Below are 69,896 nucleotides of genomic sequence, written 5' to 3' on the forward strand. Positions count from 1 at the left end.
AGCCTTGAAGCGTACGGGGGAAGGTGACGTTGATGCTGCTCCCCCCGTCTACTAGTACCTTCTTCACCCGGCTCTCTCGGATCACCGGATCGACGAGGAGCGGGTATTTGCCTGGGTGGTCGAAGTTGAGCCATTGATCCTCCCGAGTGAACGTGATTGGGTGCTCCGACCACCGGTACGGGGCGGGAGGGCCGGTGGTCGCCACCAGTATCTGGCGGTTGTTGAGCTTTTGTTGTCTCTTGTTCTCCTGCGACCCATGCCCGCCGAAGATGACGTTGACCTCCCTGTCAACGCGCGGGAAAGCTCCGCCTCCCCCTTCCTCCGGCTGATGGGGTTGTCGTGGTTCATCTGGTCCTCCCCTCGGCGGAGGAGGTGGTAGAGGTTGGAAGGGTCGGCCATGCCCGACGGAGTGCTTGAAGTCCCGGCAGTTGCGGAGAGTGTGGCGCATATCCTTGTGGTACGGGCACTGGGCGTCGAGGATGTCGTCCAGCGTGCGTTCGCCTCCACGAGGTCCTCCTCGGGCGCGAGAGGCGGGTGGTCCGGCAGCGTGTACCTCTTCACGAGGCCTCTTCTCCCAGCGCTTGTCGGGCGGCTGGTTCGCGTCGCGTCGTGGTGCCGCTGGTACGGGTTTTGTTCCTCCGATGAGGTCTTGGGCCCGCTCGTCAGCGGTGATGTAGAGGTCGGCTTCCCGGAACAGCTCCTCGGAGGTGGTTGGCGCCTTTTGCAGTATGGTTCGGACGAAAGCCGAGTCATTAGATCCTCTGTAGAAGTCCTCGATCACGGCCGCCTCCGTGACCTCGGGGATGCGGTTTCTCATGGTCTGGAACCTTTTAAGGTATGACCGGAGAGTCTCATCTCCCCGGCGCTTGATGGATTTGAGGTCCCATGGTTGCGCTGGCTTGTCGGAGAGAGACTGGAAGTTGGCGGTGAAACGTCGGCTGAAGTCTCCCCAGTCGTCGATGCAGTGTCGGGGTAGATGCCGTAGCCACTGCAGTGCGTCTTGCCCGAGGACGATGGGCAGATACGCAGTCATGACGTCCTCAGATGCCCCGGCAGCCCGAGCGGCGGTGGTGTAGACGGCTAACCAGCCCCCTGGGTCCTGCTTAGGTTCATATTTGTCGACATTGGATACCTTGAAGTTTGGAGGCCACTGGATGGCCCTAAGGCGCGGAGTAAGAGCAGATACTCCGCACGTGTCCTCCTGTCGTCGAGGATGTTGCCTGTCCCGGGGAGGGGAGTGGCGGTGGTGGTTCCTCGACCGTTCCCGGGTGGTTCCACCAGTTGAAGCCGTTGCTGACTCAGTTCGGGTGGCCTGGCTTTGAGTCGGGAAGCCATGATCTCGGTCATACTCCTCCCGACGGCGAATTTCGTTCTCGTGCCGCCGTTCGCGCGAAGCATTGATAGAGCTTCGCGCGTCTCGGCGACTGTTGATGGCGTGTCGCAGATCGTTCGGCGGATGGGCGAGCGGTAGAAGATGGTTGGCTGCCTGAGTGAACAGGCGCCGGTATCCCTCGGCATCGGGGGTCCGAGGAAGTCCGTCGGCTATCCGGGCCAGAACGCCTCCGACTTCGCTCGGCGTATTCATAGCTCGGGCGAAGTCGGGGTTCAGGTTGCGCCCGAAGAGCGGATTCTCGCGTCGTTGCCTTGCATCTTGCTCGGCTTGCTCCTGAGTCCGACGGCGATCTCATCGTCGGGAGTTCCTTCGTTCCCTGAAGACGCGTTCTTCCGGAGTTTCTCCTATCTCTGAGACCTCGTCTCGCGAGACAGGCTGCTCCGGATCCCGTTCTCCAGCTGCGTGATGTCGTCGGATGTTCCTGCGTCGGTTCCTTCGTCGGCGGGACTCTCGCTGAGGCGGTTCTTCTCCGGGTGCAGTCGGTTCATCGTCGGAGACGGCGAGCGATTCTGCCCTCCCAATGAAGAGGACGTCGGGGTAGAACGGCATTGCTGCCGCGGCGAATTTCTTTCCGTTCTCCTTTGAGGCCGGAGGAACGGGAAGAATGACTGGCCTCTCTCTGATCTCCTTCCTTCTCATGACCTGTGTCCATTCTTTCGTCGGGGAAGTAGACAGCGGAGTCTTCCGGGTCAGCGAGCTTCTAGCTCCAGCCTCCCCGGAGGCGATCTTGTTCCGAAGAGCCGGAGGTAGCGTTTTTCCAGCATTCTCGGAGTTTGTTGGAGGAGACTTCTGTTCCGGTGGATCCGCGAGGCGGTGTAGAATTCCCTCTTCGTCCGCCACGGATGAGATTGTTCCGAAGCAGAATGTGGATCCGGGACGCATGGTAATCTTGCTGTGGAAGGTGACGGCCATTGAGCTAGCTTGGATCGTCGACACACCCCCTACCTGGCGCGCCAGCTGTCGGTGTTTTGGGTCCGACCGCACACCCGGGGTTGCCCCTCAAGGTGCTTTTAGGAGTAGGACGGTGTCGACGACTGTAGCAAAATGGTTCGTGCCGATCGCACGAGAGACAATGGACAAGGTTTGCAGGTTCGGGCCGCTTAGAAATGCGTAACACCCTACGTCCTGGTGAGTATATGAGCGTGGTTACAAGAGGATTCTCTGGATAGAGGGCACAGAGAATGTTTGTGGGTGGCTAAGTAGAGTAGGATCGATCGATCTGAAGGGGTGCCCCCTAGGCCTTATATACTCGGCCGTGGAGCATTACATATGATATGATAGCAACGAGTAGCTAAAAGATAGTGAACCTCTTGAGTTTATCCCTACGTAACCTTCGCCGACTTATCCTCGCATGGCTCTGTTGCATGAGGGCTTCAGCGCGGGAAAGTCGGGTTTCTGTTGTAATCCATTCGTTCGACGTTGTGGGCCGCCTGTGTTTGCACTAATCAGTCCCGCGTCCTCTTTATTGGTGGTCTTTCCCTAGGCCCACGAAAGAATGACCTTACGAATTATTGGGCCCTTGGGATTTTCGTGAGGCCTTTTACTTCTTTAGTGGACCCAGGGGATATCTATCCCCCACACAAGGGACCCTCAAGCGCTTCCTCAGGAGAGCTCAAAATGAGTTTGAGCTCAAGGTGAAGAAGATAAGGAGCGACAACGGGTCCGAGTTTAAGAACCTTCAAGTGGAGGAGTTCCTTGAGGAGGAAGGGATCAAGCACGAGTTCTCCGCTCCCTACACACCACAGCAAAATGGTGTGGTAGAGAGGAAGAACAGGACACTAATCGATATGGCGAGGACAATGCTTGGAGAATTCAAGACCCCCGAGCGTTTTTGGTCGGAAGCCGTCAACACGGCTTGCCACGCCATCAACAGGGTCTACCTTCATCGCCTCCTCAAGAAGACTTCGTATGAGCTACTAACCGGTAACAAACCCAATGTATCTTACTTTCGTGTATTTGGGAGCAAGTGCTACATTCTAGTAAAGAAGGGTAGAAATTCTAAGTTTGCTCCCAAAGCTGTAGAAGGGTTTTTGTTAGGTTATGACTCAAACACAAAGGCGTATAGAGTCTTCAACAAATCATCGGGTTTGGTTGAAGTCTCTAGCGACGTTGTATTTGATGAAACTAATGGCTCTCCAAGAGAGCAAGTTGTTGATCTTGATGATGTAGATGAAGAAGACGTTCCAACGGCCGCTATGCGCACCATGGCGATTGGTGATGTGCGACCACAGGAACAATTGGAGCAAGATCAACCTTCTTCCTCAACAATGATGCATCCCCCAACTCAAAACGATGAACAGGTTCATCAAGAGGAGTGTGATCAAGGGGGAGCACAAGATGATCATGTGATGGAGGAAGAAGCACAACCGGCACCTCCAATCCAAGTTCGAGCAATGATTCAAAGGGATCATCCCGTCGACCAAATTCTGGGTGACATTAGCAAGGGAGTAACTACTCGATCTCGATTAGTTAATTTTTGTGAGCATTACTCCTTTGTCTCTTCTATTGAGCCTTTCAGGGTAGAGGAGGCCTTGCTAGATCCGGACTGGGTATTGGCCATGCAGGAGGAGCTCAACAACTTCAAGAGAAATGAAGTTTGGACGCTGGTGCCTCGTCCCAAGCAAAATGTTGTGGGAACCAAGTGGGTGTTCCGCAACAAACAAGACGAGCACGGGGTGGTGACAAGGAAGAAGGCTAGACTTGTGGCAAAAGGTTATGCCCAAGTCGCAGGTTTGGACTTTGAGGAGACTTTTGGCTAGGCTAGAATCAATTCGTATCTTGCTAGCATATGCCGCTCACCATTCCTTCAGGTTGTTCCAAATGGATGTGAAGAGCGCTTTCCTCAACGGGCCGATCAAGGAGGAAGTGTATGTGGAGCAACCCCCTGGCTTCGAGGATGAACGGTACCCTGACCACGTGTGTAAGCTCTCTAAGGCGCTCTATGGACTTAAGCAAGCCCCAAGAGCATGGTATGAATGCCTTAGAGACTTTCTAATTGTTAATGCTTTCAAGGTTGGGAAAGCCGATCCAACTCTTTTTACTAAGACATGTGATGGTGATTTGTTTGTGTGCCAAATTTATGTCGATGACATAATATTTGGTTCTACTAACCAAAAGTCTTGTGAAGAGTTTAGCAGGGTGATGACGCAGAAATTCGAGATGTCGATGATGGGCGAGTTGAACTACTTCCTTGGGTTCCAAGTGAAGCAACTCAAGGACGGCACCTTCATCTCCCAAACGAAGTACACGCAAGATCTGCTAAAGCGGTTTGGGATGAAGGACGCCAAGCCCGCAAAGACTCCGATGGGGACCGACGGACACACCGACCTCAACAAAGGAGGTAAGTCCGTTGATCAAAAAGCATACCGGTCAATGATAGGGTCTTTACTTTACTTATGTGCTAGTAGACCGGATATTATGCTTAGCGTATGCATGTGTGCTAGATTTCAATCCGATCCTAAGGAGTGTCACTTAGTGGCGGTGAAGCGAATTCTTAGATATTTGGTTGCTATGCCTTGCTTCGGGCTCTGGTATCCAAAGGGGTCTACCTTTGACTTGGTTGGATACTCAGATTCCGACTATGCTGGATGTAAGGTCGATAGGAAGAGTACATCAGGGACGTGCCAATTCTTAGGAAGGTCCCTGGTGTCATGGAACTCTAAGAAACAAACCTCCGTTGCCCTATCCACCGCTGAGGCCGAGTATGTTGCCACAGGACAGTGTTGCGCGCAACTACTTTGGATGAGACAAACCCTTCGGGACTTTGGCTACAATCTGAGCAAAGTCCCACTCCTATGTGACAATGAGAGTGCTATCCGCATGGTGGAAAATCCTGTTGAACACAGCCGCACAAAGCACATTGACATCCGGCATCACTTTTTGAGAGACCACCAGCAAAAGGGAGATATCGAAGTGTTTCATGTTAGCACCGAGAACCAGCTAGCCGATATCTTTACCAAGCTTTTAGATGAGAAGACCTTTTGCAGGCTGCGTAGTGAGCTAAATGTCTTAGATTCGCGGAACTTGGATTGAATTGTAGCATACATGTATTTATGCTTTTGATCATGTTCCTTTTTGCATTTTGTTGTTTAGTATGGTGCTCAAGGTGTACAAACACTCCCTGGCCCTCACAAGTCCGTTGCAAAGTGATGCACAGTTTTAGGGGGAGATGTGTTACAACTTGACCCTTTGAGACTAACCATATGCTTGAGTTTGCTTGTTTTAGTCTCGAAGGAGAATTAAAAGGGAAAAGGTGGACTTGGACCATGCAAGACTTCCACTGCACTCCGATGAAAAGAGTAACTTTTCCAAGTTCATCTTTTAACTCTTTTTGCCTATTTGCTCTTAATTGAAAATTTTGGTGAGGCAATGGGGTTCAAGGGCCAAGATTGATCCCGTTTTGGTGCTTGATGCCAAAGGGGGAGAAAATAAAGGCCAAAGCAATAGATGGATCAGCTACCACTTGAGAAATTTTGAAAATAGTAGATTAGAGCTTTTGGTTTGTCAAAACTCTTTTATGTCAAAAATTGGCCTCTTGTGGGGAGAAGTGTTGATTATGAGAAAAAGGGGGAGTTTTTTTGAAATCCTTGATCAAATTTCTTTGGAAAACCTCTCTTTATGTCTCTACAAGTGGATTTGACTTAGAGATAGGAATTTGAGTTTGATTTGCAAAAACAAACCAAGTGGTGGCATAGAGTGATCCATATATGTCAAATTTAAATCAAAACAATTTGAGTTCTTATTTGAATTGATTTTGTATTTGTTCTACTTGCTTTATATTGTGTTGGCATAAATCACCAAAAAGGGGGAGATTGAAAGGGAAATGTGCCCTTGGGCCATTTCTAAGTATTTTGGTGGTTTAGTGCCCAACACAAGTGCCTAAGTGTAAAAAGGTGGACAAAGTACAAATCAAGGATAAAGGTATGTTTCTCAGACTTAGTACATTGTTTTATGGACTAATGTATTGTGTCTGAGTGCTGGAAATAGGAAAAATCCAATTGAAAATGTCTTGGCTCGAGCAGCCAAGACTCTGCTGAGTCTGGGAGCACCGGACTGTCCGGTGGTGCACCGGACAGTGTCCGGTGCGCCAGACTGACTCGGGCGAACTGGCCGCTCTCGGGAATTTACCGGCGACGTACGGCTATAATTCACCGGACTGTCCGGTGTGCACCGGACTGTCCGGTGAGCCAACGGTCGGCCACGTGATCTACGCGGGACACATGGCCGAGCCAACGGCTAGAAGGGGGCACCGGACTGTCCGGTGTGCACCGGACATGTCCGGTGCGCCAACGGCTCTCTGACGGCCAACGGTCGGCTGCGCCGTTTAAGGAAAGAAATCGGGCACCGGACAGTGTCCGGTGTGCACCGGACTGTCCGGTGCACCAGTCGACAGAAGGCAAGATCAGCCTTCCAGATTTGCTCTCAACGGCTCCTAGCTGCCTTGGGGCTATAAAAGGGACCCCTAGGCGCATGGAGGAGCACACCAAGTATTCCTACAACATTCCTAAGCACCAAGACATCGATTCCGCGCATTTGGTTCATTGTGATAGCATCTAGAGCTCTTGTTGAGTTGTGAACTCATTGAGTGGTGTTGCGAGCTCTTGTTGCGACTTGTGTGCATGCTGTTGCTCTGATTTTGAGTCTTGTGTGCGTTGCTAGTTCCTCCCTTACTCCGTATTTCTTTGTGAATCTCTAGTGTAAGGGCGAGATGCTCCAAGTTGTGGAGATTCCTCGCAAACGGGATATTGAAAGGCAAAGCAAAACACCGTGGTATTCAAGTTGGTCTTTGGACCGCTTGAGAGGGGTTGATTGCAACCCTCGTCCGTTGGGACGCCACAACATGGAGTAGGCAATCGTTGGTCTTGGCCGAACCACGGGATAAACCACTGTGTCATCTCTGTGTTTGATCTCTTGTGGTATTGTGTTTTGTTGAGACTCCTCTCTAGCTACTTGGCGATTATTGTGCTAACACTTAACAAATTTTTGTGGCTATAAGTTTAAGATTCACAGGATCACCTATTCACCCCCCTCTAGGTGCTCTCAACTTCGTCACCGTCCATTGATCGAGAGGTACCGTCCGTTTTCCACCCTGTGCCTTTTAGATTCAGCTTCGATCCACCAAGCGACCCCGCTTCGGTGAGCGCTTTCATAAAGGCATATCCTAACCTTCCGAGGTACCATATGTGGTCAACCTGGGACCGACTGACGGCCGTCTCAACCTACGGGCCCCCAGGTTCCGAGGAAGAGGACGAGCCCGACTCTGGTTAGGATTTCTCTGGGCTCGGTAATCCCAGTGCCATGCGAGACTTCATGACCGCATGTGACTACTGCCTCTCCGATTGCTCCGATGATGGCCACAGCCTTGACGACGAGGGTTGTGGCCCAAGTCGCGAATGTTTCCACGTCGATCTAGGGGGTCACGACGAAGGCAATCACCTCGATATGCCGGAGGATGACGATCCCCCTGGGCCTGCGCCTCGCGTTGACATCCTGCGGGAGCTAGCTGTGGTCCCAGTCCCTGCAGGGGGTCAGGACACACAACTCGAGCAAATCCGCGAGATGCAGGCCAAGCTCGACGAGGAAGCAGGACAACTTGTGCAGCTCCGGCAAAACATCGAGCAGGAGAGGGCAGGCCGAGCACTCACCGGGGAAGCGCGTCATCAGGCACGGGACGTCCAGCGCTGTATCGCTGACGATGCCCGGGCAAGGCTGCCCCCGGCCTCTAGTGGGGTCGGCCAGAATCTGGCTGCAGCGGCAATACTACTCCGAGCGATGCCGGAGCCGTCCACCACCGAGGGGCGGCGCATCCAAGGAGAACTCAAGAATCTCCTGGAGGACGCCGTGGTCCGACGGGCCGAGAGCTCTGCCTCCCGAAGGCAAGGGTGCCCCCCGGAGCATCGCACAACAACTTCCCGACTCATGCGGGAGGCCTCGGTCCACACCGGGCGCACGCGTGACGCGACGCTTGCGGCCCCGGGTCGCCTCGGCAACGAGCACCACCGCCGCGACCGTCAAGCCCGCCTCGACGACAAGGTGCGCTGAGGCTACCACCCCAGGCGTGGGGGACGCTACGACAGCGAGGAGGATCGGAGCCCCTCGCCCGAACCACCTGGTCCGCAAGCCTTCAGCCGGGCCATACGACGGGCGTCGTTCCCGACCCAGTTCCGAACCCCGACTACTATCACCAAGTACTCGGGGGAGTCAAAGCCGAAACTGTGGCTCGCGGACTACCGGCTGGCCTGCCAGCTGGGTGGAACGGACGATGACAACCTCATCATCCTCCACCTTCCCCTGTTCCTCTCCGACGCCGCCTGAGCCTGGCTGGAGCATCTGCCTCCTGCGCAGATCTCCAATTGGGACGACCTAGTCAAAGCCTTCGCTGGCAACTTCCAGGGCACATACGTGCGCCCTGGGAACTCCTGGGATCTCCGAAGCTGCCGCCAGCAGCCGGGGGAATCCCTCCGGGACTACATCCGGCGGTTTTCGAAGCAGCGCACCGAGCTGCCCAACATCACAGACTCGGATGTCATCGGTGCGTTCCTCGCCGGCACCACTTGTCGCGACCTGGTGAGCAAGCTGGGTCGCAAGACCCCCACCAGGGCGAGCGAGCTGATGGACATTGCCACCAAGTTCGCCTCTAGTCAGGAGGCGGTCGAGGCCATCTTCCGGAAGGACAAGCAGCCTCATGGGCGCCAGCCGGAAGGCGTCCGCTCAGCGCGGCGCGAGGAAGAAGGGCAAGAAGAAGTCGCAAGCGAAACGCGACGCCGCCGACGCGGACCTTGTCGCCGCCGCCGAGCACAGGAACCCTCGGAAGCCTACCGGAGGCGCCAACCTGTTCGACAAGATGCTCAAGGAGTCGTGCCCCTATCATCAGGGTCCCGTCAAGCACACCCTTGAGGAATGCGTCATGCTTCGGCGCTACTTCCACAAGGCCGGGCCACCGGCGGAAGGTGGCCGAGCCCACAACGACGACAAGAAGGAGGATCACAAGGCAGAGGAGTTCCCCGAGGTACACGACTTCTTCATGATCTACGGTGAGCATGTGGCGAATGCCTCGGCTCGGCACCGCAAGCAAGAGCGCCGGGAGGTCTGCTCGGTAAAGGTGGCAGCGCTAGTCTACCTAGACTGGTCCGACAAGCCCATCACCTTCGACCAGGGCGACCACCCCGACCGCGTGCCGAGCCTAGGGAAGTATTCGCTCGTTGTCGATCCCGTCATCGGCAACATCAGGCTTACCAAGGTCCTCATGGACGGAGGCAGCAGCCTCAACATCATCTACGCCGAGACCCCCGGGCTCCTGCAGATCGATCTGTCCTCGATCCGGGCCAGCGCGGCGCCTTTTCACGGGATCATCCCCAGGAAACGCGTCCAACCCCTTGGGCAACTCGATCTGCCCGTCTGCTTTGGGACTCCCTCCAACTTCCGAAAGGAAACCCTCACGTTCGAGGTGGTCGGGTTCCGAGGAACCTACCACGCAGTGCTGGGGAGGCCATGCTACGCCAAGTTCATGGTCGTCCCCAACTACACCTACCTCAAGCTCAAGATATCGGGCCCCAACGGGGTCATCACCGTCGGCTCCATGTACCGACACGCGTACGAATGCGACGTGGAGTGCGTGGAGTACGCTGAGGCCCTCGTCGAATCCGAGGCCCTCATTGCCGACCTAGAGAGCCTCTCCAAGGAGGCGTCAGATGCGAAGCGCCACGCCGGCAACTTCGAGCCAGCTGAGACGGTCAAATCCATCCCTCTCGACCCCAACAACGACGCCTCCAAGTAGATACGGATCGGCTCCGAGCTCGACCCCAAATAGGAAGCAGTGCTCGTCGACTTTCTCCGCGCGAACGTCGAAGTTTTTGCGTGGAGTCCCTCGAACATGCCTGGCATACCGAGAGATGTCGCCGAGCACTCGCTGGATATCCGAGCTGGAGCCCGACCCGTGAAGCAGCCTCTGCGCCGATTCGACGAAGAAAAGCGCAGAGTCATAGGCGAGGAGATCCACAAGTTGATGGCCACAGGGTTCATCAAAGAGGTATTCCATCCCGAATGGCTTGCCAATCCTATACTTGTGAGAAAGAAAGGAGGGAAATGGAGGATGTGTGTAGACTACACTGGTCTAAACAAAGCATGTCCGAAGGTTCCCTACCCTCTGCCTCGCATCGATCAAATCGTGGATTCCACCACTGGGTGCGAAACCCTGTCTTTCCTCGATGCCTACTCAGGGTATCACCAAATCAGGATGAAAGAGTCCGACCAGCTCGCGACTTCTTTCATCACACCCTTTGGCATGTACTTCTACGTTACTATGCCATTCGGTTTGAGGAATGCGGGTGCGACATACCAAAGGTGCATGAACCACGTGTTCGGAGAGCACATCGGTTGAACGGTCGAGGCTTACGTAGATGACATCGTTGTCAAGACGAGGAAAGCCTACGACCTCCTCTCCGACCTTGAAACGACATTCCAGTGTCTCAAGGTGAAAGGCGTAAAACTCAATCCCGAGAAGTGTGTCTTCGGAGTCCCCCGAGGCATGCTCCTGGGGTTCATCGTCTCCGAGCGGGGCATCGAGGCCAACCCAGAGAAAATCGCGGCCATCACCAACATGGGCCCCATCAAGGACTTGAAAGGAGTACAGAGGATCATGGGATGTCTTGCGGCCCTGAGCCATTCCATCTGGCGCCTCGGCGAAAGAGGCCTACCTCTGTACCGCCTCTTGAGGAAGACCGAGCGCTTCACTTGGACCCCCGAGGCCGAGGAAGCCCTCAGGAACCTAAAAGTGCTCCTTACCAACGCGCCCATCTTGGTGCCCCCCGCTGCCGGAGAAGCCCTATTGATCTACGTCGCCGCTACCACTCAGGTGGTCAGCGCCGCGATCGTGGTCGAGAGACGAGAAGAGGAGCATGCATTGCCCGTCCAGAGGCCGGTCTACTTCATCAGTGAAGTACTGTCCGAGACCAAAATCCGCTACCCGCAAATCCAGAAGCTACTGTACGCAGTAATTCTGACGCGGCGAAAGTTGCGACACTACTTCGAGTCTCATCCGGTGACTGTGGTGTCATCCTTCCCCTGGGGGAGATCATCCAGTGCCGAGAGGCCTCGGGTAGGATTGCAAAGTGGGCGGTGGAGATCATGGGCGAGACAATCTCGTTCGCCCCTCGGAAGGCCATCAAGTCCCAAGTCTTGGTGGACTTTGTGGCTGAATGGGTCGACACCCAGCTTCCAGCAGCTCCGATCCAGCCGGAACATTGGACCATGTTTTTCGACGGGTCACTGATGAAAACAGGAGCGGGCGCGGGCCTGCTCTTCATCTCACCCCTCGAGAAGCACCTCCGCTACGTGTTGCGCCTCCATTTCCCGGCGTCCAACAATGTGGCTGAGTACGAGGCTCTGGTTAACGGGTTGTGTATCGCCATCGAGCTAGGGGTCTGACGCCTCGACGCTCGTGGCGACTCACAGCTTGTCATCGACCAAGTCATGAAGAACTCCCATTGTCGCGACCCGAAGATGGAAGCCTACTGCGATGAGGTTTGGCGCCTGGAGGACAAGTTCTACGGGCTCGAGCTCAACCACATCGCCTGACGATACAACGAGACTGCGGACGAGCTGGCTAAGATAGCCTCGGGGCGGACAACGGTTCCCCCGGACGTCTTCTCCCGAGACCTATATCAACCCTCAGTCAAGACCGACGACACGCCCGAGCCCGAGAAGGTCTCGGCCCTGCCCGAGGCGCCCTCGGCTCAGCTCGAGGCGCCCTCGGCTCAGCCCGAGGCACCCTCGGCCCCCGAGGGTGAGGCACTGTGCATCGAGGAAGATCGGAGTGGGGTCCCGCCTAATCGAGACTGGCAGACCCCGTACCTGCAATATCTCCACCGAGGAGAGCTACCCCTCGACTGAGCCGAAGCTCGGCGACTGGCGCGGCGTGCCAAGTCGTTCGTCTTGCTAGGAGACGGGAAGGAGCTCTACCACCGCAGCCCCTCAGGCATCCTCCAGCGATGCATATCCGTCGCCGAAGGTCAGGAGTTATTACAAGAAATACACTCGGGGCTTGCGGTCACCACGCAGCACCTCGAGCCCTCGTTGGAAATGCCTTCCGACAGGGTTTCTACTGGACAACCGCGGTGGCCGATGCCACTAGGATTGTACGCACCTGCCAAGGGTGTCAATTCTACGCGAAGCAGACCCACTTGCCCGCTCAGGCTCTGCAGACAATACCCATCACCTGGCCGTTTGTTGTGTGGGGTCTGGACCTCGTCGGTCCCTTGCAGAAGGCACCCGGGGGCTACACGCACCTGCTGGTCGCCATCGACAAATTCTCCAAGTGGATCGAGGTTCGACCCCTAAACAGCATCAGGTCCGAACAGGCGGTGGCGTTCTTCACCAACATCATCCATCGCTTTGGGGTCCCGAACTCCATCATCACCAACAACGGCACCCAGTTCACCGGCAGAAAGTTCCTGGACTTCTGCGAGGATCACCACATCCGGGTGGACTGGGCCGCCGTAGCTCACCCCATGACGAATGGGCAAGTAGAGCGTGCCAACGGCATGATTCTGCAAGGGCTCAAGCCACGGATCTACAACGACCTCAACAAGTTCGGCAACCGATGGATGAAGGAACTCCCCTCGGTTGTCTGGAGTCTGAGGACAACGCCAAGCCGAGCCACAGGCTTCACGCCGTTCTTTCTAGTCTATGGGGCCGAGGCCATCTTGCCCACAGACTTAGAATACGGTTCCCCGAGGACGAGGGCGTACGACGACCAAAGCAATCGAACCAACCGAGAAGACTCACTGGACCAGCTGGAAGAGGCTCGGGACATGACCTTAGTACACTCGGCGCGATATCAGCAGTCCCTGCGACGCTACCACGCCCGAGGGGTTCGGTCCCGAGACCTCCAGGTGGGCGACTTGGTGCTTCGGCTGCGACAAGACACTCGAGGGCGCCACAAGCTCACGCCTCCCTAGGAAGGGCCATTCATCATCGCCAAGATTTTAAAGCCCAGAACATACAAGCTGGCCAACAGTCAAGGCGAGGTCTACAACAACGCTTGGAACATCCGACAGCTACGTCGCTTCTACCCTTAAGATGTTTTTCAAGTCACTCATATATCTCACTTACATACAAAGTCTAACCATCAAGGAAGGGTCAGCCTTGCCTCGGCAAAGCCCGACCCTCCCTCGGGGGCTAGAAGGGGCAAACCCCCTCTGCTTCAAAATTTTCCTCGGAAAAAGTCTTTCTGCCAGAACATCTTTCGTGCTTTTCGACTACTTCGAAAGTGGGATCCTGAAAACGACGGAGTACACGTAAGCAGGCAAGGCCGACCGAGCCGAGGGACTCCTACGCCTCCGGGATACGGATACCTCACTCATCACCTTCTGCGATAAGTAACTCACGCTCAGATAAGCGATTCCGCTGACTGAACAAGTCTTAATGCTCGAAAACTTTTCTACCGAAACGATTTTTCGTGCCTTCTCGACTATATCGATAACGGAATCCTACGGATGAGTAAGAGCACACGTAAGCGGCAAGGCCGACCGAGCCGAGGGACTCCTACGCCTCCGGGATACGGATACCTCACTCATCACCTTCCGCAAAAAGTAACTCTCGCTCGGACAAACAATTCTGTTAGCGACAAATAAGTCTAGATACTCGAAACAAGGGGAAAAGAAATGCATCTTTACAACACGACGACGATATGTTTAGGCCTCGGTGGCCGCAAAAAACATACACACACTACAAGATAAACTGTTCCTGCAGGGTCAGACATCAGTGGGGGAGCAGCAGCACCCTCGGCGTCGACTCCACCTTCGGCGGAATCCGACCCGGCCTCGGACGGCAACACGGTCGGAGGATCTCCACCTCGAAGGAACCTGTTGGCACTACGCATGGGCCATCGCCGCTAGGGTCTCCTTCGGGAACCCGGCCCGAGCAGACGGCTCGACCGGCCGCTCCGTAGCCTCAGCCAGCTGTCCCCTGAGGACATTAGCCCGGCTCGTGGCCTCGGCGACCCGACTCCGGTGTCGGTCCCGCCAGTGGATGGCCCGACCAGGCTCCGGCCGACGAAGCTTCTTTTCGAGCCAACTCTGCCTCTGTCCGTGCTGGCACCGCTGCCTCCGGCCCTAGCTCATCGCAGAGCGGCCGAGGGTTCCTTTAACTAAGCAAGAGAAGACTCGGGCGGCAAGGCCGACCGAGCCGAGGGACTCCTACGCCTCCAGGATACGGATACCTCACTCGTCACCTTCGCACGAGGCGACTCACACTTGGTTAAGCGGTTCAGCTAGCCGACAGGCGAGTCCTAGTGCTTGAAATGAGGACGAAACACGGCTTCACGCCAAAATACATAAATGTTCAGGCCCCGACAGCCACAATGAACAGACACCGGCACTCAAGGTGCCATTACAAACAGAACTCCGGTTCCACCCCCGCAGGTACGAACAACCCCCCACATTGGAGGGCCTGCGGGGTGACGAAACCCCAGGTGGCTCACAGCCGCCCGCTCCGGCAGCAGCGACAACAACCACCGCTCCGGGCAGCCAAACAGCAGCAGCGATGACCTCAGGGCAGACGCTGCTGCGGCAAGGCCCTCGCCCACGACCCCACTCGAGGGGCGAGGACAAGCTACCAAGGCCGTGGAGTCGGAGGTCAATCCGCGGGTGGCGCCGACTATCTCGTCGACGGAGAAACCTCTTCCGGCTGCCTCGGTGGGAGGTGGCACCGGGAGCAGCGTCGAAGCCACTCAGGCCGAAGAACCAGACACGCGGCAGCTGCCAGCACCACGAACGGCGAACGCCCTTCCCCCCGATCACTGAGGGAAGGAGCGGGCCGCTGCCCGCGCGGAGACAGGTCCCAACTCGGCGCACTCCCCTCCCCAGCACTGATGATGAACATCCTTGAAGCTGAGGGAGGGGCAGAGGCCGCAGCCCGGTTTGCTTCCCCCCACCATCAAACTGGTGGTCACCGTCTTGGGTGACCACCGGCGAAGGGATGCAGCCGGGCTGCCTGATGAAAATCCTTGAAGCCGAACGATGGCTGAAAGGTACCAACTTCCGCGAAGTTGCGTTCCTCCAACGACGATAAGACGGAAGAACCGCGGGCGCTGCCCATCCGGGGGCTCGGAAGGTGGAAGGGTGCGATGCATGAAGGGAGTGCGAAGACATGGTTGCCATCCAAGGGGGTCACCCTCCTTTTAAAGGCGACTCTCCCCACTTGCGTCCTCAGCCGTCGCGGGCTGAGTCTTCACCAACACGCTCCAAGGTCTTCCCCCTACGACACGGGGGCTGGGTCCCACGCGTCATGCAAGCTGGCCCAGGGCAGAAGAAGCCAAACCGCCGCGTGCGGTGCACGTAACTGCCCAGCGGTTACAAGCACTCCTCCACTTTCGCCCAGACTAGCGGGTGAAAGGGCGGACCGCCATGCAGGCGGCATGCAACCACACAAAGGGGGCACACCCTTTCGACTCCAACGCATCCAGCGAGGAGGCCTAGGCCCACACGTCATGTAACCGGCATGCCGGTTACTACGTGCGAGAAGCTACACCGCCACTTGCGCCAGTACCGCGCCTTCTCGACTGAGAACCAGTGCCGCGACTCGAGGCGACCCTGCGCATGGCCCAACGGTGCCAACCGAGCACATCGATCACGGGTCAGCCAGCCGCGGGAGAAGGCGCGACGGTCAATATGGCCAAAAGTGGGCCGGCAGTAATGGCGGCGGCAGGCGGGCGAAAGCAGCGGTCAAGTCGTCTGCAGGCTCACGTCCCCTCCTAGGACAGCGAGAGAGCCCTCTCCCACGGCGTGAAGACGACGCGCCCGTGTTCCGTTCCTCGAACGGCTCGCGCACGCACAACGGCTGCCCCGCGAACCACTCGTCCCGTTGCATTAACTCTGCGGCAGGACAGGCGGCACCTTTGGCAGGCGAAGCAGGCGACGCTTCACCTCCGCCATAATGACCGCGTCAAAAAAGGTGCGCCACGTCGTTTGATTTCGTATCCTTTTCCTCTTCCTCTTTCTCTCTCTTGCTACAGGGACCGGGAAAGGGGATACTCCGAAAGGGATCCTTCTCCGTGAAGGAAGCGGGCCCCGAGCCCCCTACTGATAAGAGGTTCGAAGGCTGACCCCTCGGAAGGGTTCGACAGCCGCCTCAGAGCACTCGGGCTCCGAGCCCTCCTACTGATCAGAGGTTCGAAGGCTGGCCTCTCGGAAGGGTTCGACAGCCGCCTCAGAGCACTCGGGCTCCGCGCCCACCACTGGTCAGAGGTTCAAAGGCTGGCCCCTCGGAGGGGTTCGACAGCCACCTCAAGCCACTCGGGCTCCGCGCCCACTACTGATCAGGGGTTCATAGGCTGGCCCCCGAAGGGTTCGACAGCCGCCTCAGAGCACGCAGAGCGAGGGATGACTCTGGGTACGTCTGATACATGGCCGAGGCTCGAGCTACGATCCCGAGGTACCCTAGGACATTTCCGAGACCAGCAGGAGCGATTCTGTAACGGAATCCCATCAGAGGGAGGCATCGAGCCCTCAGACCCTACCAAACGGGACCGAGTCCGGCAAATCACCTGCAGGTACTTTTGGAGCGCGCCTCTGGGCCACTAGCCGACCCTTAACGAACGGGGCACGGGCGTCCACTCGGATCACCCGTTAGCAACTCACTGGAGACACCATGTTCGGCGCCCTCCGAGGGCAACATGGCGCTTTCCCCCCTCCTCCTTGCGGAAAGGCGACGCAGGGGCGTATGAAAAAAGCCGAGTCTTTCCTTGATCGTCCTCTCGCTCTGTGCGGAGGCTCGGGGGCTGCTCTCGCAAACCCGGCTCCGGCCAAACCATTGACAGCGTCAACATACTAGCCCGAGAACTTGGAACCTGACTATGCACTCGGGCTACGACCAGTTCGCATAAGGGAACAACCAGACCGGCCAAAGCATCACAAAACGCGCTAAGACCTCGAAGGAGTCAAACCACTCCTCCGAGGCCTCGGGGGCTACACCCGGCGGGTGCGCTCGCGCGCACCCACTGAAACGAAACGCAACTGAGAAAGGCCGGTCCCCTTGCAAAAAAGTGCGACAAAAGCCTCCAAGCGAGTATCAACACTCCCTTCGAGGCTCGGGGGCTACTGTCGGGGACCATAATTAGGGGTACCCCCAAGACTCCTAATCTCAGCTGGTAACCCCCATCAGCACAAAGCTGCAAAGGCCTGATGGGCGCGATTAAGGTCAAGGCTCAGTCCACTCAAGGGACACGATCTCGCCTCGCCCGAGCCCAGCCTCGGGCAAAGGCAGCCGACCCCGGAGGATTCACGTCTCGCCCGAGGGCCCCCTCAAGCGACGAACACACCTTCGGCTCGCCCGAGGCCCAGTCTTCGCGGAGAAGCAACCTTGGCCAGATCGCCACGCCAACCGACCGTATCGCAGGGGCATTTAATGCAAGGATCGACTAACACCTTATCCTGACGCGCGCTCCTCAGTCGACAGAGTCGAAGTGACCGCAGTCACTTTGCCGCTCCACTGACCGACCTGACAGGAAAACAGCGCCGCCTGCCCTGCTCCGACTGTTGTGCCACTCGACAGAGTGAGGCTGACAGCAGCTAAGTCCAGCCGCGGGCGCCATGGGAAGCTCCGCCTCGCTCGACCCAGGGCTCGGACTTAGCCTCGACCTCGGAAGACGAATTCCGCCTCGCCCGACCCAGGGCTCGGAATCAGCCCCGACCTCGGAAGACGGACTCCGCCTCGCCCGACCCCAGGGCTCGGACTCAACCTCGACCTCGGAAGACGGACTCCGCCTCGCCCGACCCTAGGGCTCAGACTCAGCCTCGACCTCGGAAGACGGACTCCACCCTCGCCCGACCCCAGGGCTCGGACTCAGCCTCGACCTCGGAAGATGGACTCCGCCTCGCCCGACCCCAGGGCTCGGACTCAGCCTCGACCTCGGACGACGGTCTCCGCCTCGCCCGACCCCAGGGCTCGGACTCAGCCTCGACCTCGGACGACGGTCTCCGCCTCGCCCGACCCTCGGGCCCAGACTCGACCTCGACCTCGGAGGAGCCTCCACCTCGCCCGACCTCGGGCTCGGACCTGCCACGTCACAGGGGGCGCCATCATTACCCTACTTCTAGCTAGCTCAGGCTACGGGGAACAACACCGACGTCCCATCTGGCTCGCCCCGGTAAACAAGTAATGATGGCACCCCTCGTGCTCCATGACGACGGCGGCTCTCAGCCCCTTACGGAAGCAAGGAGACGTCAGCAAGGATCCGACAGCTCCGACAGCTGTCCTTCCACAGAGCTCAAACACTCCTCCGACGGCCACGACATCACATGAACAGGGTGCCAAAACCTCTCCGACTGCCACGACGGCATGTACTTAGGGCTCTAGCTCCTCTCTGCTAGACACGTTAGCACACTGCTACACCCCTCATTGTACACCTGGGCCCTCTCCTTACGCCTATAAAAGGAAGGTCCAGGGCTCTCGTACGAGAAGGTTAGCCACGCGGGAGAACGGGCCGACGCATAGGGCTCCCTCTCTCTCTCTCCCACGCGGACGCTTGTAACCCCCCTACTGCAAGCGCACCCGACCTGGGCGCAGGACAACACGAAGGCCGCGGGTTTCCCCTTTGCTGTTTCTCCCCCCTTTGTGCTCCGTCTCGCGCCGACCCATCTGGGCTGGGACACGCGACGACAATTTACTCGTCGGTCCAGGGACCCCCCGGGGTCGAAACGCCGACAATCTTAATATAGGTTTTTAATGTTCTCCTTCTTCACCTCGCTGGGTGGGTTCGGGGGCAGCTCGGATGGCGCGAGGGGCCTCACCAACGTCGGTCTGTCCAATTCCGAGTCCAGGCTAGACAGTGTGGCACAACGTGGCTTGGACCACGACACTGAAGAGAGGGTGGAGGAGTTCACATTGAAGAATTGCATCAACACTGGTATCCAGCCTGAGGTTTCTGCTGGTGGGAGCACAAGCAGCGGGGATAGGCCTACCCGTATTAAGGGCCTGTGGGTTATTTTTACATGGAGAACTAGCAATTTGGCCAGAAGGGAAAACGCCGCACTGAGTTCTGGCGACATTGCAAACTTGAGGGCTGGTGATGCTTCAATAAAGGTGAGGTTTCTATTGTCTCAAGGATGGTACCTGCACTTGTCAAACATAAAAGCTCGCTACCTATTTTATTTAGACACAATCAAGGCAATAAGGCCTACTGGAGTTTCTGCATACTCAAGGGTTCATGGGCATCCCAGGCTCCCAGCAATGGAATCTGCAAGGTATGGCTCATTCGAACCATATGTGGAGAAGTTTAATTTCTTATTAGTGAGAGCAGAAGACAGAAAATGCAGAACAGTTGTATAGTGTTTCAAAGGCGTTGCCTACGCACGTCCGGTCGTCCAGGTATCTCCAGCTCGCTACCTATTTTTGCCATTATGGAATATGCAAGGTATGGCTCCACATTGATACAATTGATGGTTTGTCTGCATATCTAGCAAGTGTGCAGGAGGATGTTGCATCAGTTATCATTGGTAAAAAAGCTATATTGCATGCGCGGACTGCCTCTGATGCTATTGATATGAGGATCTCAGTTGATGAAAGAGTAAAGGACAAGCTCTCGAATTTGGTAGCCAGGCTCCAAAATCAAAGCTTTACCGCTTCCCGAAAGAACTAGCATCACTCTCAGAGTGCTTGTTTCATCTGAAAAGGAGACCACTTTTAGGTGGCATAATCGGACATGAAGATGAAAGATCTGTACTTAGGAATTTGTTCTTGAATGCTTTGTTTGACCTTTCACTTCGTATGCTACCACTTCAGTGTATAATGCATTGTTAAGATGTACATTTGTGCTTGTTTGATCTGAAAAGGGGACCACTTTTATATAGCATAATAGGATATGAAGATGAAAGATCTATACTTAGGAATTTGTTCATGAATGCTTTGTTTGACCTTTCACTTCGTATGCTGGCACCTCAGTGTATTAAGTGTTAATGTTACAGTTATTCTTGGATCAACATCATTCGAGTATTTGACTATTGCTTGTCACGTGCACCTGTTATTCTTGCATCACTATTTTGAACCAATTTTTAAGCTACCATAGCAACGCAAGGGCACGCACATAGTAAAATTATTAAGCGTTATCCTTATGACTTCGCCGTTTGCAGGCAGGTGGACCCGCATGAATGAATGCTAGGGTATAGCTACGTATATTCGTATGTACACTGAAGCGCTACCAGATGTTGCTCCGTGGCACGCAGCGTTGGAAGCTTCACTCTCTGGGGGCGAGGAGCTGCTCCTTGCGCAGCGATGCCGCCGCCGCCGTTGGGCGCAGAGAACAGTATGCTGGAACAAGCCCCGTCCTCCTCCGCTTCCAGCAGTTCCAGCCGGTACAGTTGCTGGCCGGCGGCGAAGTTGCCGAGCAGCTGGTACGAGCTCGGCGAGCCGTCCATGGTTAAGCACAGCTCATCGGTGCCTGATGAACGAATGGAATTTAGAAGAAAAGAAAGAACAGAGATTTATTTTTACATGTGCAGACCGAGACCGGGGTGAGCTTTAGTTTAGCACGTCACACGTCGACGACGAGGAAGAAGGAAGGAACGAAGTGACGGTAGTCGATGGATGTACGTACATGCGGCGAGCTCCTTCTGGGTGCGGTAGAGGAACTGCAGCACAGCGGCGATCTCGTCCCGGAACCGGGAGAAAGGGCCGCCCCCGTCGTTGTCGCCGTCGCCGTCTAGCTGCAGCTTACGGAGCTTGCAGAGGCCCTCGCCGAGCTCCATCATCGCGCCGCGGTGGTTCTGCACAGGGCACGTGGCGATCGATCGTCATGTATGGCGACGATGGAGCATTGCACACACCTCATCGAGAGTGCGATCTACTGGCGGATCGGTGTGAGATGTGTGAAATTAACAAGGGAATTAACTGGAGGAGGAATGGAAGGAAAGAACCTGGTTGAAGAGGTGGTGGAAGCCGACGGCGCACTGGAGGAGGCCGTGGAGGAGCGTCCGGGCGGGGTCCTCGGCGCTGTACCACAGCTCCTCCACCACGTCGTGGCACGCGTGGTACTCGCCGCGGTTGAACAGCGCCACCGCCGCGCCGAAGGACCCGTAACCACCACCAGCAGACGACGTCTGCTCCTCGTCCTCGTCCTCGTCCTCGTCGTCGTCGTGGGACGGGCGCTCGCCTCGCGCCGTGAGGAGCCGTCGCCGGCAGCGGAGATCGGAGCTGGCACGGCGGTCGTCGACGATGTTTATTATCTGCCGTGGCGGTCGCTGGTGGCGGCGGAGCAAGAACGCCGCCGCGGTCGCGGCGGCACTACGCGCGCGGTGGCGGGGCTGCGGCGGGCCGGCGCGCGCGCACGCGGAGGCGGAGGCGGAGGCCGGCACCGCCATGAAGGTCGTCGTTGTGGAGATGGACGCGCGCGTGCCACGTACGCCTTGCCTTGGGGGATGTGGTGCCCGTGCCGTGTCGTGTGTGGCTTGCCACCAGACGAGAGCACCCATCAATCATTGGCTTGGCTGATTGGCTCCCCACTCACTGCACGTGTGGACTGCATGCAGCGCACCGCGAACAAAATTATCCTTCTACTCTTAGCACTACTAGTCTGTCTGTGTCTAGTGATGAGTAAATTCCCGCTCCAGCCCAGGCAAAAAAAAAAAAAAAAGACGTAGCAGCCGTGGGTGCTGCTGGGCCGACCAGACCTAGCACAGCCCAACTTGCGATTTGTAATAAAACGCCGAGCTCATGCATAATATTATTATTTTTTTCCTTTTTTGAAATCGCAACGAAACGCCAAGCAAGCAAGACGACTTGGTCATAGACAGTCTCACAGATCGACTAGAGAGCCACCGTGGTTTAACGACATGGCTACACGGGTTAACGGTGACTGAAGTGAAAAAAAAAATTCACAGTCACATTCACAGCAGCAGGCCTCAGGACAGAGCGAAATGCTCCGGTGAATTAACGGTGACTGAAGTGGAAAAAAAAAAATTCACAGTCACATTCACAGCAGCAGGCCTCAGAACGGCCCGACCCTGACCGTGCACCCTCTGTTAACAGCGGCGGCACCGCCGTCGAGTCTGTCGACGAACACGTTTAGATCATGATCCACAACTTCACCGACCGCCAAACGGATGTCCAATAATTTGGATTACTCAAAAAAAAAATGGATCCACGCAATCCAAATCTAACGAAGTCCAAGTGAAAGTCCAAGCGAATATTAGAAACGTTGAGGTCATCTCCAACAACAGGCCGTGTAAATAAGTGTGTCAAGTACTGCTTTGCACTGTTTGAAATAAAGAGTGAGACATGAAACAAAAGTGACTAAAGTTTAGTAGTTTAAGTGAACTGAGTTATAAACTATTATGTTTAGAACCACCACAATTTCTATAAACCAGTTTCTTAAAAAAAATAGACGCTTCCACACAGGGCCTAAAGATATCAACAACCCAATGTGTTTCCTAGATCTCGAACAACCCATCACAGCACAAATAGTAACACACATGTCCAGGCATACATGCTGGCCAAACACGTATTGGTGTAGCATGCACAAAAGAGATCACACAGGCATGTCCATCACAATCATCCATTCAGTGTTGTGTTGACTACTGATCAGAATGATCCACTCCAGTCCCACATGGCGACAATTTACAAGCCCTACAGCTTCAGCTGCCACTATCCTATCCCTATCCTGGACCGACCGGGGGAGTTCACTGCGCTCCTTCATACCTAATAAGACAGTTCGAAAGAACCAAGAGATCAGTAACTGCTTGTTGATGACTGAGCTACAGCTACTAAGGGGGTGTTTGTTTCGGATTATAATTTGCCCAGATTATATAATCAACTTATTTTTGAACGAAGTGTTAATTTGTTCAAAATAAGTTAGATTATATAATCCGGCTAGATTGTAATCCCAAACAAACATTGCCCATACTCTGAAAAGTTCAAAAACAAAGTCTTCATTAAACACTTCAGGGGGGGGGGGGGGGGAATTAAGTTCAGTTCCACACTGCATGACAGTGCTGGGAGCCATCCCAAAAATATAATCCAGAATGAACAATGTATTTTTTTGACCGGATCCGTCCCCTTTAGACCTTGTCGCAAAACAAGTATCTTTGGCATCAATCAGGATCATGTTAAACTGCAAAAGGTTTGACTTTGTTGGGTTACAACAAGTCCGGCAATAGTTATCTAAAGTGCTTCTCTCTAGTTATCTTTACTTTGTCAAAGCTGATTCCAGCTTCTTATCTTCTAGGCACTTCAGTGGTTACTGGTTAGAATATGCTCTTTAGTTGTTGAGTTTGTTATGCTTTATGCTGCTGTATCAAGTAATGTCATTGCCTAGTTATGGAACTACAAGCAGCCTGTGTTCGCGACCAAGACCGACGAGCAAAGGGTGCTCCACAACGTCTACTAAATCATGGCGCTGCGAAATTCCATCATTAGCCTAAAAAACTGGACAATGGTGGCTCAAGGGTGGAGATCGACCGTGAAATTCTCTGAATTTGGGACCGACGCGGGAGTCTACTCGCCAAGGCCAGCCAAGGCCTCAACCGTCTCTATGTACTCCACCTAGAGCTAGAGGTGGTTCGGCCACTCTACCTCGCCACACGTCGAGATGATGAAGCCTAGCGTTGGCATGAGCTGTTCAGCTATCTCCATTTCTAGGATCTGCAAAAGTTGTGGAAAGAGAAGATGGTGTGTGAGCTTCCACTGGTCGGTCACGTTAAACAGCTGTGTGACACTTGTGTGGCCACAAAGCAGAGGAGGCGTTCATTCCCTTGCCAAGCCCTATACCGCACACAAGAACAGCTCAAGCTCATCCACAGTGATTTGTGCGGCCCCATGACACCAGCGACTCCAGGCAAGTGATGCTACTTCTTGCTCCTAGTGGACGATACCTCCTGATTCATGTGGGCACTTCCAAGCAAAGGGACAGCAGCGGATGCCATCAAGCAAGTCCAGGCAGCTGCAGAGAAGGAGAGCGGCCACAACCTCCAGGTGCTTCACACTGACAACCGTGGAGAGTTCATCGCCATGGAGTTCACCACCTACTGCTCTGACAAAGGTATTCAGCGGCACTTCTCCGCTCCTTAATCGCCTCAACAGAACAGCATGGTTGAGCGCCAAATTCAGATAGTGGTGGCCATTGCACGCGCGCTGCTTTAAGGGTCTGACTTCTAGAACAGGTCCACAAGGTTGCTTTAAGGGGTGGCAGAAAAGATAAGGTAAAGCCTAGAAACATTAGCCAGTGGACAAGGAGGTTAAGGCGAATCTTATCTCTCCATTAGACTTGATAGAAAAAAAGTTGAACTACAAATTAGTACAAACTGTTTGCAGTACAAACACATCTTATTATAGTGCAGCTGTGCAGGATGCAAGTACAACAAATCCCTTAACCTACAAAACCCTTTGAATGCCAGTCCACTATCGCAACTACTTCCATGGTGTGTAGCAATGTAGCATCATACAATGCGCATCAGTTTCAATATGTTTGAGAGAAAACACCTGACACATTTAGTTCCACAGGCCTATGAGAACATATGTCATATGTGGTTTGACAAAGTAAATTGCAACATATATGCCTCATCAGCTAAACCTCGTAAACAGATCATAAATTTGTAACATCTATAGTCTATACATGACATAGGTAGTGGAATTGAGGTGCAAAAGATTCCGTTCTTATGTATTACTAAATGAACATGAAACTGAAATGAACAACCTGGCATAAAGTAAGCATAAAGGGAGATGTGTGCCTGCATTATCGCAGATATACTTATCTATGAAATTTCTCATACGATAACAATTAGTAGGAACAGGAAATAATTAGTAGCCACATTCATATACCAATTTTCTTCTTTTACTAATTTCTTTGTTGTAAAATATCAGTAAAGAATGTGATTATCACTTGAACAAAATAATCAGAGAGCCTAGAGTCAGGGTTATAAGACAGACCAACTAATAGTACCTATTTCGCGATAACTTCCTTGTGAGCTTTAAATGATAAAATCACATTCCATGCAAGGGCTACAAAATTAGCACCAAGGACCTGGTAAACAAATAGCAGTAAGTTGGCAAGGGCAACACACACAGCATGCTAGTATAATAACTTTTGAAAATGAGCATCTTCAAAACCTGAAACTTCTGAGGAACGAAGTAAAAATTCAAAAACTGAAATGGTATCCATAATTGCCAATTCGCCAACACTGATGATAACCATTCCTGTAGATGTACAAAATGAAAATTAGACAGCAAGAAAAGAGCAAATGCCTGTCATGTCAGGGAGCGAAAGAGTATTGAAAGGTTCACCTAACCTGCTTAAGCTTTGGCACCACAAGAGAGGGCTTTCCCTCCAAGGTGACTAGTAAGCTCATAAAGACGCCAATGAAAATGGGAGAGAAAATGAACTAAACAGAAGAAAAAAATATATAGTCAAAAGGAAATACAACCATTGTAGACGCAAAGAAATAGCAGGACATGGAAGCAAAGTTCATGGCTATAAATCTGTCGTTGGGGTTGCGAAGGGAAGGAAGGCAAAATGCAGACCTGATCAAGTATAAGGCGAGCAATGGCACCTGATGCCCCACTGATTGTCACTAATTTGCTCAAATACAAGTACCTGCACATGGAGATTAATTATCAAACAAACAGCAGTGGCAGAAAAGGCTAGGTACAGTACATATTGATAATTACTCTTGAAGCCCAGAAAAGATTACCAGACATGTAAAGTTGGCCCCACAAGGGCAAGGCCCAAAAATGTGAATACAAATGTTCTCCTCAAATCAAGTTCTGGAACTCGATCGATAACAAGCTGTGACAGAGAGAAAATTAAAATTAGGACTACAGATGCAGTTGTTTATGTAGCAAGCAGCAGCAACAGCCATAAATATATATAGGACCAAAACACTCCAATGAGCCAGCAGGCCAGTTACCAACACAAGGACAAAAATATTAAGTGCCTTGTCATATCACTGCTGCAACCCACTAGGCAATCAATGGATTGAACTTCTTAGGTTACTTTTCGTTTGCGTGCTTGTTTGTGTGTTTACCTTTCATTTTTGACATGCATACAAAGATATCACTAAGTTGGTAACAACCCCGTTGTTACTACGCAGTAGAATAGGATCTATAATACTTTGCTTGTCTGAAAATTCATCGAAGACCAGCAACAAAGACGTAGTACTATTATCACACACACACACACACACACACACAAAAGCTTCACATGCTTCAGGACACGTCATGCTTGGGAACAAATCCAATTTCAGTGGAAACTCAGATTTATTGAGAACAGGAACAATTTATTTGTACTGGAAAGAGAATCTGCGCTAATTAGGTTGAATCAAAGCCTTGGGATTCCGGTAGATATTCCAGTCCTTCAATGACATGAAACATAAACTTTGACAATAGTTTCATGGTCTACATACACCAAAAAAAACACACACAGAAGTAATAGTACTAGGCTGCCTGAAAGTCAATACTGACTGAGAAATCCTTGCTGCATTTTTCACAGAGACTGAAGCCGAATGGTTGCTACATTTTATAAAGATTGACGCCAAGTGCTTGCTGCATTGCACAAAGACTGAAGCCAAATGCTGCGAGTATTACCTGACAGATGAGGTCCCCGGCCAGAGTTAGGGCAGCGGAAGTGACCGCCTTAGTCACAATCGGGTTCTTGTCCAGAGCCATCAGGTACCTGTCACGATGCATAAGCGCAATTTGAAAATCTGTATACTTTCTGAATTGCATGTCAGGGAGCAGCACCCACGGCCCACCGGCCACGGCAGAGCAGAAGCACAGAGCGCGGAATCGAATTACCATGCTAAGAACATCCGCCAGTCCCTGGCGCCTCCTCCCGCGGCCGGAGCGGGATCTTGGCAGCAGGAGGCGGCGCGGGGCGGCTGGACGCGCCGGGCCTCGCGCGGCTGCACGGCGGCTGGTGGCGCGGAGAGGGCGGCGGGTCGGGGAGGGGGAGGAAGACGCAGCGCGAGGCGGCGGGAGCGGAGATGAGGCGAAGACGGCCCCGCGGACGCAAAGACGGCGCGCGGCGCGAGGAGGAGCGGCAGCGCGGACGCCATAGCCATGCCACCCGCACCCGCCGCTGCAGTGCTGCTGCAATGGAGATTGGAGAGGAGAGGAAGAGAGGATGCCTGCTGGGGTTTGGGGGTTTTGCGAAGGCGTTTCCTCGACAGGTTTTGTGAAGAAAACATGGGAGGCCTAACTGTTCGGCAGGCCAGGATCCAAGCCAAGCCATAACCAAACCAGCCCAAGATTCAGTAGATCATGGGCTGTCACTTTTTTCTGGTTGGCAGCCCATTTTTAGGCCAGAAATTAATCTGGAACGTTGGTCATATTAGGGCTAGTTTGGGAACACTAATTTTCTATGGGATTTTCATTTTTCCCAAGGGAAAATGAACTAATTTTCCTTGGGAAAATGAAAATCTCATGGGAAATTAGTGTTCCCAAACTAGTCCTTATGGGTTCATTCTGGGCTAAGGATTAAGAGAAGTCAAAACTCAGGCGGGTTTGTTTCCTACCCAAGTCAAACAAACAGCTCTAGCAAACCGGATCATAAAACCAGGTTGATTCGTTCTGCCCAGAACGAGTCTCATATCTAAATTTCACTATGCGAACAATGTAATACACGGTACAAAATAGTGTTTTGGATGACTATATAGGTAAACCTCTGGAGACGATCTTTATGGGCGTTTGGCTATCCCAACTAAAATTTAGTCCCTGCTATGTCGTATGTTTGAATACTAGTCAGAAATATGAAATGTAGTCTAATTATAAAAATACTTACACAAATTAAACGACAATACAAATGTATTAAACCAAATTGGTCCATAATTCGCTCATGTGATTATACTGTAAATATTTGCTAATTATTGATTATTTAATCTTAATAAATTATTCTTAACATTTAGTGTTCATATATATAATTACTTTTATAATTAGACTATATTTAATACTCGACACAACTTTATATAGTCGAGCCTCATGGATTCTGTAGACTTTTTATATTTTACACCTATATCAATATCCATGTAACATAAACATACTACGTCAGCAAACCACATTTAAAAATCCAAATTCCATCAAAAGTGTATTCCAATGCTTTTCGTTACTGTCCAACGCCTTAAGCAGTAAAATAGCAGGCGTTCTAGCTTAGAGGGTGAAGTAGATGAACATTTCCCTCTTACTCATCTAAGAGGGTGTTTGTTTCTAGGGACTAATTTTTAGTCACTATAATTTAGTTCTTAAATTGCCAACACAAAAACAAAGAGGAATTATTTCTATTTTAGTCCATATAATATTTAGCAATTTAGAGACTAAAAATAGTGACTAAAAATTAGGCTCTAGCAACCAAACACCGATAAATCTCACTCCCCCTATGCGTTATGCATGAGCGCAGGTATAAACATATAACCTGATCCATCCAGGTCCCAAAATACAATTTTTCTATACCTTCAGAGTTCAGAAGAAAAACTGCATTCTTCTAAGATTTAAATCAAATTCATTTCAGGAAACCCAGTCCTATACTTTCATTAATATCTTACTGCAAATCAAAACATCCTACAGTACATCACCACGAAAAATATAGGAGCATGTTCCTCAAACAACTGCATTATATATTCGATAAAAAAACTGTCTTGAAGACTCGTAACAACCATGTCTGTCTTTCCCCTCACTGCAAATGATTCAGAGCGCCAAAAAAAAATGAACCTTTACAGTATACCTGTAACTATAACGATCCTGAGTTTCTAGATGGAACGAGTTTGTCCTCTGCGTCAAACATTAGGCAAGAGTTCCCAATATGTGGTACTTCACGTCACCTCACCAGAAATTCAACCTTGGAACGGAAAACTCCCCATTCAAGTTGGCAGTCAGAGAGAGCAAGACTATTTCTCGGCACCACCCTTTTCTTCTGAACTTCCCTTGAGACTTGCAGACCTCAGCGGTAGGACGCTGCGCCGCTCTTTGCCGCCTGGTTTGGCAGATGCGTTCCCGTACCATATCATTCCAAGAACGGCCAGAACCATCCCAAGGACTACCTGAAGATTCAGGCCCTCCTTGCCAAAGAATAGGAACCCAAGGGACAGAACAAGTACGGTCTTCATGTGGCCTAGGACTTGGAAGGATACAGCAGAGAAGCGCCCAATACAGATGAATTGGCTCAGATTAACACCAATGGCGATGAAGCATGAGAGTGCCAGGAAAAACTGCAGAACCAGAGACATGGCATGGTAAGTAAGGGCACTCGAGTCTGAATTCCGATCCAGGGAAGGATGAAACTTATAGTTGCTAACTTAATGCTAACAGTCAATAAGTAAAATGGACGAAGTTTCAGCAACAAGAACAAACGATATCATTGACAATTTGTGGAAGTTTCTTGCATAGCATTCACAAGACTGTGTGGCGATCTCATGAATCATCACAGTACTGCAAAATCTCGACCAGATAAAATTCCAGTTGATCACCATTTTATGATTTTCTCTCTACTAAGCAAACAGATAAGACAAATTCTATACACAAGCAGAAACATAAACCGTCATGATCAGAGAAAGAAACATCGTTATGGACTGCCATTACCAGAGCAAGCGATGAGAAACTGAAGTGATCCACCCTTTTGCCTGTCAACAAGTAATCTGCAAATGGTCCCACTAGCAGGAGTGACCCAGCTTGGGCTGGAGCAGTGTGGCCCAGCAGGTTGAATGAGTTCAGAGAGTACTTGCGTTGGAGAAAGTGGACATACTGCAGAAGGAACACAAATAAAAATGAGTAAACTGTGCTGCTTTTACTGGCTACATGGAAGGGCAACGGTCCATTTCTGAAAACGTGGGGTAGCAAGAGCACTTGAATAGTAGAAAGGAAAAAAAGTTTTGAAATCAAAAGATATCACATGTTGAACGTTTGGGAAATGGAGTTATAACTTGTGTAAAGAACAATATATCAGTGGCATCATGATTCATGAGCACATTTACCAAGTCTGACAGTTCAAATATAGAAAATACCAAGTATGACCATGGTGAGTGGCTATTCATAATCTCTAGAGAAAAAGGAGCTATATCCTAAAGCAGCAGCAACACCAATGGATAATACGGCAACTGCTAATTACTGATAACTTTGCAGAATAAACAGGCATCACTGTAACTGCAGTGCCACATTGTCCTTTGAGAAGTCTCAAATTGTCCGCCAACAAACTTGCTGCTAATTGCAAATAGAAGGAGGTAGCAAGCAATCTTACTGCTTTGGTGATGTATAAGGAATCTGCATATGAAGGTGCTAAAACTTACATATTGTTGCAAAGCTGTGCTCCAAACAGCTATAACAGCCGCGATTAGACCTCTTGCATTCACACTGACATCAGTAACTGTGCAGACTGCAACTCCTATAAGCACAACCATTATGCTCAGCTTTGTGTCCCGGGAATAATGTACATGATCAAAGACAACCTCCAGAAGACATGATGCAGGTATCATGCACAGCTTTGCTATCTGAGCAAGGGAATAGAATGAATTCAGTTGTTAACAATTTAAGGTTGCATATTATAGCAGCTACTAAAAATTTCACCAACCTGATAAAAGCCCACAGAGTTCCACATCAAGCTCACATTCATCCCAACAATTGACAAGTTCGAAAATATCACAAATTTAACTAGATCTGCTAGGGGTAAGTGGGATGGCTGGCTCAGGCCTAACCATCGAAATACAATAGTCATCAAGGTAGTGGTCACAAAATGAAGCCCAGTTAATGTCGTGGCTGGAAAAAAAGAGAGAGAAAAGGTAATCAACGACATGACAGGAGATATATCCAAGTTCACATCCATGCATATTTAGCTGAGAATGCGCAGAAATATGGTAGAACCTGCTACCACCTAACATTTACATATGCTAGCATGTTTCGATTGCTTCCATTGATGCCATGAAGGTTCAATTAGCAGAGACAATACCAATTTTGCCAAGGAAGCCTATAAGAGGGGCAGCCAGGTAGGTTTTAGGTTCTGCAGAAACCTCAAATAGCCGGAGCACTTTATAACTTCACAATTGTTCTTTAATCATTAGCAAAGACCTGGTTGTTACTTTGGTATTTGCTATAAAAACCTTGTTGAAAGAAGATCATACATCGTTTCAGAATGAGATTGAAACCCCTTCCATGTTTAAACAAATTTCGGTTGGAAATTTGCATTAGCACCATTAAAACCACTTAAAACCCATAAGATGTGTGTCGGTTCTCCAAATATACACTGTACAATAAAAAATGCATGTGGATTCCACAACTAAATAAGACCAACGATCCATCACTGTGCTGAGCATAAACCCATACTGATGATGCAGGTATGCCTACAACATTCAGTCCGGGATCTGACATAATAACATAATAATAGCGGTAAGCAGCCAGAAGCACAAGAGCAAGAGGCCAGAGGTGAGAGTCAGATATATAATATATTCATGTATGACGATAAATTACAAATCACCAGGTGAGCAGAGCACAGGCGTACCAAAACTGAATCCATACGTAGCCATCAACGCCTTGTTGACCATGATGAGTCCGACCGACGTGGTGACATTGAAGCTCCATGCCGCGAAGTCGAGGGCGGCTTTCTTGTCGGATTTCTTCAGAGCACTCATCTCCCGCTCTCACGGCTAAAACCGAGCGCTCGCTCGCTGGATTACACACTCGCCGAGAGGCCGGTGGTATCGGATCCGGGAACCCAGAGCTTGCACTGCAGAGAGCGAAGTGATGAATCGTAAGTGAGGTGATATGCGACCAGACCAGCGAGGTTCCACCCGGCAGGCACAACAAAAGCCAGTGTATGGAGCGGTACTGTGCTGTGATGTGACCACAGGTGTTGCTATGCCCCGAGGCCCGAGTCTTAGATTTGCAGCAAAGGTCGAGCAACTGCACAGCGCCCTCCTAGTCCTAGTGGGGCAGGCACACGGAGCCGCACGCCATGACGGCTCGAGCAGAGCAGCACGGGATCTGGTGCCAGAAAGAAACGAGTCGCGACCACCACGCGCGCGCGCTGCGTCTGGGTGGCGAGGCGAGCAGGCAGCCGCCGGCGACGTACTGCCTGCTGCGGAGCGTAAGGCGAGCAGGCGAGTCCTGCGTGTCAGCGCCTGCGCCGCGAAGGGGAAGGGAGGACCGGAGGAGGAGGAGGAGGAGGAGGAGGGTTGCGGTTACCTGCGCCTTCGCTGGCGGGCCTCTCCGCGCCCGCGTTGCTCCTCCTCCGGCGTTCCGATCTGTGTGATTCGGGTGGCCGGGCCCCCGCTCTGAGCCGGCGGGTGGGGTGGCGCCGGTGCGGTGGTGCCTGCCGTCCCGTCCGTCTCGTCTCGGAGAGGAGGACACGGGAGTGCGGCTGGTGTAAGATGTGAGTGTTGTTTGCCCGGCTGGCTCGTTTTCGTTTGGGTCCGCCCCCTCTGGTTTACGGTATTTAATTAAAAATCTCTATTATTTTTTATTATATTATATCATTGGTAGTACTATTTGCTGCAAGTTGCAACGGCCACACCCACAGCTCGTTCCCAGATCTCTGCGGTGGGACCACTGCTTCTGTAGCACTTTTTTTCAGTGCCCGTACTCTCGCCTGATCCGTGGGCTTATAGCCAGGGATGACAAGTATTATGGGTGTAACTTGTGCCAGATCTAAAGTTTCACCAATGTCATATTTAACCTATGGTGACCTATATTCGATCTAAAATTTAGTCTGTTCTTTATTTTGTACAAACATGATTAAGATACAATAATAATTATTTTGAATAAGTAATTTGACTAATGATTCATAAAATGTTTTTGTTGCTGGTCAACTTGAAAAGGCTTAAAATTCATAGATATAACTTGTCGGAGAGGAAATCTCTGGCCGGGTGGCGGAATGCACCCGCCCTAAATCCTAAGATGAGGAGGGGCATAAGTGTTTTGCCTGTTAGGTGGAAACGGGAAGAACACAAGAACACACAAGGATTTAGAGTGGTTCAAGCCGCCGGGGCGTAATACCCTACTCCACTGTCGGCGTTTCGAGACAGGGGGGTCCCTAAGCCGACGAGTGAGTGTGCTGCGTGCCCCAGCCCAGATGGGTCGAGCGCGTGGGCGAGCGCGGAGGGGGGAGAGGCGAGGCGGCCGGAGCCGAGCGTGAGAGAGGTGGAAGTCCCGCGGCCTTCGTGTTCGTCCCGCGCCCAGGTCAGGTGCGCTTGCAGTAGGGGGGTTACAAGCGTCCACGCGGGTGAGGGAAGCGAGCGGCCCCAAGAGAGCGCCTGTCCCGTCCTCGGTCCCGCGCGGCCAACCTTCTCTGAGAAGGCCCTGGTCCTTCCTTTTATAGTCGTAAGGAGAGGACCCAGGTGTACAATGGGGATGTAGCAGAGTGCTACGTGTCTAGCGGAGGGAGAGCTAGTGCCCTAGGTACATGCCGATGTGGCAGTCGGAGAGATCTGGGCATCCTGCTGGCGTGATGTCGTGGCTATCGGTGGTGCGGCGGAGCCTGATGGAGGGACAGCTGTTGGAGCGGTCGAGTCCCTGCTGACGTTGTCCTGCTGCCGTAAGAGAGCTGGGGGCCGCCGTCGTCATAGAGCTCGTGGAGCGCCATCATTGCCCCTCTGGCGGAGCTGGCCGGACGAGACGCCGGTCTTGTTCTCCGTGACCCGAGTCGATTCGGGGTAGGGTGATGATGACGTTTCCTGTTGACGTGGCGGTCTGTGCTCTAGGCAGGGCGACGTGGGGTTTCCTCCGAAGCCGAGGTTGAGTCTTGCCTTCAGTTGCCGTGGCCGAGCCCGAGCCAGGGGGTCGGGCGAGGCGGAAGTCGTCCGGCCGAGGCCAGGGCGGAGTCCGAGCCCTGGGGTCGGGCGAGGCGGAGTTTCGTCGTCTTCCGGGTCTTAGCCTGAGTCCGAGCCCTGGGGTCGGGCGGAGCGGAGTTCGCCGTCTTCCGGGTCTTAGCCCGAGTCCGAGCCCTGGGGTCGGGCGGAGCGGAGTTCGCCGTCTTCCGGGTCTTAGCCCGAGTCCGAGCCCTGGGGTCGGGCGGAGCGGAGTTCACCGTCTTCCGGGTCTTAGCCCGAGTCCGAGCCCTGGGGTCGGGCGGAGCGGAGTTCGCCGTCTTCCGGGTCTTAGCCCGAGTCCGAGCCCTGGGGTCGGGCGGAGCGGAGTTCGCCGTCTTCCGGGTCTTAGCCCGAGTCCGAGCCCTGGGGTCGGGCGGAGCGGAGTTCGCCGTCTTCCGGGTCTTAGCCCGAGCCGAGCCCTGGGGTCGGGCGGAGCGGAGTTCGCCGTCTTCCGGGTCTTAGCCCGAGTCCGAGCCCTGGGGTCGGGCGGAGCGGAGTTCGCCGTCTTCCGGGTCTTAGCCTGAGCCGAGCCCTGGGGTCGGGCGGAGCGGAGTTCGCCGTGGCGCCTTTGGCAAGGCCTAGTTGCCTGTCAGACTCACTCTGTCGAGTGGCACTGCAGTCGGAGTGGCGCAGGCGGCGCTGTCCTTCTGTCAGACTGGCCAGTGGAGCGGTGGAGTGACGGCGGTCACCTCGGCTCTGCCGGGGGCGCGTGTCAGGATAGAGGTGTCAGTCCACCTTTGCGTTAAATGCCCCTGCAATTTGGTCAGTCGGTGTGGTGATTTAGTCAAGGTTGCTTCTGAGCGAAGCCAAGGCCTTGGGCAAGCCGGTGATGTGTCCGCCATAAAAAGGGGGCCTCGGGCGAGACGGAAGTCTCTCGAGGTCGGCTGCCTTCGGCCGAGGCTAGGCTCGGGTGAAGCGTGATCGAGTCACTCGTGTGGACTGATCCCTGACTTAATCGTGCCCATCAGGCCTTTGCAGCTTTATGCTGATGGGGGTTACCAGCTGAGAATTAGGCGTCTTGAGGGTACCCCTAATTATGGTCCCCGACAGTAGCCCCCGAGCCTCGAAGGGAGTGTTAGCACTCGCTTGGAGGCTTTTGTCGCACTTTTTTGCAAGGGGACCAGCCTTTCTCGGTTGCATTTCGTTCCGGTGGGTGCGCGCGAGCGCACCCGCCGGGTGTAGCCCCCGAGGCCTCGGAGGAGTGGTTACACTCCTTCGAGGTCTTAATACTTCGCTTAACGCTTCGGCTGGTCTGGTCGTTCCCTCATGCGAACTGGCCGTAGCCCGGGTGCACGGTCGGGGCCCAAGCTCTCGGGCTGGTATGTTGACGCTGTCAACGATTTGGCCGGAGCCGGTTTTTGCGAGAGCAGCCCCCGAGCCTCTGCACAGGGCGAGAGGACGATCAGGGACAGACTCGGCTTTTTACATACGCCCCTACGTCGCCTTTCCGCAAGGAGGAGGGGGGGAGTGCGCCATGTTACCCTCGATGGGCACCGAACATGGTGTCTCCGGTGAGCTGCAAGCGGGTAATCCGAGTGGACGTCCGTGCCCCGTTCGTTGGGGGTCGGCTAGGGGCCCAGAGGCACGCCCAAAAGTACCTGCGGGTGACTTGCCGGACCCGGTCCCCTGGCGACGGGGTCCGAGGGCTCGATGCCTCCCTCCGATGGGATTCCGTTACAAGATCGTTCCCGCTGGTCTCGGATATGTCCTAGGGTACCTCGGGAGCGCAGCCCGAGCCTCGGTTATGTATCGAACGTACCCCTGGTCATCCCTCGCTCGGTGTCTGAGGCGACTGTGAACCCTTCGGGGGCCAGCCTTCGAACCCCTGATCAGTAATGGGCGCGGAGCTCGAGTAGCCTGAGGCGGCCATGGAGCCCTTCGGGGGGCTGGCCTTCGAACCCCTGACCAGTAGTGGGTGTCGGGCCCACGCGATCTGAGGCGGCTGTTGAACCCTCGGGGGGCCAGCCTTCGAACCCCTGATCAGTAATGGGGGGCGCGGAGCCCGGTTCCTTCGCGGAGAAGGATCCCTCTCGGGGTATCCCCCTTCCCCGGTCCCTGTTGCAAGAGATAGAGAAAGAGGAAAACGGAAAAGGATACGAAATCAGACGACGTGGCGTACCTTTTCTGACGCGGTTATTAAGGCGAAGGTGAAGCGTCGCGCGCTCCTCCCGCCAGAAGCGCCGCGTGTCCCGCCGCGGAGTTAATGCGACGGGGCGAGTGGTTGGCGGGGCGGCCGTTGCGCGTAGGTGATCCGTTTGAGGAACGGGTCACGGGTGCACCGTCTTCACGCCGTGAGAGGAGGCTCTCTTGCTGTCTCAGGATGGGACGTGAGCCTGGCTGACGACGTGACCGCTGCGCCCGCCCGCCTGCCACCGCTATTACTGCCGGCCCACTTTCGGTCGCTTCGACCGACGCGCCAGTCTGGCGCTGTTGGGTCGCCTCGAGTCGTGGCATAGGCTTCGCAACCGAAGAGGCGCGACGGTGGCACAAGTGGCGGTGCGGTTGCTTGTATGCAGCAACTGGCGTGCCAGTTGCTCGACGCGTGGGCCTGGGCCCCAGGCTGGCGTGTCAGAAGTTGGAGAAGCGCGTCCATCTGGCGCGGTTGCATGCCGCCTGCATGGCTGCTCGCCCCTTCTGCCCGTTGGTCTGGGCGGAAATGGGGGGGTCGCCTGTAACCGCTGGACGGTCGTGCGCACCATGCGCGGCGGTTTGGCTTCTTCTGCCCTGAGCCGGCTTGCATGACATGCGGGACCCAGCCCCCGAGTCACAGGGGAGGGCCTTGGAGCGTGTTGGAGAAGACTCGGCCCGCGGCGCCTGGGGGCGCACGTAGGGGGAGTTGCCTTTAAAAGGAGGGAGGCTCCTCTAGCTTAGTTGAAGGGACCCCTCGGCCGCCCTTTGGTGGATCGAGGCCGGGGGTAGCGATATCAGTATGAACAGAGGCGGAGTTGGCTCGAGAATGGGGAACCTGGTCGGCCGGAGCCTAGCCGTGTCGCCCGTCAGCGGTGCCGACGCCCAAGTCGGTCAGTCGAGGCCTCGGATCGGGCTAGCGCCCTTGGAAGCCGGTTGCCCGAGGCCCCAGGGGTAACCGGTTGAGCCGCCTGCTCGGGCCGGATTCCTGGAGGAGCCCCTGGACCTCGGCGTCGCCCGAGGCTGGGTCGGGCTTTGCTGTAGACGTCGTCGATGCCGAGGGTGCTACGGCTCCCCTCGGCGTGAAGACCCGAGCCTGCAGGATCAGATCGTCTTGTAGCGTGTGTTTTCTGCGGCCGCCGAGGCCAGAAGAACACGCCCTCGCCGCGCTTGCGAAGCTGCGTCCTTTTTTCCTCTTGTTTCGAGCATCTGGACTCTGTCGGTAATAGGGATGTTTGTGTGAGCGAGAGTTGCTTTTCGCGGAAGGGACGAGTGAGGTATCCGTATCCCAGAGGCGTGGGAATCCCTCGGCTCGGTCGGCCTTGCCGCTTACGCGTACTTTCACCCGTCCATGAGGCCCTGTCCCCGATTTAGTCGAGAAAGCTTGAAGGACTGCTTCGGTAGGAGAGCTTCCGAACGTGATGACTCGTTTGGTCCACGGAGTCGCTTTATCCGAGCGCAAGTTACTTATCGCAGAAGGGGACGAGTGAGGTATCCGTATCCCGGAGGCGTAGGAGTCCCTCGGCTCGGTCAGCCTTGGCTGCTTACGTGTACCTCGTCGTTTCCAGGATCCGCTTTCCAAAGTAGTCAAGAAGCACGGAAGAAATCCTGCTAAAAAGAGGTCCTTTTTCGAGGAAAAAATTCGACGCAGAGGGGGTCTCCCCCCTTTTAGCCCCCGAGGGAGGGTCGGGCTTTGCCGAGGCTAGGCCGACCCTTCCTTGACAACTAAACTTTGCGTAGGTGCGAGGTATGTGAACAACTTGAAAACATCTTAAGGGTAGAAGCGACGTAGCTGTTTGATGTTCCAAGCGTTGCCGTAGATCTCGCCTTGACTGTTGGCCAGCTTGTATGTTCCGGGCTTCAGAACTTTGGCGATGACGAACGGCCCTTCCCAGGGGGGCGTGAGCTTGTGCCTCCCTCGGGCGTCTTGTCGCAGCCGAAGCACCAGGTCGCCCACCTGGAGTTCTCGGGACCGGACCCCTCGGGCGTGGTAACGTCGCAGGGACTGTTGGTACCGCGCCGAGTGTAGTAAGGCCCTGTCCCGAGCTTCCTCCAACTGGTCTAGCGATTCCTCTCGGCTGGCTTGGTTGCTTTGCTCGGTGTAGGCCTTCGCCCTTGGGGAGCCGTATTCCAGGTCAGTGGGCAGGATAGCTTCAGCCCCGTAGACCAGGAAAAACGGCGTGAAGCCCGTGGCACGACTCGGCGTCGTCCTTAGGCTCCAGACCACCGAGGGGAGTTCCTTCATCCATCGCCTGCCGAACTGGTTGAGGTCGTTGTAGATCCGAGGCTTGAGCCCTTGTAGAATCATGCCGTTGGCACGCTCTACTTGCCCATTCGACATGGGATGAGCCACGGCGGCCCAGTCCACCCGGATATGGTGATCCTCGCAAAAATCCAAGAATTTTCTGCCGGTGAACTGGGTGCCATTGTCGGTGATGATGGAGTTCGGGACCCCGAAGCGATGGATGATGTTGGTGAAGAATGCCACCGCCTGCTCGGACCTGATGCTGTTCAGAGGTCGGACCTCGATCCACTTGGAGAATTTGTCGATGGCGACCAGCAGGTGCGTGTAGCCCCCGGGCGCCTTTTGCAAGGGACCGACGAGGTCCAGACCCCATACAGCGAAGGGCCAGGTGATGGGTATTGTCTGCAGAGCCTGAGCGGGCAGGTGTGTCCGCTTCGCATAGAATTGGCACCCTTCGCAGGTGCGGACAATTCTAGTGGCGTCAGCCACCGCCGTTGGCCAGTAGAAGCCTTGCCGGAAAGCATTTCCAACAAGGGCTCGGGGTGCTGCGTGGTGGCCGCAAGCCCCCGAGTGTACTTCTTGCAGCAGTTCCCGACCTTCGGCGATGGAGATGCATCGCTGGAGGATGCCCGAGGGGCTGCGATGGTAGAGCTCCTCTTCGTCGCCCAGCAAGACGAATGACTTGGCGCGTCGCGCTACCCGCCGAGCCTCGACTTGGTCGAGGGGTAGCTCTCCTCGACGGAGATATTGCAGGTACGGGGCCTGCCAATCCTGGTCTGGCGTGGCCCCGCTCTGCCCTTCCTCGACGTTCAATGCCCCGCCCTCGGGGGCCGAGAGTACCTCGGGCTGGGCCGAGGGCGCCTCGGGCTGAACCGAGGGTACCTCGGGCTGAGCCGAGGGTACCTCGGGCTGAGCCGAGGGTACCTCGGGCTGAGCCGAGGATACCTCGGGCTCGGGCGCGTCGTCGAGCTTGACGGAGGGTTGATGCAGATCCCGGGAGAAGACGTCCGGGGGGACTGTCGTTCGCCCCGAGGCTATCTTCGCCAGCTCGTCTGCGGTTTCGTTGTAGCGCCGAGCGATATGGTTGAGCTCGAGCCCGAAGAACTTGTCTTCCAGGCGCCGAACCTCGTCGCAGTAGGCCTCCATCTTCGGGTCGCGGCAGTGGGAGTTCTTCATGACTCGGTCGATGACGAGCTGCGAATCACCGCGGGCGTCGAGGCGTCTGACCCCTAGCTCGATGGCGATCCGCAATCCGTTGACCAGAGCTTCGTACTCGGCCACATTGTTGGACGCCGGGAAGTGGAGGCGCAGCACGTAGCGCAAGTGCTTTCCGAGGGGCGAGATGAAGAGCAGGCCCGCACCGGCCCCCGTCTTCATCAGCGACCCGTCGAAAAACATGGTCCAGAGCTCCGGTTGGATCGGAGTCATTGGTAGTTGGGTGTCGACCCATTCAGCCACGAAATCCGCCAACACTTGGGACTTGATGGCCTTCCGAGGGGCGAACGAGATCGTTTCGCCCATGATCTCCACTGCCCACTTTGCGATCCTGCCCGAGGCCTCTCGGCACTGGATGATCTCCCCCAGGGGGAAGGATGACACCACAGTCACCGGATGGGACTCGAAGTAGTGTCGTAGCTTCCGTCTCGTCAGGATCACAGCATACAGCAGCTTTTGAACTTGTGGGTAGCGGATCTTAGTCTCGGACAGCACTTCGCTGATGAAGTAAACCGGCCTCTGAACGGGCAATGTATGCCCTTCCTCCTGCCTTTCGACCACAATCGCGGCGCTAACCACCTGAGTGGTCGCGGCGACGTAGACCAAGAGGGTTTCTCCGTCCGCCGGCGGCACCAAGACTGGCGCCTTTGTAAGGAGCGCCTTTAGGTTGCCGAGGGCTTCCTCGGCCTCAGGGGTCCAAACGAAACACTCGGCTTTCCTTAAAAGGCGGTACAGGGGCAGACCTCTTTCGCCGAGGCGTGAGATGAAGCGGCTCAGGGCCGCGAGGCATCCCATGACCCTCTGTACCCCTTTTAAGTCCTTGATGGGCCCCATGCTGGTGATGGCCGCGATCTTCTCCGGGTTGGCCTCGATGCCTCGCTCAGAGACGATGAACCCTAGGAGCATGCCTCGGGGCACCCCGAAGACACACTTCTCAGGATTAAGCTTGACTCCTTTCGCCTTGAGACACCGGAATGTCACTTCAAGGTCGGAGAGGAGGTTGGGAGCCTTCCGTGTCTTGACTACGATGTCATCGACGTAGGCCTCGACTGTGCGACCGATGTGTTCGCCGAACACATGGTTCATGCACCGCTGGTACGTCGCGCCTGCATTCCTCAGGCCGAACGGCATGGTGACGTAGCAGTACATGCCGAACGGCGTGATGAAAGAAGTCGCGAGCTGGTCGGACTCTTTCATCCGGATCTGGTGATACCCCGAGTAGGCATCGAGGAAGGACAGGGTTTCGCACCCAGCAGTGGAATCCACGATTTGGTCGATGCGAGGCAGGGGGTAGGGAACCTTCGGACATGCTTTGTTGAGACCAGTGTAGTCTACACACATCCGCCATTTCCCCCCTTTCTTCCTCACAAGCACAGGGTTGGCAAGCCATTCGGGATGGAATACCTCTTTGATGAACCCTGCCGCCATTAGCTTGTGGATCTCTTCGCCAATCGCTCTGCGCTTCTCCTCGTCGAATCGGCGCAGAGGCTGTCTGACGGGTCGGGCTCCGGCCCGAATATCCAGCGAGTGCTCGGCGACATCCCTCGGTATGCCGGGCATGTCCGAGGGACTCCACACAAAGACGTCGGCGTTTGCGCGGAGAAAGTCGACGAGCACTGCTTCCTATTTGGGGTCGAGCCCGGAACCGATCCGGATCTGCTTGGTGGTGTCGCCGCTGGGGTCGAGGGGGACGGCCTTGACCGTCTCCGCTGGCTCGAAGTTGCCGGCATGGCGCTTCACGTCTGGGACCTCCTTGGAGAGGTTCTCCAGGTCGGCGATGAGGGCCTCGGACTCGGCGAGGGCCTCGGCGTACTCCACGCACTCCACGTCGCATTCGAACGCGTGTTTGTACGTGGGGCCGACGGTGATGACCCCGTTGGGGCCCGGCATCTTGAGCTTCAGGTAGGTGTAGTTGGGGACGGCCATGAACTTCGCGTAGCATGGCCTCCCTAACACGGCGTGGTAGGTTCCTCGGAACCCGACCACTTCGAACGTCAGGGTCTCCCTTCGGAAGTTGGAGGGTGTCCCGAAGCAGACTGGGAGGTCGAGTCGCCCGAGGGGCTGGACGCGCTTCCCAGGGATGATCCCGTGGAAGGGCGCAGCGCCTGCTCGGACGGTGGACGGATCGACGCGCAGGAGCTTGAGGGTATCGGCGTAGATGATGTTGAGGCAGCTGCCCCCGTCCATCAGGACCTTGGTGAGCCTGACATCGCCGACAACGGGGTCGACGACGAGCGGGTATTTCCCCGGGCTCGGCACATGGTCGGGGTGGTCGGCTCGGTCGAAAGTGATGGGCTTGTCGGACCAGTCTAGGTAGACTGGCGCCGCCACCTTCACCGAGCAGACCTCCCGGCGCTCTTGCTTGCGGTGCCGAGCCGAGGCATTCGCCGCATGCCCTCCGTAGATCATGAAGCAGTCGCGGACCTCGGGGAATTCTCCTGCTTGGTGATCTTCGTTCTTGTCGTCGTCGCGGGCCCTGCCACCCTCGGCGGGTGGCCCGGCCCTGTGGAAATGACGCCGAAGCATAACACACTCCTCGAGGGTGTGCTTGACGGGCCCCTGATGGTAGGGGCACGGCTCCTTGAGCATCTTGTCGAAGAGGTTTGCACCTCCGGGGGGCTTCCGAGGGTTCTTATACTCGGCGGCGGCGACAAGGTCCGCGTCTGCGGCGTCGCGTTTCGATTGCGACTTCTTCTTGCCTTTCTTCTTGGCGCCGCGCGGAGCAGACGTCTCGGGAGCTTCTTCCGACGGGCGGCCCTGGGGCTGCTTGTCCTTTCGGAAGATAGCCTCGACCGCCTCCTGGCCGGAGGCGAACTTGGTGGCGATGTCCATCAGCTCGCTCGCCCTGGTGGGGGTTTTGCGACCCAGCTTGCTCACCAGGTCGCGGCAAGTGGTGCCGGCGAGGAACGCGCCGATGACATCCGAGTCGGTGATGTTGGGCAGCTCGGTGCGCTGCTTCGAGAATCGCCGGATGTAGTCCCGGAGCGACTCCCCCGGCTGTTGCCGGCAGCTTCGAAGGTCCCAGGAATTCCCGGGGCGCACGTATGTGCCCTGGAAATTGCCAGCGAAGGCTTGGACCAAGTCGTCCCAGTTGGAAATCTGCCTCGGAGGCAGGTGCTCCAACCAGGCACGAGCAGTGTCGGAGAGGAACAGGGGGAGGTTGCGGATGATGAGGTTGTCGTCGTCCGTTCCACCCAGTTGGCAGGCAAGGCGGTAGTCCGCGAGCCACAGCTCCGGTCTCGTTTCCCCCGAGTACTTTACGATAGTAGTCGGGGGTCGGAACCGGGTCGGGAATGGCGCCCGTCGGATGGCCCGACTGAAAGCCTGCGGACCGGGTGGTTCGGGCGAAGGACTCCGATCCTCCCCGCTGTCGTAATGTCCCCCACGCCTGGGGTGATAGCCTCGGCGCACCCTTTCGTCGAGGTGAGCCCGACGGTCGCGTCGATGGTGCTCGTTGCCGAGGTGGCCCGGGGCCGCAGGCGCGGTGTTGCGCGTGCGCCCGGTGTAGACCGAGGCTTCCCGCATGAATCGGGAAGTCGCGGCATGAGGTTCCGAGGGATATCCTTGCCTTCGGGATGCAGTGCTCTCGGCCCGCCGGGCCGCGGCGCCTTCCAGGAGATTCTTGAGTTCTCCCTGGATCCGCCGACCCTCGGTGGTTGACGGCTCCGGCATCGCGCGGATGAGCATTGCTGCGGTTGCCAGGTTCTGACCGACCCCGCTGGATGCGGGCGGCGGCCTGATCCTGACGTCGTTGGCGACGCGGTGCTGGGGACCTTGGGGCAGATGACGTATTTCTCCGGCCAGGGGTTGGCCCACCCATGCCTGTCCGACGTCCCGACGGATCGGCTCAAGCGCTCCCGTTCCCCCGTTGAGCCTGGCCTGCGCCTCGCGGACTTGCTCGAGTTGTGGGTCGTAACCCCCCGCCGGAGCGGGGACCACAGCTAGCTCCCGTGGGATGTCGGCGCGAGGCACCGGCCTAGGGAGATCACCATCCTCCGGCATGCCAAGATGGTTGCCTTCGGTGGGATTCCCTAGCTCGATGTGGAAACATTCGCGGCTTGGGCCGCAGCTCTCGTCGCCAAGGCTGCGGCTTGCATCGGAACAGTCGGACAGACAGTAGTCACATGCGGCCATGAAGTCCCGCACGGCACTGGGGTTGCCAAGTCCGGAGAAATCCCAACCGATGCTGGGATCGTCATCTTCCTCGGACCCAGAGGGCCCGTAGGTCGAGACGTCCGTCAGTCGGTCCCAAGGCGATCGCATACAGAACCTCAGTGGGGTTGCACTCGCCTCAATGAGGGCGCCCGCCAAAACGAGGTCGTTTGGCGGGTTGAGGCCGAGTCGAAATGACGCAAGATGGGAGTTAGTCGTTACCTTTTGGTCGACGAGGAGCGACGTAGTCACATCGGGGTCTGGTTGCGCCGTCATCTCTGGTTCGAGGGCGACATCCTGTAGGCTTTCCGCGAGCGCGCCGGCGTCGTCTTCTTGCTCGGGGTCGTCGTGCCGCGGGGGGACGGCGCTTGCCTCCGTCTTGAACGCGAGGTCGATGTCCGGCGTGCCTTCCGTCGGGGCGTCGGGGGCGTCGATTCGCTCGACGGCCGGCGAAGCGCGGCCTCCCGTCTGGCCTTGACGGCCCCGCCTCCTCCTCCGTTGGCGGGGGAGAGAACGGAGCGAGCCCGAATATAGCTCTTCCACCATGCGGGGAAGACGTCGTCGATTCCGCCGCCGGCGGGCGGGTCGTCGGCCGCCATTGTCGTGGTCGCACGGCGGTGGAAGAAGTATCATGTCGTAGCTGCCGTCGAAGGACATGAACTCGAGAGCCCCGAAACGAAGCACCGTCCCGGGCCGGAGAGGTTGCTGGAGACTGCCCATCTGGAGCTTGACGGGGAGCTATTCGTCAGCACGCAGCAGGCCCCTACCTGGCGCGCCAACTGTCGGCGTTTCGAGACAGGGGGGTCCCTAAGCCGACGAGTGAGTGTGCTGCGTGCCCCAGCCCAGATGGGTCGAGCGCGTGGGCGAGCGCGGAGGGGGGAGAGGCGAGGCGGCCGGAGCCGAGCGTGAGAGAGGTGGAAGTCCCGCGGCCTTCGTGTTCGTCCCGCGCCCAGGTCAGGTGCGCTTGCAGTAGGGGGGTTACAAGCGTCCACGCGGGTGAGGGAAGCGAGCGGCCCCAAGAGAGCGCCTGTCCCGTCCTCGGTCCCGCGCGGCCAACCTTCTCTGAGAAGGCCCTGGTCCTTCCTTTTATAGTCGTAAGGAGAGGACCCAGGTGTACAATGGGGATGTAGCAGAGTGCTACGTGTCTAGCGGAGGGAGAGCTAGTGCCCTAGGTACATGCCGATGTGGCAGCCGGAGAGATCTGGGCATCCTGCTGGCGTGATGTCGTGGCTATCGGTGGTGCGGCGGAGCCTGATGGAGGGACAGCTGTTGGAGCGGTCGAGTCCCTGCTGACGTTGTCCTGCTGCCGTAAGAGAGCTGGGGGCCGCCGTCGTCATAGAGCTCGTGGAGCGCCATCATTGCCCCTCTGGCGGAGCTGGCCGGACGAGACGCCGGTCTTGTTCTCCGTGACCCGAGTCGATTCGGGGTAGGGTGATGATGACGTTTCCTGTTGACGTGGCGGTCTGTGCTCTAGGCAGGGCGACGTGGGGTTTCCTCCGAAGCCGAGGTTGAGTCTTGCCTTCAGTTGCCGTGGCCGAGCCCGAGCCAGGGGGTCGGGCGAGGCGGAAGTCGTCCGGCCGAGGCCAGGGCGGAGTCCGAGCCCTGGGGTCGGGCGAGGCGGAGTTTCGTCGTCTTCCGGGTCTTAGCCTGAGTCCGAGCCCTGGGGTCGGGCGGAGCGGAGTTCGCCGTCTTCCGGGTCTTAGCCCGAGTCCGAGCCCTGGGGTCGGGCGGAGCGGAGTTCGCCGTCTTCCGGGTCTTAGCCCGAGTCCGAGCCCTGGGGTCGGGCGGAGCGGAGTTCGCCGTCTTCCGGGTCTTAGCCCGAGTCCGAGCCCTGGGGTCGGGCGGAGCGGAGTTCGCCGTCTTCCGGGTCTTAGCCCGAGTCCGAGCCCTGGGGTCGGGCGGAGCGGAGTTCGCCGTCTTCCGGGTCTTAGCCCGAGTCCGAGCCCTGGGGTCGGGCGGAGCGGAGTTCGCCGTCTTCCGGGTCTTAGCCCGAGCCGAGCCCTGGGGTCGGGCGGAGCGGAGTTCGCCGTGGCGCCTTTGGCAAGGCCTAGTTGCCTGTCAGACTCACTCTGTCGAGTGGCACTGCAGTCGGAGTGGCGCAGGCGGCGCTGTCCTTCTGTCAGACTGGCCAGTGGAGCGGTGGAGTGACGGCGGTCACCTCGGCTCTGCCGGGGGCGCGTGTCAGGATAGAGGTGTCAGGCCACCTTTGCGTTAAATGCCCCTGCAATTTGGTCAGTCGGTGTGGTGATTTAGTCAAGGTTGCTTCTGAGCGAAGCCAAGGCCTTGGGCAAGCCGGTGATGTGTCCGCCATAAAAAGGGGGCCTCGGGCGAGACGGAAGTCTCTCGAGGTCGGCTGCCTTCGGCCGAGGCTAGGCTCGGGTGAAGCGTGATCGAGTCACTCGTGTGGACTGATCCCTGACTTAATCGTGCCCATCAGGCCTTTGCAGCTTTATGCTGATGGGGGTTACCAGCTGAGAATTAGGCGTCTTGAGGGTACCCCTAATTATGGTCCCCGACATCCACTGTGTGATGTATTGAGCTTGAGAGCTTGTATGAACTTGTGAGTTTGAGTCTAAGTTGAGTCTAAGTGTGTCCTCCCCTTATAACGTCGTGTGCCCTCCCTTTTATAGCTCAAGGGGGGCACATATAAGGGTGCTGGGCCCCGACATGTGGACCCAGAGGCAAAACGGAGGGAATATATATAGAAGTATCCAATGCCAGCGTCGCCCAGAAGATCTCCGAGCGACATAATGTCTGTAGCGCCTACAATGTTGATATGCCGCGCTGCCTCCTTGGTAACGCGTGAGTGATGATGAGCACAGTGTATGCCGCAGCATGGGCGTACTGCCTGCCAATGAAATAGACAGGCACGCCGCCTGCAGGATAGCCTGGTCGCCACTCGTCAGCGGAGTGGACAGGGCACATTAAATGCTGAGGCGGCACATCGCCTGCCAGTGGAGTGGACAAGGCACATTAAATGCTGAGGCGGCACATCGCCTGCCAGTGGAGTGGACAGGCGGCGCGGCCTATCCGCAATAAATGCAGAGGTCGCGCGACCCAGAGGCCTTACGTCAGGCTCCACCCGCTGGCTTACGTCACGGGCAGTGGGCCACGTGGCGGCATCGGGTCTCTGCCTGAGCGGGGAGCAGAAGCGTATACGGTATTGTAGGCGTTTCGACCCCGGGGGGTCCCTGGACCGACGAGTAAAATTGTCGCTGCGTGTCCCAGCCCAGATGGGTTGACGCGAGATGGAACACAAGGGGGAGAACCGCGGCTCGTGTTATCCTGTGCCTAGGGCGGATGCGCTTGCAGTAGGGGTTACAAGCGTTCGCGAGGGAGAGAGAGCGAGCCTGTTCGTCGGCCCGTCCTCTCGCGCGACCACGTATGAGGGCCTTGAACCTTCCTTTTATAGATGTAAGGAGAGGGTCCAAGTGTACAATGGGGGTGTAGCTATATGCTAACGTGTCCAGCAGAGAGGAGTCAGAGCCCTATGTACATGCCAACGTGGCTGTCGGAGAGGTGCTAGAGCCCTGTGCACGCGGTGTCGTGGCCGTCGGAGGAGCGCTTGAGCCCTGTAGAAGCACAGCTGTCGGGGCTGCCGGGACCTTGCTGACGTCTCCTTGCTTCCGTAGGGGGCTAAGAACCGCCGTCGTCATGGACGCACGCGGGGTGCCATCATTACTTGTTTACCGGGGCGAGCCAGATGGGACACCGGTCTTGTTCCCCGTAGCCTGAGCTAGCTAGGGGTAGGGCAATGATGTACCCCCTGTGGCGTGGTCGGTCCGAACCCAAGGTCGGGCGAGGCGGAGACTCCTCCTGAGGCCGAGGCCGGGGTTAGGTGAGGACGCGATTCCTTCTGAGGTCGAGGTTGAGGCTGAGCCCTGAGGTCGGGCGAGGCGGAGACCATCCTCCGAGGCCGAGGTTGAGGCCGAGCCCTGGGGTCGGGCGAGGCGGAGACCACCTTCCGAGGCCGAGGCCGGGGCCGAGCCCTGAGGTCGAGGTTGAGGCCGAGCCCTGGGGTCGGGCGAGGCGGAGACCTCCTCCTGAGGTCGAGGCCCAAGGTCGGGCGAGGCGGAGCTTCCTGTTGCGTCTGAGGCTGAACTTAGCCGTTGTCAGCCTCACCCTGGCGGGTGGCACAGCAGTCGGAGAAGGGCGAGCGACGCTATTTTCCTGTCAGGTCGGTCAGTGGAAGGGCGAAGTGACTACGGTCACTTCGGCCCTGTCGACTGAGGAACACGTGTCAGGATAAGGTGTCAGGCGTTCCTCGCATTGAATGCGCCTGCGATACGGTCGGTTGGTGAGGCAATTTGGCCAAGGTTGCTTCACAACGAAGCCTGCCCGAGCTGGGCTTCGGGTGAGTCGAGGGTGCGCCCGTTGCTTGAGGAGGCCCTCGGGCGAGGCGTGAATTCATCTGGGAATACTGTTCCTGCCCGAGGCTAGGCTCGGGCGAGGCGAGATCGCGTCCCTTGAGTGGACGAAGCCTTGACTTGAATCATGCCCATCAGTCTCTGCGGCTTGCTGAGAGCACCTAGAGGGGGGTGAATAGGTGATCCTGTGAAACTTAAAAATATAGCCACAAAAACTTGTTAAGTGTTAGAACAATAATCGGCAAGTGGCTAGAGAGAAGGTCTTGCACAATACGATAATCACAAAGAATTCAACACAGAGAAGACACAGTGATTTATCCCGTGGTTCGGCCAAGTACAAAACTTGCCTACTCCACGTTGTGGCGTCCCAACGGGCGAGAGTTGCACTCAACTCCTCTCAAGTGATCCAATGATCAACTTGAATACCACAGTGTTATGCTTTTCTTTTCTTATCCCTTTCGCGAGGAATCTCCACAACTTGGAGCCTCTCGCCCTTACACTTTTGATGTTCACAAAGAATCACGGAGTAAGGAAGGGAAGCAACACACACAAATCCACAGCAAAATGCGCACACACACGGCCAAGAATCGAGCTCAAAAGACTATCTCAAAGTTCTCACTAGAACGGAGCTCGAATCACTGAGAATGACAAACGAATGCGCAAAGACTGAGTGTGGATGATCAAGAATGCTCTAAGGTTGCTTGGTGTTCTCCTCCATGCGCCTAGGGGTCCCTTTTATAGCCCCAAGGCAGCTAGGAGCCGTTGAGAGCAAATCTGGAAGGACATTCTTGCCTTCTGTCATCGAGGGCACCGGACAGTCCGGTGCACACCGGACACTGTCCGGTGCCCGATTTCCTTCCTTAAATAGCGAAGCCGACCGTTGGCAGACTTGGAGCCGTTGGCGCACCGGACATGTCCGGTGCACACCGGACAGTCCGGTGCCCCCTTCTAGCCGTTGGCTTGGCCACGTGTCGCGCGCAGATTCCGCGGCCGACCGTTGGCCCGGCCGACCGTTGGCTCACCGGACAGTCCGATGCACACCGGACAGTCCGGTGGATTTTAGCCGTACGTCGCCGGTGAATTCCCGAGAGCGGCCACTTCGCTCGAGCCAGCCTGGCGCACCGGACACTGTCCGGTGCACCACCGGACAGTCCGGTGTGCCAAACAGAGCTGAGTCTTGGCTGTACACAGCCAAGCCTTTTTCACCTCTTTTCTTTTCTTCTTCTTTCTGTTTCTAACACTTAGACAAGTATATTAGTACACAAAACCAATGTACTAAGGCTTAGAAACATACCTTTACTCTTGATTTGCACTTTGTTCATCCATGTGCATAGATTCACATTTAAGCACTTGTGTTGGCACTCAATCACCAAAATACTTAGAAATGGCCCAAGGGCACATTTTCCTTTCAATCTCCCCCTTTTTGGTGATTTATGCCAACACAACATAAAGCAACTAGAACAAGTGCAATATCACTTCAAATAAAAACTCAAATTTATTTTGATTCAATTTGGCATATATGGATCATCCTTTGCCACCACTTGGTTTGTTTTTGCAAATCAAACTCAAAATCCTATCTCTAAGTCAAATCCACTTGTAGAGACATAAAGAGAGGTTTTCCTAAGAAAATTGATTCAAGATTCCAAAAACTCCCCCTTTTTCCCATAATCAACACTTCTCCCCACAAGAGGCCAACTTTTGACATAAGAGACAATAAAAGAGTTTTGAAAAACCAAAAGCTCTAATCTACTATTTTCAAAATTTCTCAAGTGGTGGCTGATCCATTTATCGCGTGGTAGCTGATCCATTTATCGCTTTGGCCTTTATTTTCTCCCCCTTTGGCATCAAGCACCAAAACGGGATCAATCTTGGCCCTTTAACCCTATTGCCTCACCAAAATTTTCAATTAAGAGCAAATAGGCAATAAGAGTTAAAAGATGAACTTGGAAAAGTTACTCTTTTCATCGGAGTGCAGTGGAAGTCTTGCATGGTCCAAGTCCACCTTTTCCCTTTTAATTCTCCTTCGAGACTAAAACAAGCAAACTCAAGCATATGGTTAGTCTCAAAGGGTCAAGTTGTAACACATCTCCCCCTAAACATGTGCACCACTTTGCAACGGACTTGTGAGGTCCAGGAAGTGTTTGTACAACTTGAGCACCATTATTAAGCAACAAAATGCAGAAGGAATATGATCAAAAGCATAAACACATGTATGCTACAATTCAATCCAAGTTCCGCGAATCTAAGACATTTAGCTCACTACGCAGCCTGCAAAAGGTCTTCTCATCTAGAGGCTTGGTAAAGATATCGGCTAGCTGGTTCTCGGTGCTAACATGAAACACTTCGATATCTCCCTTTTGCTGGTGGTCTCTCAAAAAGTGATGCCGGATGTCTATGTGCTTTGTGCGGCTGTGCTCAACGGGATTTTCCGCCATGCGGATAGCACTCTCATTATCACATAGGAGTGGGACTTTGCTCAGATTGTAGCCAAAGTCCCGGAGGGTTTGCCTCATCCAAAGCAGTTGCGCGCAACACTGTCCTGCGGCAACGTACTCGGCCTCAGCGGTGGATAGGGCAACGGAGGTTTGTTTCTTAGAGTTCCACGACACCAGGGACCTTCCTAGGAATTGGCACGTCCCTGATGTACTCTTCCTATCGACCTTACATCCAGCATAGTCGGAATCTGAGTATCTAACCAAGTCAAAGGTAGACCCCTTTGGATACCAGAGCCCGAAGCAAGGCGTAGCAACCAAATATCTAAGAATTCGCTTTACCGCCACTAAGTGACACTCCTTAGGATCGGATTGAAATCTAGCACACATGCATACGCTCAGCATAATATCTGGTCTACTAGCACATAAATAAAGTAAAGACCCTATCATTGACCGGTATGCTTTTTGATCAACAGACTTACCTCCTTTGTTGAGGTCGGTGTGTCCGTCGGTCCCCATCGGAGTCTTTGCGGGCTTGGCGTCCTTCATCCCAAACCGTGTTAGCAGATCTTGCGTGTACTTCGTTTGGGAGATGAAGGTGCCGTCCTTGAGTTGCTTCACTTGGAACCCAAGGAAGTAGTTCAACTCGCCCATCATCGACATCTCGAATTTCTGCGTCATCACCCTGCTAAACTCTTCACAAGACTTTTGGTTAGTAGAACCAAATATTATGTCATCGACATAAATTTGGCACACAAACAAATCACCATCACATGTCTTAGTAAAAAGAGTTGGATCGGCTTTCCCAACCTTGAAAGCATTAACAATTAGAAAGTCTCTAAGGCATTCATACCATGCTCTTGGGGCTTGCTTAAGTCCATAGAGCGCCTTAGAGAGCTTACACACGTGGTCGGGGTACCGTTCATCCTCGAAGCCAGGGGGTTGCTCCACATACACTTCCTCCTTGATCGGCCCGTTGAGGAAAGCGCTCTTCACATCCATTTGGAACAACCTGAAGGAATGATGAGCGGCATATGCTAGCAAGATACGAATTGATTCTAGCCTAGCCACAGGAGCAAAAGTCTCCTCAAAGTCCAAACCTGCGACTTGGGCATAACCTTTTGCCACAAGTCTAGCCTTGTTCCTTGTCACCACCCCGTGCTCGTCTTGTTTGTTGCGGAACACCCACTTGGTTCCCACAACATTTTGCTTGGGACGAGGTACCAGCATCCAAACTTCATTTCTCTTGAAGTTGTTGAGCTCCTCCTGCATGGCCAATACCCAATCCGGATCTAGCAAGGCCTCCTCTACCCTGAAAGGCTCAATAGAAGAGACAAAGGAGTAATGCTCACAAAAATTAACTAATCGAGATCGAGTAGTTACTCCCTTACTAATGTCACCCAAAATTTGGTCGACAGGATGATCCCTTTGAATCACCGCTCGAACTTGGGTTGGAGGTGCCGGTTGCGCTTCTTCCTCCATCACGTGATCATCTTGTGCTCCCCCTTGATCACACGCCTCCTTTTGATGAACCTGTTCATCGTCTTGAGTTGGGGGAAGCACCGTTGTTGAGGAAGAAGGTTGATCTCGTTCATCTTGTTCCTGTGGTCGTACATCACCAATCACCATGGTTCGTATAGCGGCCGTCGGAACATCTTCTTCATCTACATCATCAAGATCAACAACTTGCTCTCTTGGAGAGCCATTAGTCTCATCAAATACAACGTCGCTAGAGACTTCAACCAAACCCGATGATTTGTTGAAGACTCTATACGCCTTTGTATTTGAGTCATAACCTAACAAAAACCCTTCTACAGCTTTGGGAGCAAATTTAGAATTTCTACCCTTCTTCACTAGAATGTAGCACCTGCTCCCAAATACACGAAAGTAAGATACATTGGGTTTGTTACCGGTTAGTAGCTCATACGAAGTCTTCTTGAGGAGGCGATGAAGGTAGACCCTGTTGATGGCGTGGCAAGCCGTGTTCACAGCTTCCGACCAGAAACACTCGGGGGTCTTGAATTATCCAAGCATCGTCCTCGCCATATCGATTAGCGTCCTGTTCTTCCTCTCTACCACACCATTTTGCTGTGGTGTGTAGGGAGCGAAGAACTCGTGCTTGATCCCTTCCTCCTCAAGGAACTCCTCCACTTGAAGGTTCTTGAACTCGGACCCGTTGTCGCTCCTTATCTTCTTCACCTTGAGCTCAAACTCATTTTGAGCTCTCCTGAGGAAGCGCTTGAGGGTCCCTTGGGTTTTAGACTTATCCTGCAAAAAGAACACCCAAGTGAAGCGGGAAAAGTCATCAACAATAACTAAACCATACTTACTTCCTCCTATGCTTAGATAGGCGACGGGTCCGAAGAGGTCCATATGTAGCAGCTCCAGGGGTCTTGATGTGGTCATCACATTCTTGCTGTGATGCGCTCCTCCCACCTGTTTACCTGCCTGACAAGCTGCACAAGGTCTATCTTTTTCGAAATGAACATTGGTTAGACCTATCACGTGTTCTCCCTTTAGAAGCTTGTGGAGGTTCTTCATCCCCACATGTGCTAAGCGGCGATGCCACAGCCAGCCCATGCTAGTCTTAGCAATTAAGCATGCATCTAGACCGGCCTCCTCTTTTGCAAAATCAACTAAATAAAGTTTGCCGTCTAATACACCCTTAAAAGCTAGTGAACCATCACTTCTTCTAAAGACAGACACATCTACATTTGTAAATAGACAATTATATCCCATATTGCATAATTGACTAACAGATAACAAATTATATCCAAGAGACTCAACTAAAAACACATTAGAGATAAAGTGCTCATTAGATATTGCAATTTTACCTAACCCTTTTACCTTGCCTTGATTCCCATCACCGAATATAATTGAATCTTGGGAATCCTTATTCTTGACGTAGGAGGTGAACATCTTCTTCTCCCCCGTCATATGGTTTGTGCATCCGCTGTCAATAATCCAGCTTGAACCCCCGGATGCATAAACCTGCAAGGCAAATTTAGGCTTGGGTCTTAGGTACCCAACTCATGTTGGGTCCTACAAGGTTAGTGCAAATATCCTTAGGGACCCAAATGCAAGTTTTGTCTCCCTTGCATTTTGCCCCTAACTTCTTAGCAACTATTTTCCTATCCTTTCTACAAATAGCAAAGGAAGCATTTAAAGCATGATAAATTGTAGAGGGTTCATTCATTACTTTCCTAGGAACATTTACAACATTTCTCCTAGGCATATTATGAACAACATTTCTCCTACCAACATTTCTATCATGCACATAAGAAGAACTAGAAGCAAACATGTCATGAGAATCAAAAGCATCATATGCGTTACAACTCCTATAAGTATTTCTAGTTTGTCTCCTATCATGGTACATAAAAGCATGGTTCTTTTTAGCACTACTAGCCATAGGAGCCTTCCCTTTCTCCTTGGCGGAGATGGGAGCCTTATGGCTTGTCAAGTTCTTGGCTTCCCTCTTGTAGCCAAGTCCATCCTTAATTGAGGGGTGTCTACCAATTGTGTAGGCATCCCTTGCAAATTTTAGCTTATCAAAATTACTCTTGCTAGTCTTAAGTTGGACATTAAGACTAGCCAATTCATCATTAAGTTTGGAAATTGAAACTAGGTGTTCACTGCAAGCATCAATGTCAAAATCTTTACACCTATTACAAGTTTCAACAATTTCTACACAAGATGTTGATTTACTAGCTATTTCTAACTTAGCATTTAAATCATCATTAAAACTTTTTAACTTAGCAATAGTTTCATGACAAGAAGATAATTCACTAGAGAGCATTTCATTCCTCTTAATTTCTAGAGCAAGAGATTTCTGAGCTTCTACAAATTTATCATGCTCTTCATACAACAAATCCTCTTGCTTTTCTAGAAGTATATTCCTATCATTCAAGGCATCAATTAATTCATTAACTTTGTCTACCTTGGTTCTATCTAATCCCTTGAATAAGCATGAGTAATCTATCTCATCATCATCACTAGACTCATCCTCACTTGAAGAAGCATAAGTACTAGTATTATGAGTGCTTACTTTCTTCTCCCTTGCCATGAGGCAAGTGTGACGTTCGTTGGGGAAGAGAGATGACTTGTTGAAGGCAGTGGCGGCGAGTCCTTCATTGTCGGAGTCGGACGAAGAGCAGTCTGAATCCCACTCCTTGCCAAGATGAGCCTCGCCCTTTGCCTTCTTATAGTTCTTCTTTTTCTCCCTCTTGTTCCCTTGATCCTGATCACTATCATTGTCGGGACAGTTAGCAATAAAATGACCAAGCTTACCGCATTTGAAGCATGAGCGCTTCCCCTTGGCTTTGGTCTTGCTTGGCTGTCCCTTGCGATCTTTAAGCACCGTCTTGAATCTTTTGATGATGAGAGCCATCTCTTCATCATTAAGTTTGACCGCCTCAAACTGTGCCACCTTGCTAGGTAGCGCCTCCTTGCTTCGTGTTGCCTTGAGAGCAAGGGGTTGCGGCTCGTTGATCGGGCCATTCAAGGCGTCGTCCACGTACCTTGCCTCCTTGATCATCATTCGCCCGCTAACGAATTTCCCAAGAACTTCTTCGGGCGACATCTTGGTGTACCTGGGATTTTCACGAATATTGTTCACCAAATGAGGATCAAGAACGGTAAATGACCTTAGCATTAGGCGGACGACGTCGTGGTCCGTCCATCGCGTGCTCCCGTAGCTCCTTATTTTGTTGATAAGGGTCTTGAGCCTGTTGTATGTTTGTGTCGGCTCCTCGCCCCTTATCATCGCGAACCGTCCAAGCTCGCCCTCCACCAACTCCATTTTGGTGAGCAAGGTGACATCATTCCCCTCATGAGAGATCTTGAGGGTGTCCCAGATCTGCTTGGCATTGTCCAAGCCGCTCACCTTATGGTACTCGTCCCTGCACAAGGAGGCTAGCAACACAGTAGTAGCTTGTGCATTTTTATGAATCTGTTCATTAATAAACATGGGACTATCCGTACTATCAAAGTGCATTCCACTTTCTACAATCTCCCATATGCTAGGATGGAGAGAGAACAAGTGACTACGCATTTTGTGACTCCAAAATCCGTAGTCCTCTCCATCAAAATGAGGAGGTTTACCAAGTGAAATAGATAATAAATGAGCATTAGTACTTTGAGGAATACGAGAGTAATCAAAAGAAAAGTTCGAATTGACCGGTTTCTTTCTCTCGTATTCGTTGCGGTCGTCGTCCTTTTGGGAGGAAGTAGACTCATCGCTGTCGTAGTAGACGATCTCCTTGATGCGTCTTGTCTTCTTCTTCTTCCCATCTTTGCGTCTGTGGCCCGAGCCCGAGTCGTTGGACTTGTCATCCCTTGGCTCGTTGACGAAGGACTCCTTCTCCTTGTCGTTGATCACGATTCCCTTCCCTTTAGGATCCATCTCTTCGGGCGGTTAGTCCCTTTGTGAAGAGAACGGCTCTGATACCAATTGAGAGCACCTAGAGGGGGGGTGAATAGGTGATCCTGTGAAACTTAAAAATATAGCCACAAAAACTTGTTAAGTGTTAGAACAATAATCGGCAAGTGGCTAGAGAGAAGGTCTTGCACAATACGATAATCACAAAGAATTCAACACAGAGAAGACACAGTGATTTATCCCGTGGTTCGGCCAAGTACAAAACTTGCCTACTCCACGTTGTGGCGTCCCAATGGACGAGAGTTGCACTCAACTCCTCTCAAGTGATCCAATGATCAACTTGAATACCACAGTGTTATGCTTTTCTTTTCTTATCCCTTTCGCGAGGAATCTCCACAACTTGGAGCCTCTCACCCTTACACTTTTGATGTTCACAAAGAATCACGGAGTAAGGAAGGGAAGCAACACACACAAATCCACAGCAAAATGCGCACACACACGGCCAAGAATCGAGCTCAAAAGACTATCTCAAAGTTCTCACTAGAACGAAGCTCGAATCACTGAGAATGATAAACGAATGCGCAAAGACTGAGTGTGGATGATCAAGAATGCTCTAAGGTTGCTTGGTGTTCTCCTCCATGCGCCTAGGGGTCCCTTTTATAGCCCCAAGGCAGCTAGGAGCTGTTGAGAGCAAATCTGGAAGGCCATTCTTGCCTTCTGTCATCGGGGGCACCGGACAGTCCGGTGCACACCGGACACTGTCCGGTGCCCGATTTCCTTCCTTAAATAGCGAAGCCGATCGTTGGCAGACTTGGAGCCGTTGGCGCACCGGACATGTCCGGTGCACACCGGACATGTCCGGTGCACACCGGACAGTCCGGTGCCCCCTTCTAGCCGTTGGCTTGGCCACGTGTCGCGCGCAGATTCTGCGGCCGACCGTTGGCTCACCGGACAGTCCGATGCACACCGGACAGTCCGGTGGATTTTAGCCGTACGTCGCCGGTGAATTCCTGAGAGCGGCCACTTCGCTCGAGCCAGCCTGGCGCACCGGACACTGTCCGGTGCACCACCGGACAGTCCGGTGTGCCAGACAGAGCTGAGTCTTGGCTGTACACAGCCAAGCCTTTTTCACCTCTTTTCTTTTCTTCTTCTTTCTGTTTCTAACACTTAGACAAGTATATTAGTACACAAAACCAATGTACTAAGGCTTAGAAACATACCTTTACTCTTGATTTGCACTTTGTTCATCCATGGGCATAGATTCACATTTAAGCACTTGTGTTGGCACTCAATCACCAAAATACTTAGAAATGGCCCAAGGGCACATTTTCCTTTCACTTGCGCTGATGGTGATTACCAGCCAAGTTTAGGAGTGTTGGGGGGTACCCCTAATTATGGTACCCGACAGTAGCCCCCGAGCCTCAAAGGGAGTGTTGGTACTCGCTTGGAGGCTTTGTCGCATTTTTTTGCAAGGGGGCCGACCTTTCTCGGTTACATTTTGTTCTGGTGGGTGCGCGCGAGCGCACCCGCCGGGTGTAGCCCCCGAGGCCTCGGAGGAGTGGTTTGACTCCTCTAAGGTCTTAATGCCTTTCGTGATGCCTTGGCCGGTCTGGTTGTTCCCTCATGCGATCTGATGGTAGCCCGGGTGCATGGTCAGGTTCCGAGTTTTCAGGCTGGTTTGTTGACGCTGTCAACGGTTTGGCCGTAGCCGGGTTTGCGAGAGCAGCCCCCGAGCCTCTTCACAGAGCGAGAGGATGATCAAGGACTGACTTGACTTTTATCATACGCCCCTTCGTCGCCTTTTTGCAAGGAGGAGGGGGGGAAAGCGCCATGTTGCCCTCGGAGGGCGCCAAACATGGTGTCTCCAGTGAGTTGCTAATGGGTGATCCGAGTGGACGCTCGTGCCCCGTTCGATAAGGGTCGGCTAGTGGCCCAAAGGCGTGCTCCAAAAGTACCCGCAGGTGATTTGCCGGACCCGGTCCTGTTCTATAGGGTCCGAGGGCTCGATGCCTCCCTCTGGTGGGATTCCGTTACAAAATCGCTTCTGCTAGTCTCGGAAATGTCCTAGGGTACCTCGGGAGCGTAGCCCGAGCCTCGGCCATGTATCGGACGTACCCAGAGTCATCCCTCGCTCTGCGTGCTCTGGGGCGGCTATCGAACCCTTCGAGGGGCCAGCCTTCGAACCCCTGATCAGTAGTGTGCGCGGAGCCCGAGTGCTCTGATGCGGCTGTCGAACCCTTCCGAGGGGCCGGCCTTCGAACCTCTGATCAGTAATGAGCCTGAAGCCCGAGTGCTCTGGGGCGGCTGTCGAACCCTTCCGAGGGGCCAGCCTTCGAACCCCTGATCAGTAGGAGGGCTCGGGGCCCGTTTCCTTCGTGGAGAAGGATCCCTTTCGAAATATCCCCTTTCCCGGTCCCTGTAGCAAGAGAGAGAAAGGGGAAGAGGAAAAGGATATGAATTTAAACGGTGTGGCGCACCTTTTTTGACGTGGTCATCATGGCGGAGGTGAAACGTCGCCCCGCTTCGCCTGCCAAAGGCGTCGCTTGCCCTGCCGCGGAGTTAATGCGATGGGACGAGTGGTTCGCGGGGCGGTCGTTGCGTGAGCCGTTCGAGGAACAGAACACGGGCGCGTCGTCTTCACGCCATGGGAGAGTGCTCCCCTGCTGCTCCAGGAGGGGACATGAGCCCGCAGATGGTTCGACTGCGACTTCCGCTCGCCTGCTACCGCCATTACTGCCGGCCCACTTTTGGCCATATTGACTGTCGCGCCTCTTCCCACGGCTGACTGACCCGTGATCGATGTGCTCGACTGGCACTGTTGGGCCACGCGCAGGGTTGCCTCGAGTCGCGGTACTGGTTCCGCAGTCGAGAAGGCGCGACATTGGCGTAAGTGGCGGTGCAGTTTCTCGCACGTAGTAACCGGCACGCCGGTTACATGACGTGTGGGCCTGGGCCTCCATGCTGGATGCGTCGAAGTCGAAGGGGTGCGTCCCCGTGGTGCGGTTGCACGCCACCTGCATGGCGGTCCGCCCTTTCAACCGCTGGTTTCGGCGAGGATGGAGGAGTGCTTGTAACCGCGGGGCGGTTACATGCTCCACGCGCGGCGGTTTGGCTTCTTCTGTTCCGGGCCAGCTTGCATGACGTGTGGGACCCAGCCCCCATGTCGTAGGGGGAGGACCCTAGAGCACGTCGGTGAAGACTTAGTCCGCGACGCCTGAGGACGCGAGTGGGGAGAGCCACCTTTAAAAAGGGATCGGTCCCCCGGGCGATAGCCATGCCTTCGCACTCCCCTCATGCATCACGCCCTTCCACCTTCCGAGCCCCCGGATGGGGAGCACCCGCGTTGCCTTTGTCTTGCTGCTGTTGGAGGAGCGCAACCTCACGGAGGTTGGCACCCTTCAGCCATCGCTCGGCTTCAAGGATTTTCATCAGACAGCTCGGCTGCATTACCTCACCAATGATCACACAGGATGGTGACCACTAGTTCGATGGTGGGGAGAAGCAAGCCGGGCTGCGGCCTCTGCCTCGCCCTCAGCTTTAAGGATCTTCATCATCCTTGCTGTAGCGGGGGGCAAGCTGAGCCGGAGTTCTACCTCCCGCATGGGCCGGCGGGCCACCTCTTCCTTCAACATTCAGGGGAGAGGGCGCTCACCGGCCTAGCGGAGGGGCGAACTTTGACAATGCGGGGCCGGTCGGCCGCAAGCGTCGTCAGCTCCAACATGCCTGGCTCGCTGGCTCAGCTAGCTCAGCTGGCTCTGGCGCTGCTTCCGGTGCCACCTCCCACCGCTGGGGCGGAGTGTGGCTGCCCATCTACCGTACGGGCGGCTGTTGCGCCATGCGCACCGGGGGACTGTCCAAGACGTCGCACGCCGCTAGGGCGGCGTTCATGTTCTTGGATTGTCTTGTCCTCGCTCCGGCACGACGCCTCCGCGTGGAGGTCGGTGCCTGCCCGTCCGCGAGGACTTGAGTGGGGATCTGCCGGTGCAGGCTGGGGGTCACTCGCGGACAGACCTCCGGCTCTTTGGCTTTGACGGCTTGTCCTCGCCCCTCGTGTGGGGACATGGGCAAGGGCCTTTCCACAGCAGTATTTGCCCTGAGGTCATTGCTGCTGCTGTTTAGCCGCCTGAGGCGGAGGTCGTTGGCGCTGCTGCTGCAGAGGTCGCCGGCGAGCCACCCGGAGTTTGTCGTCCCGCAGGCCCTCCGATGTGGAGGTTGTTCATACCCGCAGGAGTGGAACCGGAGTTCCGTTTGTAATGGCACCTTGAGTGCTGGTGTATGTTCATTGTGGCTGTCGGGGCCTGAACATCTGTGTATTTGGGCGTGAAGCCGTGTTTTCCCCTCATTTCGAGCATTGGGACTCGCCTGTCGACTAGCTGAACCGCTTAACCGAGTGTGAGTTGCTTTGCGCGGAAGGTGACGAGTGAGGTATCCGTATCCCGAAGGCGTAGGAGTCCCTCGGCTCAGTCGGCCTTGCCACTCAAGGCTTCTCTTGCTCAGTTACGGAACCCTCGGCTGCTCTGCGATGAGCCGGAGCCGGAGGCAGCGGTGTCAGCATGGACAGAGGCGGAGTTGGCTCGAAAAGGGGCTTCGTCGGCCCAGGAGCAGGTGGCTTCCCAGGCCGAGGAGGTGCAGCAGCGGCGGCTGGAGCCTGGCCGGGTCATCCGTGAGCGGGACCAACTTCGGAGTCACGCTGCCGAGGCCATGAGCCAGGCTGATGTCCTCGGGGGACAGCTGGCTGAGGCTACGGAGCGGGACCCTGGAGGAGTCACGTCTGCTCGGGCCGGGACCCTGGAGGAGACCCTGGCTGCGATGGCCCAAGCGAGGTGCTGACGTCTTCCTTCGAGGTGGAGATCCTTCCGCCCGTGTCGCCGTCTGAGGCCGGGCCAGATCCCGTCGAAGGTGGAAACAATGCCGAGGGTGCTGTTGTTCCCTCTGTCGATGTTTGAACCTGCAGAAACAGTTTGTCTGTAGTATGCGTATGTTTTTTGCGACTGCCGAGGCCCAAACATACTATTGTCGTGTTATAAAGCCGCGTTTCCTTTCCTCTTGTTTCGAGTATCAGGACTTGTTCGTCGGTAGCAGAATCACTTATCCGAGCGAGAGTTACTTATCGCGGAAGGTGATGAGTGAGGTATCCGTATCCCGGAGGCGTAGGAGTCCCTCGGCTCGGTCGGCCTTGCCGCTTACGTGTACTCTTACTCGTCCGCAGGATTCTGTTATCGATATAGTCGAGAAGGCACGAAAAATCGTTCTACCAGAAAAGTTTTTGAGCGTTAAGACTTGTTCAGCAGCAGAATCACTTATCCGAGCGTGAGTTACTTATCGCGGAAGGTGATGAGTGAGGTATCCGTATCCCGGAGGTGTAGGAGTCCCTCGGCTCGGTTGGCCTTGACGCTTACGTGTACTCCGTCGTTTTCAGGACCCGCTATCGAAGCAATCGAAAAGCGCGAAAGATGTTCTGGCAGAAAGACTTTTTTCGAGGAAAATTTTGATGCAGAGGGGGTTCCCCCCTTCTAGCCCCCGAGGGAGGGTCGGGCTTTACCAAGGCAAGGCTGACCCTTCCTTGACGGTTAGACTTTATTTTTGTATGTATAGAAAACGAGGTATTATGGACTTGAAAACATCTTAAGGGTAAAAGCGACGTAGTTGTCGGATGTTCCAAGCGTTGCTGTAGACCTCGCCTTGATTGTTGGCCAGCTTGTATGTTCCAGGCTTCAAAATCTTGGCGATGATGAACGGCCCTTCTCAGGGAGGAGTAAGCTTGTGGCGACCTCGGGCGTCCTGCCACAGCCGAAGTACCAAGTCTCCCACCTGGAGGTCTCGGGGCCGAACCCCTCGGGCGTGGTAGCGTCGTAGAGACTGCTGATACCGTGCCGAGTGTAGTAAGGCCATGTCCCGAGCCTCTTCCAGCTGGTCCAGTGAGTCTTCTCGGCTGGTCTAGTTGCTTTGGTCGTCGTACGCCCTCGTCCTCAGGGAACCGTATTCTAAGTCTGTGGGCAAGATCGCCTCGGCCCCATAGACTAGAAAGAACAGCGAGAAGCCCATGGCTCGGCTTGGCGTCGTCCTCAGACTCCAGACCACCAAGGGTAGTTCCTTCATCCATCGCTTGCCTAACTTGTTGAGGTCGTTGTAGATCCTCGGTTTTAGTCCCTGCAGAAGCATACAGTTGGCATGCTCTACCTGCCCATTCGTCATGGGGTGAGCTACGACGGCCCAGTCCACACGGATGTGGTGGTCCTCGTAGAAGTCCAGGAACTTCTTGCCAGTGAACTAGGTGCCATTGTCGGTGATGATGGAGTTCGGGACCCCAAAGCGATGGATGATGTTGGTGAAGAATGCCACCGCCTGCTCGGACCTGATGCTGGTTAGGGGTCGGACCTCGATCCACTTGGAGAATTTGTCGATGGCGACCAACAGGTGCGTGAAGCCCCCAGGTGCCTTCTGCAAGGGACCGACGAGGTCCAGACTGAAAGTTCCCTTTGACCCAGGAACAGGATCTGGATGTCGCCTAGAGGGGGGGGTGAATAGGCGAATAAAACTTATTACTTTAAAACTTAAATTCTTACTCTACTCGAAGACTTAGTACGCAGTGGAGTGAGAAGACTCTTCGAGTAGGTTGCAGCGGAATCAGAGATCCTGTCTCAAAAATGTCCTGCACTTCAAATAAAGCTTATACCACAGATAAGTATTGAAGTGCAGATATAAAGACGAGTAAGACAGAGATTCAGGATACAATACAGAACAGAGCACACAGACGCAAGGATTTATCCCGAGGTTCGGCCAAGCCTGAAATGCTTGCCTAGTCCTCGTTGGAGTTAGCCACACCTGGGCTTGGAGTCTATTTCAACTCCTTCCTCCGTTTGCTCAGATCTGTCAGTATGACAGATAGAGCCTTTCACTATTGAGTGGGGTTACAACAGAACCGCGGCTGCTTACAAACTTCTTGGCAGAACCCCGGCAGAGTAACTATACGCTCAAGACCTTGCTCTAGCTCTTAGCAGCACTACTCCTCTCTCTAAAGGCTTATAGCTGTGCCTTCTACACAAACTATAGAGTTACACACAAGAGGGAGAGCGAGAATTGATTCCAGTGAAGTCTACACTTGTTGGCTGCACTTATATATTGCTTGAGGCGCCTAGGGGTCCCTTTTATAGGCACAAGGGACCTAGGAGCCGTTGGAAGCAATCCAGGAAGGCAAATCTTGCCTTCTGTCGGGTGGCGCACCGGACAGTCCGGTGCACACCGGACACTGTCCGGTGCCCGATTTCTTTCCTTCTATGGCGAAGCCGACCGTTGGCAGTCTTGGAGCCGATGGCGCACCGGACATGTCCGGTGCACACCGGACAGTCCGGTGCCTCCATCTAGCCGTTGGCTTGGCCACGTGTCCCGCGCAAATCGCGCGGCCGACCGTTGGCCCGGCCGACCGTTGGCTCACCGGACAGTCCGGTGCACACCGGACAGTCCGGTGAATTTTAGCCGAACGTCGCCGACGAATTCCCGAGAGCGGTCTTTTCACCAGAGTTAGCCTGGCGCACCGGACACTGTCCGGTGCACCACCGGACACTGTCCGGTGCACCACCGGACAGTCCGGTGCACTCAGACTGAGCAGAACCTTGGCTGTACACAGCCAAGCCTTTGCACCTCGTTCCTTTTCTTCTTCTTTCTGTTTCTATCACTTAGACAAGTATATTAGTACACTAAAACCAATGTACCAAGTCTAGAAACATACCTTCACTCTTGATCATTAAATCTATAGCATTTCACATGCTTGAGCTTTGATGTTGGACTCATAAATCATCAAGTCGGCTTGACCTGATCTAGATTGACATTACTTGGCTCCAACATCCTGTAAAGGTCACATAGAACATCTCCAAACATAGGAACAACCCAAACTAAAGATTAAGGTAAACTTAGCTCTTTTGGGCTGCTTCCAGTTCTGGTTTTGACACTTGTTCTCCTTCTAGTGACCTTATCTCCTTCTAGGAGCTTGATCTTGAGCCTTATGACTTACACCACATAACTGTAGCTGTTTCCTCATTGGCTGTAAGTCATGTTCTTATGTAGTGATCCTTGATGTGCCATAGCTGTTCTCAACTCGATCACCCTTGACTTTGCAAGCCTCCTTCTTCACCCTTGGCTTTGGGTTCCTCAGCCTCCTTGACCTTCTCCCGTGCACTTGGTACCTCGAAGCTCTTCTTGCCTCCGTCATTGGCTTGATCAGTTGTCTCCGAGCTACGCACTCGAGTCTCACTTTATGCAATGTCCATCTTACTTGTGATGTCCATTATGTACCCATAATCTAGTTCTTGGACCATCACATTTGTTCACTTGTGTTGAACCTTGTAGACTTTATCTTAAGCACCTGTTCAACACTTAGTACACTTGTTAGTCCTTTAATTGAGTTGTCATCCAAACACCAAAACTCACAAGAGAGCTTTCAATCTCCCCCTTTTTGGTGATTGATGGCAACACAATTAAAGCTTACATAAGAATAAGATTTGAAGCACAAATTTTGAATTTTAAGCTTATAGAATGCTCCCCCTAAATATGTGCTTACATTAAAATCTTAACTTTGGCCTTAAATGCCAACATGCACATACTTAGGCTAATTCGAAGCATTGCTACACCTTAGCACCTGTGGGATGCATTGTGTGAAGAATCAAACCGTGATGCGTATAACACACAAATGCACAGAATCAGAGTTAAACACCAATTAAATAAATATACCATAGGAATATCAACCTACCACTATTCACCATTAAGATACCGATTTTAAAGCGCCAGAACCACATGAATATCTATCACAGGATAAACACAGTAGATACCAATTGATTCATATCAACGGAAGCCTTAATTTTGCATTATCACCATATAATACAACAAGAAGCATATGATAAGTCTTATCAACAAACTAACACATTTTTCTTTAAGATCAAAGGAACTCAAGGAAACCCCTTTGAGTCCTTTAGCACACAAAAAATTAATCTTCACCCTTAAGATAAGCTTTCCTCTCAGGTCGAGGTAAGCTTTAATGCACAAATTCTCCCCCTTTGACATCAAACACCAAAACCTTATTCAAGCAAGAACATAGGATGATGTCAAGGGATAGCAGGGTATTAAGCAGGGAAAATGCAACACACTAACATTACTCCCCCTTACACATTAAACATATGCAACACAAGCATTGGAGAAAAATTAAGGTACAAATACGCAAAAAGGTCAATACCTCCTTTTGTACCTTTACCATGTTATGGTGTACTTTCCATCTTGAAAGTTTTATCTCTAGGGAGCTCCTTTACACTTATGCCTGATCCTTTATCCTGACCTTTTCTTGTTGCTAAGATACAAAACTTAGAACAAGTTATAGTATTGTGGCACAAGATGAAGCTTCTATTCTAGTGATTACCAAAAGATACCAATTGAAGCACACTACCAAGGCTACCGATTGAAAAATCATCACTGTCATAGCTCCATGATATTTAAAGATAAGCATCTAGGATCACCAACTATTATAGAGCACGAGCAACCTTTAAATACGTAATTACTCACAACTTTAGATACCAATTACTCGACTTGTGGAGGTACCCAAGTCCTGATTGCTCCATTTCTTGCTCATCTTCCCTTTTCCACCTTGAGACTATACAGGATCACTCAAGAAACAATTAGTCTCAAAAGACACAAGTTATGTGTGCTCCCCCTAAAGTTGTGCATCAAGTATTTGAATGACTTGCACTTTGCACATTCTAGCTTCCTTAGAACTAGAGGGGATCACAACATATCTTGGTCAAGGCATACTCTATCAATTTCATCACAAAGAGATACCAATTGAATAGTTGACTTAATACAACAATGCATGCCTCAAGGAGTATAACATTTTACAGGCAACCTAGGCATGCTTCATACATGATAATCATTGCACCACATATACCAATTGAAAACGACAAGATCATACATATAAAGCGCAATGTCTAAGTACACCATGATTAAGAAGGTTCCTTAGGTACACCAAAAGAAACAACATTTTAAAGCATAAAGCACCTAAGCCAAGATACTACCAATTGAAAGGCAAGAACATAGCTATGATCACAATCAACGGAACTTCAAGATATTCAATGAAATTGCATAGTTCCATTCTCCATACCTTTGCCTTTTTACCAGTATGGCTATGAGAGCACCAGTTTACCAATTAAATGATTCAAAAGACATAACCTCTAAAGCACATAATCATGATTAAGCAAGCATGATTACGAACTTGGAAATTATTAATCAATTATTAACAAGAATCCAACACAAGCAATCTTCAAAGCATAACTACTCCAAGGACAGATAGCACGACATTTAGCTTTAAGAGCGATATTGATAATGCACTTAAGAAACACAGGTACCGTCCTTTGAAGAGACAGATGCACAATCAAGGTCCTTTGCTTGATACACCAATAATGATTCATAACCTATACACCTTATTTCACTTGAGATGAACATGGGATTAGTGTTTCACAATAATTCAACCTTGGGTCAATAGAATAAACACCAAAACAATTAAAAGCTTAAGCATAGAGTTTGAGATAACAGTCTTAAGCTCTCCCATGGTCTCCAGTTCATCTCAAGGTACCTGCATGGTCTAGTTAGCACAGTTTGGTACCCACCTCGGTATGGGTCCATAATCATCTAAATGTGCCTTTGGTACCCAAATAGCCTTTATGCTAGTTCTAGGTGATCTTGTTATAGATCTAGCACAGGTGTATGATTTGGGTCTCCTAAGCGAATGAGATTGAGACAAATTTACTTGCTTAGAGACCTCACCTTTATTACATACCTTCGATAGATGACCCTGCTCACCACACAGTAGAGGACAAGAAGTGATCGTGTGGTTCTTGTCATTGCATCCAAAGCATCTCCTTATCCCTTCACCTTTGTTGGTGTATGGACACGATGCGATGAGGTGTCCTGACTTGTTGCACTTAAAACACCTCCTTTTCCCTTTTCTCTTTTTGTTCTTAGATGACATAGAGAAAAGGTCAGTGCAAACAACATGATTAATTGAATCTTTACCTTTTTCCTCGTTCATGTTGATTTCTTCATTTATAGCTTTGGGAACATTCTTCTTATTGAGCTTAACACTTGCTGCAGTTTTTCCTTTCTCAAGCTTCTTCACCACGCGCCCGTGGATATCTTGAGAGAGTTGAGCTAAGCGTCTTCTCCTCAGTTGTCGTTGCTTCTTATTCCCACAGAATTTCTTTTGTGACCCTAAAACTTGTTGCTCAATCAATGATTGGCTTTCTTTTGAGCAACAGGGGTTAGCACATGATGATATACAATTCAAATGCGCACACGTGCGAGAATGGGGTTCACATGAATTTAAGTTTGAAATTACAACCTCATGAGCAATATTAAGCATGATATGGTCATCAACTAATTCATTATGAGAATAAGATAGCATATCATATTTTTCACTTAGAGCAAGTTTTTCTAAATTTATCATTTCTACTTGATTCTTAAGCATAGAATTCTCAGTTTTAAGTTGAGCAACATCAGATGATACATCATGATTATTTCTTTGCTCAAATAAAATAGATTCATACCGATGGACCAAATTATCATGAGAGCACTTTAGCTCCTCATGTTCTTTGGTCATCTTCTCCAGGCTGTCGTTGGTTTTGATGAGAGTCTCCTCTAGCCTGAGAAGCGTCTCGCCTTGTTCCTTGTTCCTCCTCAACAACTTAACCAAGAGCACTTTGTCTTCTTTGTTGAGATGGGTGTAGAACCGGCGAATCTCCTCTTCTTCCACATCACCGGTCTTATTTTCCCTGTCATTATTATTAGTGGAAGCAGTACAGGAAAATATACCTTGTGGTGATGAAGACTCATCCTCGCTATCATCCTCATGTTCCTCCTCATCATCGCTTTCGTCTCCACCATCATTGTTAGCAATAAGACATTTATAACTAGTGGAAGACAAACCTGTCGACGAGGTGGATTCATCGTTGGGTGCCCATCGTTCTTGATCTTCTCCCTTTGAAAGGTTAGTATCCCAAGCAATATAGGGAGTAGAAGCAGTACAATTTGCCACACAATATTTTACTTTAATTCTATTCCATAAATGATGAGCATCAACAATTAAATCATTACCACTACTCATGATGGCAAAATAAGCACCTCTAGAAAGAGAATCAACTAAGATGCTGCAAGCACGGTGATTGAGAGAAAAACATCTTAGTTCATCATTAGAGGGATTTTTACTAATATCAGATGGAAAAATACTTCTCCTAAAGATCTGTCTCAAATCAGGATCAACACTCATGAAAGCATTATAAATAGAGACAGACCAAGATTTGTAATTAGAGCCATCGCCTAAAAGAAGTTCTACAGTTACCTCTTGTGACGACATCGTTATCTCCGGACGGCTAAGCCCACACTGGAGAGGCCTAGCTCTGATACCAATTGAAAGTTCCCTTTGACCCGGGAACAGGATCTGGATGTCGCCTAGAGGGGGGGGGGGTGAATAGGCGAATAAAACTTATTACTTTAAAACTTAAATTCTTACTCTACTCGAAGACTTAGTACGCAGTGGAGTGAGAAGACTCTTCGAGTAGGTTGCAGCGGAATCAGAGATCCTGTCTCAAAAATGTCCTGCACTTCAAATAAAGCTTATACCACAGATAAGTATTGAAGTGCAGATATAAAGACGAGTAAGACAGAGATTCAGGATACAATACAGAACAGAGCACACAGACGCAAGGATTTATCCCGAGGTTCGGCCAAGCCTGAAATGCTTGCCTAGTCCTCGTTGGAGTTAGCCACACCTGGGCTTGGAGTCTATTTCAACTCCTTCCTCCGTTTGCTCAGATCTGTCAGTATGACAGATAGAGCCTTTCACTATTGAGTGGGGTTACAACAGAACCGCGGCTGCTTACAAACTTCTTGGCAGAACCCCGGCAGAGTAACTATACGCTCAAGACCTTGCTCTAGCTCTTAGCAGCACTACTCCTCTCTCTAAAGGCTTATAGCTGTGCCTTCTACACAAACTATAGAGTTACACACAAGAGGGAGAGCGAGAATTGATTCCAGTGAAGTCTACACTTGTTGGCTGCACTTATATATTGCTTGAGGCGCCTAGGGGTCCCTTTTATAGGCACAAGGGACCTAGGAGCCGTTGGAAGCAATCCAGGAAGGCAAATCTTGCCTTCTGTTGGGTGGCGCACCGGACAGTCCGGTGCACACCGGACACTGTCCGGTGCCCGATTTCTTTCCTTCTATGGCGAAGCCGACCGTTGGCAGTCTTGGAGCCGATGGCGCACCGGACATGTCCGGTGCACACCGGACAGTCCGGTGCACACCGGACAGTCCGGTGCCTCCATCTAGCCGTTGGCTTGGCCACGTGTTCCGCGCAAATCGCGCGGCCGACCGTTGGCCCGGCCGACCGTTGGCTCACCGGACAGTCCGGTGCACACCGGACAGTCCGGTGAATTTTAGCCGAACGTCGCCGACGAATTCCCGAGAGCGGTCTTTTCACCAGAGTTAGCCTGGCGCACCGGACACTGTCCGGTGCACCACCGGACACTGTCCGGTGCACCACCGGACAGTCCGGTGCACTCAGACTGAGCAGAACCTTGGCTGTACACAGCCAAGCCTTTGCACCACGTTCCTTTTCTTCTTCTTTCTGTTTCTATCACTTAGACAAGTATATTAGTACACTAAAACCAATGTACCAAGTCTAGAAACATACCTTCACTCTTGATCATTAAATCTATAGCATTTCACATGCTTGAGCTTTGATGTTGGACTCATAAATCATCAAGTCGGCTTGACCTGATCTAGAT

General features: G+C 53.3%; 3 protein-coding genes across 5 annotated transcripts; all 3 read right to left on the reverse strand.

Moving 5' to 3' along the window:
• Positions 1-20,486: 20,486 nt before the first annotated feature.
• Positions 20,487-21,861, reverse strand: LOC100275387 (DUF309 domain protein). The gene is made up of 3 exons (NM_001153027.2): positions 21,304-21,861; positions 20,985-21,153; positions 20,487-20,828 (listed from the first exon to the last, which is right to left on the reverse strand). The coding sequence occupies exons 1-3, from the start codon at positions 21,856-21,858 to the stop codon at positions 20,557-20,559; spliced, it is 996 nt and encodes a 331-aa protein (NP_001146499.2). The 5' UTR covers positions 21,859-21,861; the 3' UTR covers positions 20,487-20,556.
• An 815-nt stretch (positions 21,862-22,676) lies between these two features.
• Positions 22,677-27,567, reverse strand: LOC100384529 (Peroxisomal membrane 22 kDa (Mpv17/PMP22) family protein). 2 transcript variants are annotated; one of them, NM_001177047.1, is made up of 8 exons: positions 27,173-27,510; positions 26,963-27,050; positions 26,071-26,165; positions 25,901-25,973; positions 25,669-25,761; positions 25,490-25,576; positions 25,323-25,403; positions 22,677-23,083 (listed from the first exon to the last, which is right to left on the reverse strand). In NM_001177047.1, the coding sequence occupies exons 1-7, from the start codon at positions 27,436-27,438 to the stop codon at positions 25,323-25,325; spliced, it is 783 nt and encodes a 260-aa protein (NP_001170518.1). In that variant the 5' UTR covers positions 27,439-27,510; the 3' UTR covers positions 22,677-23,083. The 2 variants fall into 2 exon arrangements, with proteins under 2 accessions (NP_001170518.1, XP_008677697.1); XM_008679475.3 differs by lacking the exon at positions 22,677-23,083 and adding an exon at positions 24,619-24,862 and having other exon boundaries at positions 27,173-27,567.
• Positions 27,568-28,874: 1,307 nt separating this feature from the next.
• LOC100284294 (integral membrane protein like) lies at positions 28,875-32,763 on the reverse strand. 2 transcript variants are annotated; one of them, NM_001157189.1, is given in 6 exon segments: positions 28,966-29,577; positions 29,948-30,109; positions 30,652-30,852; positions 30,933-31,117; positions 31,857-32,081; positions 32,540-32,762. In NM_001157189.1, coding segments are annotated over 5 exon segments (999 nt in total). In that variant the 5' UTR covers positions 31,987-32,081; positions 32,540-32,762; the 3' UTR covers positions 28,966-29,256.
• Positions 32,764-69,896: the final 37,133 nt, after the last annotated feature.

This window comes from Zea mays, chromosome 4, assembly GCF_902167145.1.
Source record: "Zea mays cultivar B73 chromosome 4, Zm-B73-REFERENCE-NAM-5.0, whole genome shotgun sequence".
Classification (NCBI taxonomy): Eukaryota; Viridiplantae; Streptophyta; class Magnoliopsida; order Poales; family Poaceae; genus Zea; species Zea mays.

Coding starts and splice junctions, on each gene's coding strand:
- LOC100384529 (XM_008679475.3), bottom strand. CDS start 27,564: ATGTTTTCTTCACAAAACCTGTCGAGGAAACGCCTTCGCAAAACCCCC. Junction 25,974..26,070: donor GGGCCAACTTTACATGTCTG/GTAATCTTTTCT, acceptor CTCCATGTGCAG/GTACTTGTATTTGAGCAAAT. Junction 25,404..25,489: donor TCGTTCCTCAGAAGTTTCAG/GTTTTGAAGATG, acceptor TTTGTTTACCAG/GTCCTTGGTGCTAATTTTGT.
- LOC100275387 (NM_001153027.2), bottom strand. CDS start 21,858: ATGGGTGCTCTCGTCTGGTGGCAAGCCACACACGACACGGCACGGGCA. Junction 21,154..21,303: donor TCCACCACCTCTTCAACCAG/GTTCTTTCCTTC, acceptor TGCCCTGTGCAG/AACCACCGCGGCGCGATGAT. Junction 20,829..20,984: donor CCAGAAGGAGCTCGCCGCAT/GTACGTACATCC, acceptor TTCGTTCATCAG/GCACCGATGAGCTGTGCTTA.
- LOC100284294 (XM_035966943.1), bottom strand. CDS start 31,986: ATGAGTGCTCTGAAGAAATCCGACAAGAAAGCCGCCCTCGACTTCGCG. Junction 30,110..30,651: donor GCACAGCTTTGCAACAATAT/GTAAGTTTTAGC, acceptor TTCCTTCTGCAG/TATGTCCACTTTCTCCAACG. Junction 29,578..29,947: donor GTTTCTCATCGCTTGCTCTG/GTAATGGCAGTC, acceptor CTGGTTCTGCAG/TTTTTCCTGGCACTCTCATG.